The following is a 72,089-nucleotide window of genomic DNA, read 5'->3' as shown; positions in this document are numbered from 1 at the left end:
GAATGAAAAAATGGCTCCCAAAAAGGGGTAAAGGGATGAAGTAATATGGTTGAATTGATATAGGTCGTGCCGCGATACTAAATCAAGCACTGCTTGGGAGGTAACCCAAGTTAATTAGGTATGTTTTCTTTTCAATTTTTTAGTTTTTTTATTTCACGTAGTTTTTGTTTTTGGTTGTGTCACAGGTTAATGGAAAGTCTGAGTACCATAAACTTGAGCTAAGAAGCATGGCAAAGAATGAGTATGGGGTCCTACGGATCTTCTTTACGTGTGAAGATGCTACTAGCTAGGCCTAGAGGCCTCAGGGAGTATTTCTATCTTTTATTTTAAAATTTTACTTTGGGGACAAAGTAGATTTTTAAGTGTGGGGTGGGAAAATTCTCAAATTTTGGCTCAATTTATAAAAATTTAGATTAGGAATAAGTAATTTATTATTGTTGGTGCTATTTTTGACTACATAGTGCAAGTGGTTTATTGGTAAAAGCATGTTGAATAGAGTGAATTGCTATTTTTTGAGACTCTTAGGCTAATGTTATTGTTGATGCTCTTAGTAGGTTATCCATGGGGAGTTTAGCTTATGTAGATAAGGAGAAGCGGGAGTTAGTGAAGGATATTCACTACTTGGCTAATCTTGGAGTTTGTCTTCTAGACTCTGAGGATGGTGGTGTGTTGGGGTAAGAAGTGGTTTGGTCATCTCTTGGCACAAATATCAAAGAGAATCAAATATTGGATCCTATCTTAAAGATCAAGGGTGAGGTAGGTGGGAAAAAGGTGATGGTATTTGAGATCAATGGTGATGGTACCTTGAGGTACCAAGGGATGTTATGTGTTCCTGACGTCGATGGTTTATGACAAAGGATTTTGTATGAGGTGTATGCGTTGCTCTATGTTGTATATCCTAGTTTAACTAAAATGTATCATGATCTCAAGGAGATATATTGGTGGAATTGTATGAAGAGGGATGTCACTGATTTTGTGGCTAAGTGTATACTGTGCCAACAGGTGAAAGTTGAGCATGTGAATCCTGGTGGTTTGTAATAGGAAACTAAATTTCCCTAATGGAAGTGGGAGATGGTCAATATAGATTTCATTACTAGTCTTCCTCGATCTCAAATTCAACTTGATTTGATTTGGGTTATCATGGGATGACAAAGTCGGTTCACTTCTTACCAGTAAGGACTAACTTTTTGTCTGAGGATTATGTGAGGTTACATATTTATGAGATTGTGAAGTTGTATAGGGTGCCTATTTCGATTATCTCTGATCATGGTATGCAGTTTTCATCTTACTTTTGATGGTCTTTTTTGAAATAATTGGGGACTATGGTTAGTCTAAGTACTGCTTTTCATCCATTGATAGATGGGTAAGAAGAGAGGACTATTCAAATATTAGAGGATATGCTTCATGCATGTGTGATTGATTATGGTTGCAATTGGGTTGAGCATCTACCTTTAGTGGAGTCCTCTTATACTAATAGTTATCATTCTAGCATTGGAATGGCCCCTTTTAGGGCATTTTATAGTAGGAGATGTAGATCTCCCATTAGGTGGTTCAAGGCTGGTGAGGTTTATATGTATGGTCTAGATTTGCTTTATCAGGAAATGGAAAAGGTAAAGGTGATTTGGGATAGGCTTAAGGCTGCCCAAAGTCACCAAAAGTCCTATACAGATATAAGGCGTAGTGACTTGGAATTTGAGGTTGGGGATAAGGTACTCCTAGAGGTATCTCCTATAAAAAGAGTGATGTGGTTTGGTAAAAAGGGGAAGCTCATTCCCCGATATATTGGTCCTTATATGGTTTTGCCAAGGGTTGGTAATGTGGCGTATGAATTGGAGTTGCCTTCTAGTTTGAGCTCCATTCATCTAATATTTCATGTCTTTATGTTGAGAAAGTGTCTTGGTGATCCTTCTTTGGTGGTTTCTTTTGAAGGATTGGGTATCTGGGATTCATTGTGTTATGAAGAGGTCCCTATTAAGATTCTACATCGGCAGGTTCATAGGTTATGGACCAAGGATGTGGCCTCAGCTAAAGTTCGATGATACAACCATAAGGTGGAAGAGGAATACATGGAAAGAAGAAGCGGATGTGAAGTCAAATATCCATATTTGTTTTTTGCTCTGAATATTCATGCAGAAGGTAAGAGGAGAGGCATCTAAGAGGTGTAAGTCGTGCATGTGCTACCTTTTCCATTATTCCAAAATAAATGATCTTAGTGGGGGATATTAAAATACCCTGGGTTTGGGAACCTTAGAAAATTTCTTAGAATTCTAGTTTCTTGATAAGATACAACTTATGCGTGTCAGTTGTATGATGGGGTACGAGTGGTATGCCTTGGTCGTATGCTGACCAGTGTTGGTACGAGTTGTATGCCTTGGTCATATGGTTAGGGTTTTTCTTTCACTTAATTTGAGACTTAGTAAAATAACTTGGATATGAGTAAGAGTGGCTCGCCAAGGGTTGTGAGCTAGTGTATGAGTCATACCCATTGACTCGTATGGTGGAAAGTGTTCAAACATCCTTTGATTCTATTCTGTCAGAAATACGGTTTAGGTGTACTAATTGTATGGTTGGATACGACTTTGTTTGGGTAAGTCGTATGGTGGATAGTGTTGGGTCCAAAGAAAAGGCCTAGGGTACGAGTGGTGGGTACCACTCATATCAGAGGGTACGACTGGTATAGTGGAGTCGTATCCTCTGACGGAATTTTATACAGTTTAAGTTACGGGTAATTTGGACATTTCCCCTTATAACTCATTGGGACCCCATGACTTATATCACACTTGGGACATTATTTACCCTATTATTCTATCATTAAACACTTAGAAACTCTCTTAAACACTCTATAATTCTCTCTAAGGCTTTTGGGTAAAGGAAGGCAAGGATTTCATCTTGAAGAGCAATTTGGGGCTTGTTTGGGTGATTTCTTTACATCATCTTTTAATCTTTGGCAAGTTACTCCTCCCTCATGGTTAGTTCCAACTAATGCATATTTTAAACAATGTTTTCATGGCATGATAATTGTATAGTTTTAGGGTTTACAAATATATGTTGGGGTTTTTGTATTCAATGCCTTGTTATGGTTTTCCCATGTTTTAATTATGTAATAATATGCTTAAATGGTGGTTTGGAAAATTGGTTACATGGAAATGGTTAATTGGTAATTGGATTTGGCTTTGGAAACACTATGCCCCCAACATGTTTGATAAAATGCCTATAAGAATCTTTTTACTATATTATTGAACTTTCAATGGAACTATTGCATGGTATGGTTTGGTAATAGAATCCTAAATGGTTTTAGAATGGTTAAATGGTAAGTTTTGGTGGTCATGGTTTATCTAATTATGCATCCTTGTGGGGTACAAGGGAATCCCCCAAGTAAACATGGTAATGAACAACTTGTGGGGTACATTTGATTCCCTCAAGCAAACTTAATAATAACACTTATGGGGTACACGGGATTCCCTAAGTTAACTTAATAATGTAGACTATGGGTACATGGGAATCTCTTTACAAAAAAGGTTGTCTAAGGAAATTGCTTGCAATCTATAGTAAGTATGACAATACCACTACTTATAGCCTTGGTTAATAATAATGGTCCAACAATTTGGATGGATTGAAATAGTTTTAATTGGGGAAATAATGATGGGGTGTGATAGCTAACCATGAAGGTGCGAGTCCAATGAATGGATACTGGAAACTCATGTTTACCGATATGAGTAAAGGTCATGGCGACCAAATATGATACTATGAGGTACATGGTAATCCTTTAAGTACACTATACATATGTATCATGGAGAGCAATGGGTACTTGGGAATCCCCTACTCTTATGGTATCTTTAGTTTTTGTAGCTACACGCATCGGATCTCGTTTAGGGGGTTACACTGGACCCATATAGCACGTGGGTGGTCTTAGGATGATGAAGCTACACATACCCAGGTTAATGGTTTTAAATGAATGTTAAACCTGATTTCCTTTCCCGACATGGTTATATTTATATATATAAGTATTATTTGTATGCATATGGTTGGTTTACTTGGTTTTAATGGATGGCATTATTTTATCCTTATCCTGAGTTTCTTGCTAGCGTTCACCCGCTAACCCATCTTCGAGCTTAGTGATCGAATTTTGAGATCATCTCAGTTGGATTAAAGTTTTGAGCTTTCGTATTCCAGAAGGCTCCATTTTTTTCATGGATGTTTATACATACTTTTTTTATTTATGGATATTGGTTTTGGCTATGGTTGGGGGCATATCCTAACCAGATATTGATTTTCTTTTGTTTAAAGGCTATTGTGGAACTACTATGGGTTGGTATGGGCAGGATCGGTAGTGATGTCAGCCTTAGCATTGGCATTGGTATTGGGGCTGATACCAGTTGACTAACTTTCTCACTGTTCCATCCTTTTATGTTATATTATGGAACTTGGTTTGCTTACTAATTCAGTTTTGGTTTATGGTTTTGGTTTGGTAATTAGTTATCGGATGGTTTTGGATGGAAGGACTCAGTTGGGTCAATCTTGGTTATAGACTAATCCCAGAGTCTGTAATTAGACAGTTACGCTATCTTATTATATGATTTAAATTTATCCAACAAAAGGTATATGTTTAGATGTTTGGGTTGGGTATCGGAGGAGGTCTCTAGTCCTGGTTGGACTTGGGATGCCCATTACGACAAGGACCTAGTTTGGGTCGTATCACTAGCACTAACACACTCGTTCCTACCATCCTTCTATCCTAATCCACCTCCTTCATATCTTTCTATCTAGGGTTAAATCCTAGATAAGCTGAAGCTACTCCACATCATGTCTAATCACCTCCCTCCAATCAACTCCTTTTAATATTTTTTGGTCTAGCTCTGCCCTATTTGAATCCATAACTAGACAACCTATCACACCTCTACGCTAAGGAATTTGTGCCCCTCCTCATGACATATTTGAACTATCTTAAACTCTCTTTTCTCATCTTGTCTTCCACCAAAGCCACTCCTATCTTGAAACACCCTAGGTTTTGACTCTTAGAAAATTTCTTAGATTTCTAGGTTCTGGACAACATACAACAGGTGGGTACCAGTTTTACAATGAGGTATGAGTGGTATTCGGTGATAGTATGCTAACCATTATTGGTTGGTGGGTTGGATTGGTTTCTAGATTAGGTACGACTTGGGTGGTATGAGTCGTATAGCAGGGTATGATTCATGTCATTAACTCGTATGGTAAACAGTGTTCAAACTTCCTTGATTCTATTCTGCCAGGGATACGGTTTAAGGGTACTAATCATATAGTTGGATATGACTTAGTTTGGGTAAGTCGTATGGACTTAGTTTGGGTAAGTCGTATGGTGGACAGTGTTAGGTCAAAGAAATAGGTCTAGGGTACGAGTGGTGCGTTCCACTCGTATTAGAGGGTACGCCTGGTATGGTTTAGTTTTATCCTCTGACGGGGTGTTTTTTATAGTTTAAGTTAGGGGTAATCTAGATATTTCTCCTTATAACTCCTTAGGACCCCACAATTTATAACTCACTTGAGACATTATTTACCCTATTATTCTATCATTAAACACTTAGAAACTCTCTTAAACACTCTATAATTCTCTCTAACTCTTTTCGGTAAATAAAGGCTAGAGTTTCATCTAGAGGAGCAATTTCGGACTTGTTTAGGTGATTTCCTTCCATCATCTTCTAATCTAAGGGAAAATGTTCCTCCCTTATTGTTATTGCCAACTAAAGGCATGTTTTAAACACTATTTTCATGGCATGATTATTGTATGGTTTTGTTGTTTTCAAATATATGTTGGAGTTTTGGTATTCAATGCTTGGTTATGATTTTCCCATGTTTTAATTATGTAATTACATGCTTTAATAGTGGTTTAGACAATTGGTTGCATGGGAATGGTTAATTGGTAAATGTTTTTGTTTTTGAAAACACTATGCCCCCAACCTGTTTGATAAAATTCCTACGAGAATGCTTTTACTGTATTATTGGACTTTTAATGGAACAATTGCATGTTATGGTTTGGTAATGGAACCCTAAATGGTATAAATGATTTTGGAATAGTTAAATGGTAAGGTTTAAGGGGTCATAGTTGGTCTATTAAGTTTCTTTGTGGGATACAAGGGAATCCCCCAAGTAAACATGGAAATGAACAACTTATGGGGTACATGGGATTCCCTCAAGCAAACTTAATAATGAAATTTTTGTGTGGTACCCGAGATTCCCCTAAGTTAACTTTATTATGTGGACTATGGGTACATAGGAATCCCTCTACATAAAAAGATTGGCTAAGGACATTACTTGCAAGTTATAATCGGTATGACGATACCCCTACTCATAGCCTTGGTTAATAATAATGGTCCAATGATTTGGTTGGATGGAAATGGTTTTAATTTAGCAATAATGGAGGGGTGTGATAGGTAACCATAAAGGTAGATGTCCAATGGACGAACACTGGAGACTCATATTTGCCGACATGAGAGGTTAATCTTGGAAACCATATATAATACTCTTGAGGTACACGGTAATCCTCTAAGTACACTGTACAAATGTATCATGGAGAGTGAAGGGTACCTAGGAATCCCCTACTCTTATGGTATCTCCGGTTTATGTGGGTACATGCATCGGATCCTGTTCAGGGAGTTACACTGGACCCATGTGGCCCTTGTGTAGTTTTAGGATGGTTAAGCTACACATACCCATATATATATATATATATATATGTTTTTATGGTTTTTATGCACATGGTTGGTTTACTTGGTTTTAGTGGATGGCATTATTTTATTCTTATCTTGGGTTTCTTGCTAGAGTTCACCTGCTAACCTGTCCTTAGGCAGTTGTATCCCCACGTGATGCAGGAATCGGTTATTCTACTCCTCCTACTTAGTGTTCGACTTTGAGATTGGTTATTGAATTTAAGTGGTGAGCTTTCATATTCCAGAAGGCTCCATTTCTTTCATGGATGATTATACATTCTTTGGTTATTTTATGGATATTGGTTTTGGCTATGGTTGGGGGTATATCCTAATTGAATATTGGTTTTGTTTTGGTTAGAGTCTTTTGATGAACTACTATGGATTAGTATGAGATAGATTGGTATTAGTGTCAGCCTTAGTATTGGCATTGGTATTGGGGCTGATACCGGTTGACTAAATTTCTCTCTGTTCCATCCTTTTATGTTATGTTATGGAACTTGGTTTGGTTATTATTTGGGTGGGGGTTTATGGTTTGATTTGGTTATCGGATGGGTTTGGATGGTTGGACTCGATTAGGTTAGTCTCGATTATAGACCTATTCCAGAGTCTGTAATTGAACAAATATGCTATCTTGTTATTTATTCGAAATTCAGCCAACTCAGGGCAGGTGGCTAAAGGTTGGGTTGGGTAATGGGGGTGGTCCTCGATTCGGGTCGAACTTGTGATGCCTAATACAATAAGTCCCTGGGTTGGGTCATATTAATTTGGTATAAGAGGTTTAGGTTCATGGTCAACTGGGGAGTCCACAAAGTCGTGTCTAGTAGAGTCTCTTTTATGGGTATGTAGTTCGCCATACTCATAAGGGAGAGGCTACATGGAATTTAGGAATGTCTCTCTTTCTTGATATTTCGTTTCAATCTACAAGGTCTAAGGTCCTTTCTAATTCATGTTTGTTCGCTTTTCAGATCATACCTCGACGATCTGAAATGCAAGTAAATCTTCCATCCCAAGTAAGGACAATGCTGATGGGACACTCTCTACTTAGGGGATTCATACTCGATCTAGGGGTCTTTTCCCTGATATTTTTGAAGTCCTACTGATTACTACTAGTCCTCCTCAAGGTGAGGTGACTAATGCAGAATTTTGTCAATCGATTCATAATTTTGCTCAATTGGTTGTTGCTCAGGCTGAGTGGGGTTTATCTGGTGTGTCATCTACTTAAGCCACAAGGGTTGGATAATTTATAAAAATGAATCCTCCTATTTTTACTGGTGTGAAGGTGGAGGAGGATCCTTAGGGTTTCTTAGATGAAATAGCAAAAAATTTTAGGGTGATGCAGGCCACGAATGTGGAAGGGGTGAATTTTACAGCTTATCATCTTCAAAATATGTCATACCAATGGTACGAGGAATGGGATTGGGTAAGGGGTGATGATGTTGAGGAGTCATTATTATGGGAGACTTTCTCCAATGCTTTTGTGTCCAATGCTTTTGTGGACCGCTTATTTTCTCAGGAGTTGAGGGAAGAAAAGGCAGAAGAATTTGTTAATCTGAAGTAGGGGAAGATTTTGGTCAAGGAGTAAGACTTGAAATTTATCTAATTTTCTAGGTATGCTCTAGAATTGGTGTCTAATATGAGGACTAGGATGAGAAAGTTTGTTTTTGAACTATCTCGGGATTTGATCCTTAAAAGCAAGAATGTATTGTTGATCAAGGATATGGATATTTCTAGGTTGGTGGTTCATATGCAATACGTGGAGGAATAAAAGAGAAAACAGACTGAGTTTGGGGAAAGACAGGGTAAGAAGTTCAAGTCCACTGAACAGGGTGGTGCTCAATAGAAAGGTGGTCGGGATGGAGATTGAGTTTCGTATTGATTTTGTTCTGGACACTCGTCCAATATCTATTCCTCCTTATAGAATGGCTTCGGCTGAGTTGAGGGAACTCAAGAAGCAACTTAAGGATCTTTTCAATAAAGGTTTCATCCATCCTAGTGTATCCCCGTGGGGTGCCCAAATTTTAGGACCAACTATTTGGTAGAGGATTATGTGCAGTTATATCTTCATGAGATTGTAAAGCTGCATGGGGTTCCTGTTTTGATTACCTTTGATCGTGGTACGTAGTTTTCATCTTTTTTTTGGTGGTCTTTTCAGAAGGGATTAGATACTAAGGTTAGTTTGAGTATTACTTTTCATCCACAGACAAATAGGCAAGTAGAGTGGTCTATTCAGACATTGGAGAATATGCTTCATGCATGTGTGATTGATTATGGTGGCACTTGAGTTGATCATCTACCTCTGGTAGAGTTTTCTTACAACAATAGCTATCATTCAAGTATTGGAATTGCCCCTTTTGAAGTATTGTATGGGAGGAGGTGTAGATCTCTTATTGGGTGGTTCGATCTTGGTGAGGTGGATATATTTGGTCCAAAATTGGTTTATCAAGTTATGGAAAAGGTGAAAGTGATTTGGGATATGCTTAAGGATTTCCAAAGTCACCAAAAGTTCTATGTGGATGTTAGGCGTAGAGACTTGGAGTTTGATATTGGGGATAAGGTGTTCCTAATGGTATCTCCTATGAAGGCAGTGATGTGGTTCGGTAAAAAGGGAAAGCTCTGTCCATGGTATATTGTCCTTATGTGGTTTTACAGAGGTTTGGTAACGTCGTATATGAATTGGAGTTGCTTTCTAGCTTGAGATCCATTCATCCGATATTTCATGTCTCTATGTTAAGGAAGTGTCTTGGTAATGTTTCTTTGGTTGTTCCTTTGAAAGGATTGGGTTTCTCGAATTGTCTATCTTATAAAGAGGTCACAGTTGAGATTCTAGATCAGCAGGTTTGTAGGTTACGGACTAAGGATGTGGCCTCAGTTAAGGTTATATGGCGGAACCACAAGGTGGAAGAGGCTCCATGGGAAGCAGAAATGGACATAAAGTCCAAGTATCCCTGTTTTTTTTGCTCCGTATATTCGTGCGGAAGGTATGTATTCTTCAACACATTTTTATTTTCTGAGTTTGTTAAAGAAAAGGTTGATTTCCTTGCATCTTTGTTATCTATCTTAAACGTAATAGTAGAGGCATCTAAGGGTGTAAATCATAAATGTACTACCTTTTATGTCATTCAGGGATGAATGATCCTAGTAAGGGGACTGAAACACCCTAGGTTTTTACCCTTAGAAAAATTTCCTGCATTGCTGGGTTCTAGACAACATATGACATGTGGGTACCAGTCGTATAATGGGGTACGAGTGCTACGCCTTGATCGTATATTGACCAGTGTTGGTTGGTGAGTTGGATTGGTTTATATAATGGGTACAACTTAGATGGTACGAGTTTTATGGTAGGGTATGAGTCATGACATTAACTCGTATGGTAGACAGTATTCAAACTTTCTTGATTCTATTCTTCTAGGGATACAGTTTAGGGGTACTAATCGTATGGTTTGATATGACTTGGTTTGGGTAAGTCGTATGGTGGATTGTGTTGGGTCCAAGTAAGAGGTCCAGGGTACGAGTGGTGGGTACCACTCATATTGGAGGGTACGATTGGTATGGTGGAGTCGTATCCTCTGATGGGATTTTTTTACAATTTACGTTAGGGATAATCTGGATATTTTCCCTTATAACTCCTTGGGATCCCATGACTTATAACTAACTTGGGACATTATTTACCCTATTACTCTATCATTAAACACTTAGAAACTCTCTTCAACACTCTATAATTCTCTTTAAGGCTTTTGGGTAAAGGAAGACTAGGGTTTAATCTAGAGGAGCAATTTGGGACTTGTTTGGGTGATTTCTTTCCATCATCTTCTAAACTAATCCAAGATGCTCCTCCCTCCTTATTAATTCAAACTAAAGGCATGCTTTAAATAATTTTTTCATAGCATGATTTTTGTATGGTTTTGGGGTTTTACTATTTTATGTTTGGTTATAGTTTTCCTATGTTTTAATTATATAATTACATGCTTTAATAGTGGTTTGGACAATTGGTTTCATGAGAATGGTTAATTGGTAATTGGTTTTAGTTTTGGAAATACTATGCTCCCAACTTGTTTGATAAAATGCCTATGAGAATGCTTTTACCTTATTATTGAACTTTTAATGGTACTATTTCATAGTATGGTTTGGTAATGGAACCCTAAATGGTTTAAATGGTTTTAGAATGGTTAAATTGTAAGGTTTTGGTGGTCATGGTTGGTCTAATTAAGCTTCTTTGTGGGGTACAAGGGAATACCCCAAGTAAACATGGTAATGAACAACTTGTGGGGTACATCAGATTCCTCCAAGCAAACTTAATAATGAAACACTTGTGGGGTACACGGGATTCCCCAAAGTTAACTTGATGATGTAGACTATGGGCACATGGGAATCCCTTTAACTATAAAGGTTGTATAAAGACATTACTTACAAGTTATAGTTGGTATGATGATACCCTTACTCACAGCCTTGGTTAATAATAATGGTACAATGGTTTGGTTTGATGGAAATGGTTTTAATTGGGCAATAATGGCGGGGTGTGATAGCTAACTGTAAAGGTGGGAGTTCAATGGACGAACACTGGAAACTCATATTTGCCGACATGAAGGATTGGTCATGGCGACCATATATGATACTCATGAGGTTCATAGGAATCCTCTATGTAAACTGTACATATGTATCATGGAGAGCGAAGGGTACTTGGGAATCCCCTACTCTTATGGTATCTCCAGTTCGTGCGGCTAAATATATCGGGGCCCATTCAGAGGGTTACACTGGACCCATATAGCCCGTGGGTTGTTTTAGGATGGTTAAGCTACACATACCCAGGTTAATGGTCTTTAATGTTTGCTAAACCCGATTTCCTTTTCCTACATGGTTATATATATATATATATATATATGTATGTATGTATGTATGTATGGTTTGTATACATATGGTTAGTTTACTTGGTTTTTGTGGATGGCATTATTTTATCCTTATCCTGAGTTTCTTGCCAGCGTTTACCCGCTAACCCATCCTCGGGGGGCTGTATCCTCATGCAATACAGGAATTGGCCATTCTACTCCTCCTGCTTAGTGTTCGACTTTGAGATCGGCTATTGGATTGAAGTGGTGGGCTTCCATATTCCGAATGGCTCCATTTCTTTCATGGATGATTATATATTCTTTGGTTATTTTATGGGTATTGGTTTTGGCTATGGTTGGGGGTATGTTCCAACCAAATATTGGTTTTCTTTTGGTTAGAGGCTTTTGTGGAACTACTATGGGTTGTTATGGGCGGGATCGGTATTGGTGTCAGCCTTAGTATTGGCATTAGTATTGGGGCTTATACTAGTTGACTAAATTTCACATTGTTCCATCCTTTTATGTTATGTTATTAAACTTGATTTGGTTATTTGTTTGGGTGTGGTTTTATGGTTTGGTTTGGTTATCGGATGGGTTTGAACGATTGGACTTAGTTGGGTCAGTCTTGGTTAAACACCTATCCCAGAGTCTGTAATTGGACAAATACATTATTTTGTTATATGTTCAAAATTCAGCCAAAACATTATTTTGTTATATGTTCAAAATTCAGCCAACTCATGGTAAGCGGCTGAAGGTTGGGTTGGGTAATGGGGGTGGTCCCCGATCCAGGTCGGACTTGGGATGCCTATTACGACAAGGCCTTAGGTCTGGTCGGGTCACACCTTATCTCGATTAACCTTATTTCTAATCTTATCTTTTCTAAAGTACCCATACATCGACCGTAGCATTCTCATCTCTGCCACCTTCATATTTTAGATGTGAGACTTCTTAATAGGCCAACACTCCACCCCTTACAATAAAGTCATTCTAAGCATCATTCTGTAGAACTTGTATTTGAGTTTAGGAGGTATCTTTCTGTCATACAAGATTCCAAAAGCGAGTGTTCATTTCATCCACCCTACTTTAATACAAATATAAAAGAAATATACCTCTATTCAATCGACTATAAAGGTATATAATAACTACCCACATATTAATCAACACTCAATAATGCATAACCCCAAGCTAGGAAATTAGTTACTCATAACAAGCAAAAACAGAAATATACTTATATTCTCATTAAATTCCACCATAGAATCTAAAATCCTCAAAGAAAAATTCCAAATTCAAAAGAAAAAATAGTAATAAACAACTAAAATCCCAATTAATGTCTCAATTCGAATCTTTAGCTTCAAGTATATGACAAAATACATGATTTCCATCAGCCAAGAAGACTTACATATCTCTAGAAAAATTGCACCTTAGATTTACAAAAATTTCCACCACATTCAATTAGGTTGTAGTGAAATCGATCTCCAATCACATCGATGATATGCCAAATTATCTCAAGGCTGCCTGAAGTGTTTATGCACTAATCTCTATGGGTTGGCATCTGTCTTATTTGGTGATGAGACTTGGCTTTTGTCGTTCTATTTGATGACGCGTTGAAATGTACTTCTCATCACTATTTTATCCAACTTTAGACCTGAACTAATCTATTACATTTGGCAATGGGTTGTTGCTTTTAGCAATGCACATATCATTTTGGTAATGCGCCAATTCTCCTAGGCGATGCTCTTTTGCATTTTTGGCTCCAATCTTCCATCTTTTTGCTTCTTTATCTACTTCTTGGACTTAACCCTGGAACTAAACCAAAAAAACATTAAAATGTAGTCAAATTAGCATTGAGTAATGATTTCTTTCTATTTTAGATGAAACAAGTCACAATTTGTCGACTCATCAACATCCCCAACTTTAATCTTTGCTTATCCTCAATTAGATCAATGCATACACAATAAAATCAACAATGTATACAAATGGTACTGATAAGGAAATTAGGCACGTGCCTTTTTTCGTGAAAACATTTTTCCCCATTGATTTTGAAAACAATGGCACAAGTATTACCTATTAGATATTCACATTGTGAATGAAGAGACTTAAATATTGAAATAAAATTACCATACCTCACACATACTCACAGACTCAAACCAAGATCAAAGAGTGAACAAGTAATGCAATCAAGTGCCCTCACACAAAGAAGTCCTATCTTACAATAGCAAATCATCATTTAAGCAAAGGACTATCATGAATCTCTCATGCTCCAAAAGATAATCATACATACGAGAACCATGCCATAGGCTTCCCCATAAGTTCTATTCCACCACAAACAAGCTTTCTACTTTAGAGATTATAAAGGTCTTGATTTGGATTGTAATTTATGTCTTGATTTGGCTTGTAACTTAGGCATCAAGTAAGGTAGGAAAGGTTAAGGTTATAGTGACTCTACCTTCTCGAACCATCCAAAGAGACCTCAGTCATACTTATTTCCCAAAACATACTCTTCAAATCTATCCAAGGACCAATTCTCAAGTATTTTCATGCTATTTTCCCCTTCTATCCTTTCAACCTTAAAATCCTCATATTAACACAATTTACCCTCTTTTAAAAATCTTTTTTAAGTTTCCCCTTCTTTTTTTACTATTCACAATAAATACTAGGGTACTTAAATGGGAAGTAAATGTATTGGTCCTTAAATCCAAGAATTGTCTATCATAAGTCTCACCTGGGATCTCCACCACCCTAATTTAGGTTTTTGACCTAACTTGGTTCCTGATCTTACCTATATCTTTAAGAAGGGTTAAGATGAGACTTTGAAAAATGGGTTTCACCTTATAATGAGGTTATCCAAGGAAAAGGTTTCCAAAGCTATAAATCGGGACAAAATTGGTCACTCAACTCACAATGAGGTAGCTATTTTAGTCAAATTGGAGGTTCACTCTCAATACATGGCCTAAGATCACTTCTTCAACATTGCACATGCTTAGCTTCAGAATTAGAGAAATCATCTGGTTATAAGTGGACACAATGAGAAATATCAAACTGAGTTCTCAAAAAACATGGCACTCAATCGCAAACCTGAATCATTTTTCCTCAAATGATGTACCATATTCATGGCACATGTCAAGAAAGATACTCAAGTAGTCAACACAAGATGTGTGTGTTTACAAAGATAAGTGCCTACTTAGTTCAACTAAACCAAGGAAAAGTTTTAAAAAGAGGCACATTTTGAGAAATCCTTTTAAAGAGTTGAGCATATGAACATTTCCAAGGGTACTATTTGAGTCAAAGTATTCTATTGGTAGCATACTTTTCTCGTAAGTACGCATGCTAAACAGAAATTTTTTTGCAACTAATTACGAGCTATAAGCTAAAAATAAAAAAGTAAAAAATAAAAAATAAAGCATCACGCCCCACACATTGAATATTACAAACCAAATGAAATATCAAAAATAATATCCAAATCACAGTTATTACCACACACCAAAATAAATATCTATAAATATCCCAAATATTGTATTAGAAGAACCAATCATCAAAGGGAAAATATTGCAGAGCAAAAATAAACACCCCACCTCCAACTAAAAACTATGAATTATCTCAATGAAATAGCACTAAATAAGTACACGAGAATAAGAGTAAGGGTCCTCCTAAAACATGGCTAAGCCTGCGACGGTGACTGACTCACCAAAGTGTCCACTATTTGGTCGTTAGTGATGGGCTTTGCTCTAAGTTTCTATAGGGGTGGATCTGGTAAGGATCCTCGATATCTGTAGTACTATCTAAACTAAAGGTCCCAATATGTATCATCTCATGAATTGACCTCTCTAATGCAACAGTAAGTATACCATCCTTGGTCTCCTGCCTATCTGTTTGCTCATCAGCCTATGTCTCAACCTGAGACTTGTCCTGTATATAAATATGGCACTGATCCTCAAAGAATCCCTCAATATCTACATCATCAACATCCCGATATAAAGCACAGTCATTTTCATCTACCTCCTACTCCTCAGTTATTTGTTTATCATCACAAACAGATGCAGGAGCTGGAGTCAGTGACTTAGATGTAGCTCCTTATAAATGTCTTAAATTTAGGAACAGAGATCATCAACATGCTTCTAAGGGAAGCATCAGACTGCTGAGGAGCACTTAGATCATCTAATCTTTAGTTAAAAAGCCACAGGGTCTTCCGAATACCACATAGCTCATCTTGTACTGGATCCATGGCGGTTTTCACCACAGAACTAATCATTCCATGTATCTCTCTCTCTAAAGTAGCTGACCTTGTATTACATAAATAAGCTAACTTCCTCATCCAAATAATGTTTGTTTGAGTCAATGAGGCTCTCGGAGAGACTAAAATAGTAGAAGGTTAAGGACTAGGGACACTAGCGTGAGGCACTATGTTGATGTACCTAATGATAGAACAAGTAGAGAAGAAGCAATAACTGAACAAAAAAGGGTAGAAGTTGTAGTAGTATTAGGAGTGGGCTAGTTGACACCACTATCAAAAGAACCAAAGTCAATTTCTAGGAAATCATCCACTCGAGATTTTTTCTTCTTTACTTCCTAAACAAGCTCAAGTCTAGAAGTGTCCACTGTAAAGGTAAGGGTATACTCAAAATCCTTTTTAAAATTAAACAAAACCTTGGTACGATAATCAACTCAGTGACGAAACATGAGAATGCAAGGAATGTTTACTTTTGTTGGTCTTGGTGAGCAATTTTTGGGGCAATGCTCATAGAAATATTGAGCCTTTCCTTAGTAATTATTAAGCCTACCAGTACTGAGGATAAATAAGGATTTATTAGTTTTTCAACATTAACAAGTTTCTACACACAAAGCACAAGCAATATCGAGTTTCCAAATGAATATTTATCTTTTGGATTTAAACCTCTGGTGCAAGCCATGGAGGAGTGATATCACTGAGCGATGGGGATAACCAACCCTAAAGATCTTCAAATTCTGTCAAGTTTGAGTAGCAAAGTAATGATGGGAGTCAAGTCCAGCTCTACACATCGCATTAATTATAGCCCCATCATGCTTAAAATTGGCACCTCAAACCTTCACCATATCATAATTCTCTTAAGGTTTCCCCTTTTTCTCTTATTGGAAAATAACTCTCCATAAGCTATATAAAACTCTTATACCTAAGTCTAGACATATATCTTCAATGGTTTAGTGAACTGCTGGAAATTATGGTACCTCAATGTTGCCAACACCCTTGGATGCTTTCCTTCTAATCCATTCAGACTTAGTCATTGTTCCTCAATGATGGTGTATTGGCTGGGAACCATTAGACGATATACAATAAGATACCCTTATGTGGCTATGGCGGATGTTGTTCTACCCTTTTCTTATTTGCTAGCCTCGGGAGTATGCAGTGGCTCATGAATGGGAGTAGTATCCCCTTTGTCCGAGGAATCAATGTTGCACCTCTCAGAGTTTGAGCTATGCTCTGAGATTTCTTCTTCAATTACTAGTATATTAGGCCTTATTTCCTTAATCCTTTATATTTTATACACCTTGTATGACCTATACCCTTCCTTAATTGTCACCCTCTTTACAAGTTTAGAGGTAGGGGAAGAAGATCTAGCAGGTTTCCTTACAACATGTTTCTTCTAGTCATATCTTCACATAAGAGTAGCAATGGGCTCAACCAAAATAAGCAAACCTAAAACACATCAATTTCCCATATTTGCATCACTAAACTAATTGATCCATCACCAAATAATTTACCAATGTGTATTGGTCATCGCCAAATAAGACAAAAAAAGAGGTACGGATAGTGAGGGAAAGTGTCAAATTGGTGATATATTAATGAGTTCCACGATACTCTCAGTGCATCACTGAATTGCATCAGCATCGTTGAAATTTCACTTGTCTGCGTATTATGACAATTCTGCGACACAGAGAGTGCTTTGGCGTTATGCCACATAGTTTGGTACATCACTAAAGTGCTCAACCCATCACTGTATGTCATCATCACTAAGATGAACTTCATAATTTTGGGCCATTTGAATGGTGATTTTTCAATTCCAATATCCATGGGTACTCAGACTTCCCTAAACCTTAATATTTAAACCACAAATACAATTATTTTGCCCTTAAGAAAGCCATCACTCAAGCTATCTTTGGGGAAAATCAGTTGATTTAAAGCACAACCCATTTAAATCTAACCATATTTGACACCTAATTCCACAACAAGTAAACCACAATGCAAACATGAAAAAACTTAAGCATTTAGAAACCAACTTCTAACAATTAAGTTCAATTAACCACAATTGTTAATCCCTATATTCAAACTCAAGCAAGAACAACTTCGACTAGACAACACCAATATACTCAACCATAGATATAACAATTCATCAACTAAACATGAGTAGCATTGTTATGTAATAGAGTTTAAACTAGAATCAATTCTAACCTTTGAAGTTTAGGAAGAAATCTACAAGAAAGATGAAATATTAATGTTACATGTAATTATAAGGTTTGTACTCATACGATGATGATGGTGATTTATGAGAAAGATGTGACTATGTTCATATGTGTATTTGTGTATATGTCTACTATAGAAAGTGAAAGATAAGATGGAAAGGGGATATGGGTATATATTTAAATAATACTAAGAATCATAAGCAAATGAAAGGTCAAGGTTCATGCCCTGGACAAATCATCGATGATATGCTAATATGCTCCCTCATCTCCCAAAGTTAACAGTTTGTGGCTTTGGATTCACCCAAATGGTGTCATTAAAAATGCATTGATGGTGTCAACGCATCGCCAAAGCCTCCTTACTGGAGATTTGGGCATGATCTCCCAAATTTTTTTTCTCCAACTAGTGTGATGTCATGTTTTCCACATTCTAACTCCATCACATACCTACACAAATCAACACACATTATTCCAACAAAAAATAAACTTGGGCGGCCTCCTAAAAAGTACCTTGTTATCATCATGGCACGGTGTTGTTCTTCATTGATATTGTATCATCAAGGTATGGAACCTCCAAGAAATTGGCTTCTGGTGATATCCCAAGGTAATGTTTAACACATTAGATATTCAACCTAAATCAATATCCCTTGTCATTCTCTAATTCTATAGATCCACTGGGATAATATCTTACCACCTTGAAGGGGCCTGACCATCTAGTTTTGAGCTTGCATAAAAATAACTTGAACCTTTATTTAAACACGAGGATGTGGTCACCACTCTTTTACTCTAGTTTTAGAATTTTGGCATCATTCCATCTCTTCATATGCTCCTTGTAGAGGGTTGAACTCTCATAAGCTTTCAAACAAAATTCACTAATTTCTTAAAGTTATTCCACCCTTGATAGTGGCATCCTCCCAATTCATATTCAACTTGCGTAAGGCCCACAATGGCTTATGTTCTAGTTGAATGAGGAGGTAAAAAGCCTTGTAAAACACCAATTTATATGGTGATATACCAATGGGAGTTTTAAATATGGTTTGATGGGGCCATATAGCATCATTAAATCTTTTGTCCTAATCCATACTACTAGAACTCATGGTTTATGCCCAAATACATTGTCTTATCTCATGGATGGACACTTTTGCTAACCTATTAGTGAAGCCACCTTATGTTTCACTCCATATATATCAAGCAAATACTCAAATGACTAGCCACCAAAATGAGAACCTACATCACTTATAATAGCACGAGAAGTCCTAAACTAGGTAAAAATAAACCTCTTCAAGAATTGAGTAACATTTCTTGCTTCATGATTTTGCAACTCAACCCATTCAAAAACATAATCAGATACTACCAAGATATAGGGATTCCCATATAAGCTAACAAGTGGTTACATGAAGTCTAAACCCTATAAATCAAATAAATTCACATCCACACTCGATCATAAGGGAATTTTATGTCGTCTTGAGATTTCACCTTGCCTTTGGTATTGTTAACAAGCCAGTACTAACTTATGGGCATCATCATACAAAGTAGGCTAGTAAAATCTACATTGGAGGAATTTTATAGATGTTCGTATACCGTTGTAATGACCACCAACTAGTAATGAGTGGCATGCCTCTAGAATATGCCTCATCTCATTTTCCATAACACAATGGTGTATCACTCCATCTGCACACTCCCTAAAAAGATAGGGTTCATCATAATAATACCTCTTCACATCATAGAGGGAAAACTTCTTTTGATAATGGTTCAAATCATCGAAGAGCAACCCACTCACAACATAATTTGCAAGAGAGACATACAATGATAGATACTCTTCTTTAGAGCCATAACAAGCTCATCGAGGAATGTGTCTTCACTTTAAATCTCACCCTCTTCTCTTTGTTTGACTCAAGGGATTATAAGTGGTCTACTACTTGGTTTTCATATCCTTCCCAATCCTTTATTTGAAATCAAAATCTAGAAGTTGTTAGATCTACCTAATCAACTGAGGTTTGGCCTCCTTTTTAGATATAAAATATAGAAGATCTACATGGTTGTATGCATGATAACCTTCACTCCCAACAAATATGAATAAAATTTTTCAAAAGTATAGACTATGACAAGCAATGCTTTCTCCATAATAGCATAATTTATTGTGCACTATTCAAGGTCTTGCTAGCATAACATATTGGATGGAAAATCTTGTCTTTCCTTTGTCCTAATACTTATTCCAATGCCAAGCCACTTGTGTCACACATCAATTCAAATGGAAGTTCTGAATTTGGGGCCACAACAATCTGAGTCAACACAACTTTTACCTTGAGGAAATGGAACATACTCACACAATCACCATCAAAGACAAATTTCACTTCTCTTTAAAGGAGTTTGCACATTTGATATCAATCTTTGAGAAATCTTTGAAAGAACCTGACATTCCCAAGAAAATTTTTAACATATTTCATAAATATTGGAGGGGGTATCTTGGCAATGAATTTGACTTTTTCTTGACAACTTGAATACCTTGACCCAAAATTTTATGACTAAGCACAATACCCTCTTTTACCATAAAATGGCATTTCTCCCAGTTCAACACAAGATTTGTTTCACCACATCATTCAGTACCTTACTCAAGTGTTTGAGATACAATTCTAATGAGTCACCAACGATGGAGAAATCATCCATAAATACCTCCATAGTATCCTTCACCATATTCAAAAATATAGAGAGCATGCACTTTTAAAACATAGCGGGTGCATTGCATAACCCAAAGGGTATGCATTTGAAGACAAATGTTCCATATGGATTTGTGAATATGTTTTTATCTTGATTCTTAGGTTCAATAAATATTTTTTTATAGATGGAGTACCCATCCAAGAAATAATACCAACCCTACCCTACCAAATGATCAAGATTTGATCCATAAATGGCATGGGTAAGTGATCCTTCTCCATCTAAGAGTTCAATTTATTGTATTCCATACATAGACTCCAACCTATAACCGGTCTCATGGGGATAAGCTCATTATTTTCATTAGTAACCACCGTGATTCCTTTTTGGGGGGATGCATTGAACTGAGCTTACCTATGTGTTATCTGCAATGGGATATATGACACCCACATCTAACTACTTGATTATTTAATTTGTTACTAACTCTTGTATTGGAAGATTTAGACATCATTGGTTGTCAATAGTTGATATAAAATTATCTCCAAATTTATATTATGAGTACAAATGCGAGACCAATCTCAATTATATCTACAATAGTCCAACCGTTGGGCCGATTAAAATTTTTCACTACCGCTTCAGAGCTTCCACTTATCATAGCAATAAATCTCTTGCAAAAATAATTATAAGGTATTACTTTCCCCTAATAAGACATAACAAAGGTATGGGAGCAATGACTTAAGGTCAAGTTGAGGAGGTTCTATAATTGAGGGCTTGGCAGGGGGCTTTCTCAATTTATTAAATCAAGTTCCAACTTGCAAGGATTTTTAGTGTAAGTGCCAAGACCTACCATCCCAAAGTTCCACAAAACTCTAGGAAATGGCTCACTAATAAGATCTATTTTCATACCATTGTCCACTTCATTATCAATCATGTCTATCATGGAAATGACTTGTAAGTTCTTTAATTACCTCATGGACACACACACATAAAATTACACCTCTTTGTTACTCACTCAAAATTTTATCTCACCATAATCCATATCTAATAAGGCTTGATCGACGACAAAGAACAACCTATGGAGAATAATAGGGACTTCATGGTCAATTTCATAATCCAAAATCACTAAGTCAATCGTAAAAATAAATTGATCCATTTTCACATGAACATCATACAAAAATCCCATGATCTTCTTTATGGAATGATCCGCTATCAAAATTCTCATGGTAGTGGGATTGGGATCTCCCAAGCCTAGCTTTCAAAACATGGCCAATGGAACTAGATTGATACTAGTCCCACGATCACATAAAGATCTTCCAAATTGGTATACCCCTGATTGTACATGAAATGGTCAATACTCCTAAATCTTATTTTTTCACAACCATTGTGTTGGCATTATCACACTACAATTCTATGACACCTCAATTGTTTCAAAATCCATGGTCTTTTCTTTGTCACTAAGTCTTTTATGAACTTACCATACCCAAACATTTCTTATAAATCTTTTAGCAAAAGGATGTTCACCGATAGGTTGCTAAATTTTGATAGGAACTTCTTGAATTTAGTGTCATAATCCTTATTAAGTCTTTGAGAAAATGGTGGAGGTCTTTTGATTTATGTCCTTAAAAAAACTAGACTTTCCTTCGGTGTTAAGATATCATCGTCATCCACTTGTGGTATCTCTTCTGTTTCAACCTTATCCTCCCCAATTCTTGGATTCTCAATACTTTGCTCATTTGAACTATAGACTTTATCGTTGGACATATCAAGCCACTTTTTCTTTCTGCTAGCTTGTTTCTTAACCCTCCTCTAATCAAGGTCATTAGCAAGATTTAAAATATCATCATCGAGATTCCTACCTCTCCTAATGACAATTTGCAAGATATGATCATCATTCTTTGAATTTTCCACAGTATTACTAGGTAAACCACCCTTTTGCCTTACAAATAAGCTGAGATTTGGCCCAATGTTTCAACTTTCTTAATAGAGGTCAAATATGAGGTGACCATTTAATTGAGTTGCAAAAAATTTCTCTTCTTCTATCTTAACATTTTGTCACTTCCCTCAATTCCCAAAAGGATACGAGTAAGCACATTTTCTTTCTTATAATTTTCCAGGTCGATAATGGTAGACTCTTTGCCTTTTTAGCTATTGTGAAAAAGAATATATCTATCATGGACATGTTCTTTGTCTCTCTAATTTCAATCTTTAGCTTTTTCCTTATCCCTCTAATCCTTATCATAATATCGTTTTCTCCAATCACAGTCCTTCCAATCAGAATATCTTTTCTTCCAACCTTGATTCTCACTTTGCCTTTGTAGGTAGTTGAGAACCCCCAAACCCCACCCATTTTATTGATAAGTACCAAATCTATCATTAAGAGACTCTACATTATCATCTTTATATTTTTTCTTTCCCTTGGAAACTATGGTAGTCACTTCAATTGGAGTTGACCCTATGACATATTTTGTGAAAAGATCTAACTGTGTCATCACCTTAACCATATTTTCATCTCTGTCCTTATTTTTCTTTCATTTCTCTTGGATCACAAAAGATGTAGAGGGATCCCAAATGGCTGCCTTGTTATATCTTGAATGTCATGCTCTACTTTGCTTTGTCATTTGGTCTAACAACCCTAAAGAAACTTTAAATGTTTGTTTGATTATAGATCCTTTAGCCATGTTATTTGCCACTATCTTATTTCATTAGTTTAATGCTCTATAGAAGATTTGGTAGAGTATTTTATCAGGTGCTTGATGGTTTGGACATTTTAGCAACTTCTTATTAAATGTTAACTATGCTTTATGCAATGGTTCACCACTCAATTATTGAAAGTTTATGATTTCATCCCTCAATTGGAGCATGCGGTATAGTGAAAAGAATTGATCTAGAAAAGCATTTGTCAACTTAACCCATGATATTATAGATCCCACAGTAATTAATGCAACCACAACACCTCATCACCTATCAATAAAAATAGAACGAGCCTCGACTGAATGTACTTTTATGATACATAAGTAATGTCGAATGGGAGGAAAACATTAATAAATTTCTTCAAATAAAGTCTTGCATCTTCGTGAGCTTGACAACTACACAGATCCTTCATTTGGAGTTAATGAAGCATTACACTAGTGATATCACCCAAAACAACACTCCTCTCAGAAGTATAATGCGTTCGATTACAAATATAATAACCCAACTAGGTTGGGGTCGATCCCACAGGGAAAATTTGAATAGTTCATAGGCTTGATGTAATCCACAAGAAGTATAGAAAAGCAAATGGGGGATTTGTAGTATCAATTATAAGTAGTAACCGAATCTTGAGTGCTTTAGAGTTGTAATCCATAAGAGACTAACACTAGGTTTGTATTCCCCCTAGAATATCAACTACGTAAATTTCTCATGATCAACCCAACTGTTCTATTTTTCTGTATGCAAAGTCTACAACATAGGAACTGTTGAGTAAGCTAGAAGATAAATTTCACCCTTTACCAAGTAATTCTCAGGGTGTCTCCTTGTTGCCCCTTGCTAAGACCTTAGTTCACTCATCTGGGTGGGATCGAGTGATTAGATTATATAGTAGGAACTAAAAGGTGGAGATGACTCCCAAATCACTGTCCTAATCTTTTTTCCCAATCACAAGCTCCTTGGTAGAGATGGATACGAATACAGTCTATCTTAAGGTACTGCATATACTTGAGATTAACTATTATAAAAAAGATTAAGATACATACAGAAATCCTAGAACAATTAAATCTCAACTTTCTTTACATAGCTAATCTGTTAGGGTTCCCATAACCCTAGTCGAGGAGATTAGTCACTCGTGGTTGTGCAAGAAACAATGATTGTCAATGAAGAACACATAAAATCAATTGAACAAGAATAAGATGATTAAACTCCAAAGTCCTTAATTTAATAAACCCTAAAATCTCAAGAACAATTGTGAAAGTATTGTAATAATATGTAAAAGAACGTCCAAGAAAGTAACCTAATAAATGATAAACCCTAGGGTATTTTTAGTATCTCAAAATAACCTTAAAATTCTAATAAAAACATGAAAGGTAAAGCTAAGTATCAAGTTAGTACGACTCGGTGTTCACTTGTATTGGCATCATAAGAGTCATACCCTACCTTTTCATATTCATTCCAGTGTCTGATCTCCCACGGTTTCAACTTTCTATTCAGTATACGACTTCTTCTTACAAGTCGTACCTGAGTGTACAACTTGTGTCCCTCATCAATATCCACCTAGGACTTTTGTCCTTTCTAATCTTGAACACTGGTTTGTATACGATATCCCTATACGATTTATATTCAAACTTCTGACTCGTATACTTCTGACACTTCAATCTTTGAACAGTAGCTTAGGTTATGTTATGCTTACGACTTCTCTGTACGTCTTATATCCCTAATGTATGGATCGTATGGATGAGTCATATCTTTTCTTGGTTGGGTCTTTGATTATGGAATGCTTATGTTTAGGTGACACAACTCGTATACTCATCTTACGACTCGTATACATGAATCGTATCTTACACTCACTTGGCATTTGGTCCTAGTGTTTACTTCTAGTATGGGTACGATTCCTCCTACGAGTAGTGTGTTGAGTATACGACTCATGAGATAACTCATATCTTGATCAGTTTTTGGGTTTTTTAGGTCTTTTTCTTATCTTTCTATTCAAACACTGTTGTAGACCTATTTTACCTACAATATACACCAAAGGTCATCATATCTAAAAAAACACCCTAAGTTCATGCAGAAATTTATGATTTTAAGCATCGAAAGTGTCGTGTTTCCATGCCATATCAACACCTTCAATTTAAACTTTGCATGTCCTCAAGCAAACAAAACCAAATAAATATTTTCTAGTACTGAGATGATGCTTAAATAGGAAGTTCTCAAGAAACCCATGGCAGTGATTTTGAACTTAATTTCAATCTTGTTGTTCTCCCCTTTAATTCTAACTTTCAAAACACAGCTGCTTATAACAATTTAGCACATATAGAAGCATTAGGGAATCCGATGATGACATTACATTAGCAATAGACACTTGGGCATAGACACAGATTACATTTATCAAACATTCTATCAACCTAGTAGTATAACCCAAGTGTGCTTACAGTTAAAGAAATCTCATTCACTCTCCTTTGGACAAATCAATCTATTCAATGATATAACAAACAACTCTCTCACTCATAAAGAAGTATCACCGATGCATACAAAATACCATAGGCTTGCCATTATGCTTTTTTCCTAAGTTTTCAGACTATCATGATAGAATCACTATAGGACTTTGTTTGACTTGTAATGTAGGCTTGGGGGCTAGTATGACACGTATGGACATTTAAAGTGACTAACCCTCCTTGGTACTACACTAACTTATAGGGTCTGCACTTAACCAATTTTTCACTTTATTTGTTTCCATCCGTATTTCTCCCTTTTTATTTTAAAGCATATTTAGGTTGGTTGTGGTCTTCGATTCTTTCTTTTTTTTCTGTTTTTCTACCACACCTAGCCTTACTTTATTTTCTCTTAATTTACCCTTCTTTATACTCATTGCACATCACACACCCCTATGATACCTACCCTCAACTTAGGCGATTTGCCTGAGTTGAAGTGCACCATGTCTAAAGAGGACCAGGGGTAAAATAGGTTCATTGTAGTACAAATGGGAAAGTGATAGGTGTAACAATAAAAATAGGCATATAGGCTCAAAATTGGGAGCAAAGGATATCATTCACTCATGGAAGGACAATTTGGCTAAAAGTGAACTAATATCAAAAATGGCCTATGATCTTCTCCTACCTAACTATTCTAGAACTAGGTAAAAGCAATCGGGCAAGTTCTATATTCCAACACACCGGGAACTTAGTATATCTCACACGCACTTGCACAGGGCTATATTACTAAGTACTAGTTATCCAACTATGAAACTATTTTGTCCCTCACTATTCTATCCCTAATCATAATGCCATTTTCAGATTCACAACATTCTCACACAAGTATACCAATCATGCAATCAAACACAAAAACTTTCTGAGGGAACACCTTTTCAACACAATTTTCATTAAAACATAAAATCTAGCATAATATCCATAAGTCAAATCACCCTCATCAAAAAAATAAAAATAGAATTTTCATTACAAATCAAAATTATCAAGAAAAATAATCAATCCACTGCCATAGGCGCGCTAATCTACTCCCTATCTCAGCAGTCTACGTCAAGACTGTAAGTCATAACAGACTTTCAGTCTTAGCTACTTATACTTTATAGCTACTCCCAGATGTTTTAGAATAACCCCCATCCCCAACTAAAAATTGCTATACTGTCCCCAGTGCTACAACAAGAAAAACAGAGTAAGGATAAGGGTCATACCTAGGCTCTCAAGGTGCGAGTGCATCATCAGCCGTACATGGGCCTGCAGATCAGGTCCCGCTCCCATCAGCTATCGTCCCATCAATCGGGATCGAATCAACCATAGACAGGGGCATAACATCAACCCATAAAGTATCAACAACCTGATCTCTCGATCTATTAGCTCCAGCAGCTATCTCACAGACCCTGGTTTCCCAGTCTCGCTTATCCTGATTACTACCCGCTCTGGCTCTCTTTCAGTTTCTCACTTTTTTTAATTTTTCTCTTTCTCTCTCTTTTTTCTTCTTTGGTATCCTCAAATTGAATATCTGTCGGGTCTTCCCAAATATTAGGAACATGGATAGTAGGAATCACAATCTTAATGACAGGCTCAGCAAACACTGGTCTCTCATAAAGCTCCAAGACCATTTTCTTGATCTCCACAACTACAGTTCAGATATCAACAACATTAGACGTCTTTCCTCTGCTTAACTTTTGAGTAATCCTCGACCCAAAATTTTCTAGGCACCCTTGAACTCTCCTATCCTGCACCTCAGGCCTCCTATCAAGCCAATGTCTCACTCCTTCTTCCATATGACGTACCTTTACATTAAGCGTAGTTAACTGGGTTACAACCTCGGTCCATATAGCCTGGAAGATCATTATGATACGTGGAGGCATACCTTATGGTGTAGGTGACACTAACTGGACTGGTGATGGGTCACTAAAAGTACCTGCTTCATTTGTATGTGTTCTCTCTATCTATGCTCCTGCCTTAGTAGACTCAGCTATAGCAGGGGAGTCTTTCTAATCATCTTGCAGGAACAATCCCACCATAACCTCTACTACCTGTCTCATAGGTCGGGCCAAAGGTTTGGCAGCATCTCTAATCAAACCATTATCAAACTTTCTTTGTGCCTCTATCAACTCATCAATCCCAGGGAGTTCTAGTACTCCCGCAGCAAGCAAAATCTGAGTAATCATATTAGGGTTGACTAGCAATGCCTTTTTATACCATACTACCCTATCTCGCAGTTCCCGAGATAAAAACTCACCAACACCAAACTCATAACTTGCTATGAAACTGGCTATCATGGTTACTCGTACTAGGCTCAATACGTCATCTCGTATAGTAGGGCACAGCCTGTGCCGAGCCAATGTCCACCATGCTTTTTCCTCATAGTTGAAGGTACTCTTCTTAATCTTCTAGGAGACCACCCCGGGGCCTCTCACTACCCAGATATCATTTTCTCTATGTGTAGCAATGCATTCTGTAATTTATCTAAGCATCACCATCTTATCATCATAACCCAATGATCTCTGTGTAACTTTTCTCATCTCCGCTATCCTGTATCCATCTCTTCTGTGTTGACCAGAGTCTGGTACTCTGGTCTATATAAAAATCTCCTAATGGTACAGGGAAAGATGTTTACCCAAACACCACAAATCATTAGTGACTCAATCAGATCACCACCCTTCCACAATTGACCTTGTAGATATTGCCTATGAAGTTCTACTTTGTATGCGGGATAAAATTTATGGACCTGTACTTCACTATCTTTTCCCGGTGCCCGTATCATCCAATCAAAACCATAATAATCTAAAGCGCTTCTCAAATCCAGGAAATTCTAACATCCCTGTGGTGGTCATTCTTCTCTCTGAATATAGCACCTTTTTATCATTCCACATGGAAGACTGAACAACCCACTGTTGAATGTATCCTGTATTTTGGGTACCCCCATCATTCAACGATAGGCATCGAGGCAGTGGTAAGTACTAGTGGTGGGTCTTGTTGGGCTATTGGTGGCACTTCATTCACATCTCCCACATCTTTAGCATGCTCAAAATTTACCTCTTCCGAATTGGACTCAGCCTCATAATCACTATCATCTTCATCATTAACATTATCATCATCGGAAGGTCTTTGTAGTATAGTGTTGAGTATTCCTACCTATCACATGGGTAACCCGAGTTCGATCCCTGAAAATGGCACCAAAATTCAATGTGACCCAAAACTACACTCCTCTCAGAAGTATAATATGGTCGATTGCAAATATAATAACCCAACTAAGTTAGGGTCGATTCTACAGGGAAAATGTGAATAGTTGCTTGGCTTAATGTAATCCACGAGCAGTACAGGAAAGTAAATGGTGGGGTTTATAGTATCAATTATAAGTAGTAACCAACTATTGAGTGCTTTTGAGTTATAATTAATAAGAGATGAACACTAGGTCTGTGCTCCTCCTGGCTTCTCAGCTCCATAAATTTCTCGTGATCAACCCAATTGTTGTTTTATTCTACAGGCAAAGTCTAAAAGATAGGTATTATCAACTGCTGGGTAAGATAGTAGATAAATTTCACCCTTTACTGGGTAAGTCTCAGGGTGTAGCCTTGTTGCCCTTTTAAGACCTCAGTTCAATTATTTGGGTAGGATTGAGTGATTAGATTAGATAGCGGGAACTAAAAGGTGGAGATGAATCCAAAATCACTATCCTAATATTGTTTTCCCAATCACAAGATCCTTGGTAGGAATGGATGCAAATACAGGCTATCTTAAGGTACTGCAGATACTTGAGATTAATTATTATGAATAAGATTATGATACATGAAGAAACCCTAGAACAATTGAATCTCGTACTTTCTCTACCTAGCTAATTCTCCAGGGTTCCCACAACCTTTGTCAAGGAGATTAGCGACTCATGTTTATACAAAAATCCATGATTATCAATGAAGAACACATAAAATTAATTGCACAAGAATAAGATGATTTAACTCCAAAGTCATTAATTGAATAAACCATAAAATCTTAAGAACAGTTTGAAAGTATTGTAATAATATGTAAAAGAATGGAAAAGAATATCCAAGAGTGTAACCTAATAAAATATAAACCCTAGAGTATTTATATTATCTCAAAATAACCTTAAATCCTAATAAAAATAGAAAAGTTAAAGTTAAGTCGGCATTCGATATGACTCTGTCTTTACTCGTATCGGCATCATACAAGTCTACCCTGCCTTGTCATATCTATTCCAGTGTTTGATCTTCCCTTTGTTTTAACTTTCTGTGCAGCATACGACTTCTTCTAACGAGTCGTACATGAATGTATGACTCGTGTCCTTCAACCGTATCCACTTTGGACTTTTGTCCTTCCTAAACTTGAACACTGGTTTGTATACAACATCCTTATACAAGTCATATTCAGACTTCTGACTCGTATACTTCTAACACTTCAATCTTTGAATAGTATCTTAGGTTTCATTATTCTTACGACTTCTCTACACGTCTTACACTATGGCTAACAAAAGTAATGTATAACACTACAAAGAATGAATGTTATGTTTCATTCCCTAGTAACGGTGCCATTTTTATAATGCTCAAATACACCCTAGAATTAAATGTATCCAATCGTTAACAATACTTTTACCCAGCTAGGAGTCAGGGTCAAATCCACAGGGAATGAGAGCAATAGCTCACTCAAGTATTGCAAGAAACAATTAGTTGGCACGTAATGCTTAAATAAATACAAATAAGTAAAATGAGGGGTTACCTTAAAAAGCTTTTTGTATTCAAAATTATCAAAATTGATATTATTTTCCCAAAACCAAAAGCTACTGAGTGTAATCAAATTGTAAAGGTACTTGGGGTTATTCCTTCTTAAGAGTGATTATGAGTGTAGGTAAGCTAAAATACCTAAAATTCAAGTGGAAATGATGATTAACTAGGTCTTAATTACTGGAGATAGTCTTTCAATCTACCACCAAATTTCATGAGGGTTTCTTCTGAACTCCCACATGTGTATAATACCAAACAACCAAAAACCTCAAATTAGTTTGTCTATTTCTAGCACTAGCTATTAAGTGAGAAATTCTCAAGTCTTTTTTAATTAAATCTCTCCACTTTTATTTTCTCTTTCAAGCTAAACAACATATTTAAGGATGAATTGAATTTGCAATCTCAATTATTTAGTTGAAACATAGAGATTTAGCTAAAGTCACAACACTCAATCGAATATTAAGGTAAAATAATAAGCACCCAAACATTAATCAACACCCAATATAAATAACCTCAAGCTAGGATGTAAGCTACTCATAACAAGAGAAAAAGGAAATATACCTATATTCTCATTAAATTCCGACATAGAATCCACAGCAATCAAGAAAAAATTCAAATTCAAAAGCGAGAAAATAGTAATAAACAACTAAAATATAACTAAGGTCTCAACTACATGCTAACGATTCAAGAATTTAAGGTTTTCATCAATTAAGATTGCTTAAATATCTCCAAAAAAATCATGCCTTGGATTTACGAAAATAGCACCATGTCCAATTTAGCTAAAGTGAAAATGATCACCGATCACATTTATGATGCAACAAATTGTGTCAGGGCTCACTGAAATATCAATACACTAAGCTCCAAGGGTTGGCATCTGTCCTATTTGGCAATGGGACATGGTTGTCATCATTTCATTCGATGATCACTGACATGTGCTTCTCATTGTAGTTTTCTCCAATGTTGGACTTGACCTCATTTATTACATTTGGTGATAGATTTTTTCTTTTGGCGATACGAATGTTATTTTTGAGATGCACCGATTCTCTAAGGTGGTTGGTTCTCTTTTACACTTTTCGCTTCGATCTTCTATCTTTTTGATTTTTTCTCCTTTATCCACTTCTCGTCCTTAACCTTGAAATTAAACCAAAAAATCATTAAAATGAATCTAAATTAGTGTTGAGGACATGATTTTTTTCCATTTTTAGGTCAAATGAGTCACAATTTGCTGACTCATCCCTAACTAAAGTCAAACTAATAACTTTTAAAGCGTTTAAGGGTTTAAAACTCTTCCAAATCATTCTTGATTGCACCAAGGACCATGCTAATGATCCCCACACCATAAATCATCATGTAACAATTTTAGGGAAAGGCAAAATAGTCAAAACACATAAAAAGGAAAATTTTGCATAACAGATTGTTACTTTATCCAGCACTAAAAGACTATTTCATCCTTAAACTAAAAGCAAACAAAGTACCTGAAGCGTTGAAAACTTGGGGGAATCTACAATGAATATTGGACTCAACCTCCCAAGTATCCTCCTTAATAAGGAGATGTCTCCACTGTACTTTCATCGAATCAATGATATTGGACCTAAACTTCTTAGTCTATCTATCTAGAATATAGGATCCTCCTTAAAGGACAAATCAGGGTCTAACACAATGGAATCCCATCGAATCATGTAGGTATCATCTATACGGTACCTCTTTAATATAGAAATATGAAAAAAGGATGAACAAATAATAAATGTGAAGGAAAATCTAGCCTATATGCCAAATCACCATACTTCTCAAAATCTCAAAAGGTTCAATAAACGTCGAACTAAGCTTCCCTTTCTTCCCTTTCTCCAACCAAATATGATGCATAACGGGATCAATGGTCGGCATAACTTTTTTGGATACTCCAGATAGCTAATAGCATTTACTGAATTAGTCTTACATGATTCATTGATTCTTTCAAGAGTTTTATACCCAAAGGTCGTATCTCAAACGAATCACACCATCCCATGGGGATCAACACCTCCGACCACATAAAGCCTCAAAAGGAGCCATATGAGTATCAAATAGGTAACTATTATTGTAGGCAAACTTTGCTAGGGGCAAGTACATCGTCCCAATGACCTTCAAAGTCTTTGACACATGCTCGTAGCATATCCTCTAGCACCTGAATTTCCATTCCTCTGAAGGTGAAAAGCTATTCTCAAATTAAGCTGAGCACCCAACTCACTCTGAATATTACTCCAAATACTCGAGGTAAACATAGTACCTCTATTGGATACAAAGGAAATAGGGACATCATGTAATTGAAAAAATCTCTCTACTGCAGATCTTAGCCAACTTCTCTGCATTATAATTCGCCCTCACAGGAATGAAATGTGTTGATTTTGTCAATTGATCCTCAATTACTTAACAGAGTTAACCTTCCCTAAAGTTGAGGGCAGGCCAACAATAAAATCCATGGTGATCTGCTCCTACTTCCACTTGGGAATGGGTATCCCTTCATCATACCACTCAATTATCGATGCTCATACTTTACTTGTTGGAAATTCAAAAACGTAGCCACAAACTCCATAATATCCTTCTTCATATCACCCCAACAATAATGTTTCCTTAGATCATGATGTATCTTGGCTTCTCCTGGATGAATGGAATATCTAGAAAAATGATCCTCCTTAAAGATTAATCTAACCCATCCACCAACTCTCGAACACAAACCCGGCAACTAATCCTCAAAACACTATTAGAATCAAAAGATGTGGCCTTAGCCTCTCCACTCAACACCTTATCATGAATCATCCTTGCCCTAGCATCATTAAACTGATGAACTTGAATCTGCTCCATCAAAGAATGCGTAGCATCAACAAATGCTAACATATATCAAGTCTAACCAACTGGTTAGCTAAAGATTGAACCTCCAAGGCCAAATACTATTTTTGAGTCAAGAGATGATCTAGACTCGCCATACTAGTTGACTTCCAACTCAAGGCATCCACAACAATATTTGCCTTGCATGAGTGATAAAGAATAGTGGACCATAGTCCTTAAGAAAACTCAAACCAATACCATTGTCTCATATTAAGATCTCGCTGAGTAAAAAAGTACTGAAGGCTAAGGTAATTCAAGAAAATATCATAATAGACCCCATAAAAGTAATACGCCACAACGTTAATACAAAGACAACTTTTGTCAAATCTAAGTCATGGCTAGAATAATTTTTCTCATCGGTTTTTAACTAAAGATAAGTATAAGAAATCACCTTACCCTTTTGCACCAACACAGCACCCAAACCGACACTAAAAGTATGGTAAATCCCATTCCCTCCTTGGGAATAGTCAAGATAGGTTCCGAAGTCAACAACTCCTTGAGCTTTTAAAAGCTCACCTCACAAGCATCCAACCACTAAAAGACTACCTTCTTCTGAGTCAACTTAATTAAAGGTGCTCCAATAGAAGAGAACCCCTCTACAAAATGATAGTTAACCCGCTAAACCAAAAAAATTCTAAATTTCAATAGGAAAAGTAGTTAGTTCAATCACAAACTACTATTATCTTGGCCGAATTAACCATAATGCTATCTTTAGAACAACATAACCTAAGAAAGAAATAGAATCTAACTAGAACTCATACTTGGATAACGTAGCATATAACTTCTCATCATGTAAGCTCTAAAGTACAATCCTCAAGTGTTTCATATGATTGTACTCATTATTGGAATAAACCAAGATATCATCTACAAATACAATCACAAAGCAGTTGAGATACCATTGAAATACTCGATTCATGAACTCCATGAATGTTGCTAGGAAATTGGTCAACCCAAAGGATGTGATCAAAAACTAATAATGATTGTATCGAGTTTGAAAAACCATCTTTGGAACATCCGAAGCTCTAATCCTCAATTAGTGATACCTAGATCTCAAGTCAATTTTGAAAAACACCAAAGAACCTGAAGTTGGTCAAATAAATCATCAATCTAAGAGAGAGGATACTTATTCTTAATAATCACCTTATTCAGTTATCGATAATCAATACACATATGCATATAGAATCATCATTATTCTTTACAAAAAAGATAGGACCACCCCAAATGCATACACTAGGCTTAATGAAATCCTTACTCAACAAATTCAATTTTTACCTTTTTAATTCCTTCAAGACAATCGGGGCCATTCTATAGGGAGAAATAAAAATGGGCTTAGTGCCATCTCAATATCAACTGTAAGAAAAAATCATAATTCAGAGAAATACTAGCAAATATATGGGAAACGCATCCTAAAATTCCCTAACAACTTGAATTGAATCAAAGGACATGGTGAAGTAACACTGGTATTGCTAATGAAGGCCAAGAAAAATCAACATCCTTTTTCTAATATGTAATGAGTACATACAAAAGATTTAACTCCCTTTGGCCTCAAATTAAGGGTACCCTTCCAAGATAACGTTAGTACATTCAAAGTAGCAAGAGTCACGATCTAGCCATAACAGTCCAAAATAGCATGACAGATAGCTAATCAATTTATTCTAAAGATAACATCAAAATCAACCATATCTAATATTATTAATTCTACCTAAGTATCACGCCCTACAAGGATAACAAGATAAGATCGATAAAATAATTAATTCTACTTGGGTCTCACACCTTGCAAGGGTAACAAGACAAGATTGATACACTCAACCCACCACTAAAGAATCTCCTACAAAGGTAAAAACACTAATAAGAACAATAAGGGACTCATATACAACATCAAAACTAGTAGCAAAATATATAGACACATATTAGAATATAGAACTTGGTTCAAATAATGTGAAAGCAAATCAATAGAAATTAGGATGATACTTGTAATAATTGTATCAGAGGCCTCTGCCTCAAGTCTCCTAAGTATAGAATAACACTGACCACATCCAATCCTATAATAAGAAACCTCATGTCCACCACCATAAGTGCTCCCAACTCTACCTCGAGCAACTCTTGTACCACCCGTTCCACTCTATAAACCAACTTGAACTATAAAAAATATGAGTAGGGTAAAGTTGAATCTAAAAACCCTGTTGGGAAGAACCAAACACATATTGAGGATAGTCCTTTATTAAATGACCAACCTCATGAAATACATAACACCCTGTGCTTCCTGAATTAATCTGTGGAGACCTAAAAGAATTAGGACAACTGCTCTGGTCCAATAAACTAAAACAAGAACCTCCTTCTGCCTGACATTATGCCTGACTACCAGGATACATATCCTACCACCTAATCCCTATAAATCCACTCGATAGGCCTACCATGATAACTATAGAACCTTGACTAGAGAAATTTCTACCTTGGGATGCTTGTTCATAAACTCACCCTTATGGTGTACCTTCTTGGTGCCTCCCTGAGTAACTTGGGTAATTGAATCAATAAACTTAGAATGCTCTACAATATTCTAAAAAAAATATCCTGAAACTACCATCTAAGCTGTAGCAAATTGATAAGAACATGTTAATCCCTTGACAAACTTCCTAATCTTTTTTTACTTAGTAGAGATATTGGTAGTGGAATATCAAGATAAAGCATTAAAGTATTCCTCATACTCAATAATAGATATGGATACTTGAAACTTATATCACATATAATCTCTCAAACTATAAGGCATGAGCATCTCTAGAAAATCCTTAGACAATTGGGACTATGGCATGGCAGGAGAATGGTCTATAACTAAAAGGAGACTCTATCATAATCTACCAACATCAATCAACTAATAAGTTGTATAAGCTACACTATAATACTCAAGGGATTTAAGGCTACGAAACCTCTCTAGAAAGTCAATTAGAAAATCATAGCATCTTCTCTAATTGTACTACAAAACTTAGGAGGAGTTAAGTGAATAAACCTCAAAAACCTCTTTTAATCATTAGAAGACATTACAAGATCCAAAGCAATTGGGGGAATACTAAGACTAATAGGTAGTAAATCCATAGATAGAGTACTATAACACCCCAGATGTTTACTTCTAGAAAATTCTGAATTTAGAACTTACTATCTAACCTACAACTCACCTTACGAGTTGTAAGGTATCCTTACGAGTCGTAAGGTGTCCTTACAAGCCGTAAGGTATCCTTACGAGCCATAGAAGCCAAATCGTTGTCTGGCCAGTGAGTAGCATTAATGTTATTTTCTTGATTATGACTAGAGTTCACGAGTCATAAAGACTCATTATGAGTCGTAGCTTTCAAATCATAAGGTAACCAGTGTATGCCCAATTGGATTCTATATTAATTATGATTGGACCCTATGAGTCATAGGGTCTCATTATGAACAATAGGTTACAAGTTGTAGGACCAATAGTGTGTGTGTGTGCCTAAGGAATCTGCCTTGACTAGAAGTTTAGGGATAAATTTAACCTATTCGTTATAAGTCGTAGGGTAACTCGTAATGTTTGGGTAAATTTTAGTATTTTAAGTAAGGGCATTATGGTCAATTCCCTCATTCCCCACTTAGACCCCACGTACATAAAATACCTTGGACCATTATTTCCAACAATTATCAATCATAAACAATTTGTTTACTCTCTCAAACTCTCTTAAATTCCTAAGGCAAGAACAAGTTAGGGTTTCTCAAAGTTGGTCACCTAAGGGCTGAAGGGTTGATTTCTCTCCATAATCTTTACATCTCAGGCATGTTACTCTTCCCCAAATCTTATTTTTTTGAAAATCATGTTTTTAAATAGTTTAATTGTATGGATTTAAATGTGGGTTTTGACATGGGTTGAGGGTTTTAGAATGGTTGATCCTTGAATTATTTTTCCATGGTTTTCAGGAGTTGTTCATGCTTTGAATTGAATGTTTTTTAACTAATAAGATGCATGGATGTGGGAATCGGAATGGGGGTCAAGGTAATCCACTAAAATTGATGTTTTGATCTTGGAAATTGATTTTGAAAAATTGTATTCCCTCAACCTACTTGTGTAAATGGCTTTGAATTATGGAATTGTCATTTCATTTAACTTACTCGCCTACATTGTTGCATTACATAAATGAATAAACAATGAACATGGACTTTAAAGGCATTGTTTTCTATGAGTTTATCTGATAAACAAAAAAAGGTTGAGGCACTCTGCAAATTTGACTTGATGAACAAAGAGGGTCGAGGCATTTCCTCAAGTTAATGAAATTGTAATGGCATAATTATGAGCTTGTAAGTGTAAAGGTATGACGATACCTGTGGTGTGCCTTAATGTGTAATTCTACGGTTTAATAAGAGTTTTATGTAAAATTTATATTAATTCAGATTAAAGGGGGTTGCGTAGCTTACCGTGAACGTGTAAGTCCCATGAAGGACGAACACTGAATATCACATTTGTCGGTGTAGGGGTCTTGATGATTGTGTGCATAGTTCATATTATATATATGCATATTGGATAGGCGTGGTATTGGGGCATTCCCTGGTCTTCCTTAATAACCTAACTTGTGTGGTTAACACACATTAGGACCCTTTTGTAGGGTGAGAGTTAGACCCATATAGCCCGTGGGTATAAATGATGGGACAGCTGCACAGTCTAGGCTGATGTCTTATTCATTCTAAGACTTGTTCCCTATCTCAACATGTTATATATATGAATATAATTATGTGCATTGGTTTTGATTGATTTTTGAACTGATTTGATCATGGAATTATTTAATCCCTTCCTTAAGTTATATGATAGAGTTCAACCTGCTAACTATCTTTGGACGTTGTATCCCCATGCGATGCAGGAACTGAAGACACTTCTGTCTTTCCTACATAGTGATAGGTGACTTAGACCATGTATGTGTTAGCTTAAAATGGTGAGCCTCCTTCTCGCGAAAGGTTGTTACTTCTTAGTTTATCTCATGTCATAGACTAGTTCTCATGGTTTATTTTGGTTATTGTTGGGGCATGTCCCAGCTTAGATTATTCTCAAATAGTAGAGGCGTTATGGATTACTGTGGATTGAGATGCTAGTGAATTCTTAGAACTTTCCTTATTATTGGTTATTCTATCTTTGTATATGTTCAGAATTCTTCCGCTGCTAGTATGTTGTGTTCTATTTGACTAGGCAAAGGGGGTGATCTCCTATCCTCGACAGACTTGAAGACCCAAAAATCCTCTTCACCTATATTAAATTACAACTTTGGCTTCAAGGCCCAAATGAATGAAAAATAGATAAATAAAGAAAGAAAGAAAGAAAAATACAATAATAAAAATTGAGAATTTTTAAGTCTTTTAGCGACCTCATCAATGGGTTTTGACCCATTTTCATTCTTCTTCCATCTTCTTTCACCCGCACACCATATAATTGACTTTGGATTTAAACTTCAGACTTTAATCGAAGAGTTGGGCCTCATTGGCCCATTAGAAAATTCATGAGGAAAAGAGTCCATTTGGACTCCAAAAAAGATTCATGCAAAAAAAAAAAGATAGAAGAAAAAGAATTAATATGTGTTCAAAAATTCTACACCTGATAGATAAATGATGAGATGGAAAAATAGTATTCTCAAGCATAAAGAAATAGTATACTATGATATCAAAAACAAATGAAATTATCCAGCGAAAAGGAAATTAACCTATTTCTCAAAGAATCTTACAAAAAATCGAGTCTAGCACAATATAATCAACTGATCCTTGAAAAGAAAATGTTGACCCACAAGTATAGTTACTTAAAATTTGGACAATATTTCCTATAGATTAACACATATTTGCACCAGATACTATGACATGATATATTTCTTAATTTCCTATAGATTAACACATATTTGCACCAGATACTATGACATGATATAGTCTAAGACATGTTTTTATTAAATAAATAAAAGGGGAATGAGCATAAGATGAGAAAATCTTTTTGTGACATCTCAAATATATAATACAAAACATATTAACGCAATAATACTTTTTTCAATACCGAATGGATTCAATCAACAGATTTGAAGAAAAATTCATGGTAGTATGTGAATAACAATGGGACGTCTAAATTCACAAAAATACTTCAAAAAATAAATCAATAAGAGAGGTGAAGTAAATAGCATTTATTAAAAATGTTTGAGAAGTTATATTCAAAGACAAGATAGGAAAAATGACAAAATATTAATTCTAAGAAAAAAGTGTCCAATTATGTCAACTCCTAGTTTAGTTTTACACCATTTCAAAAAAATCTATAACCCTAAACATAACACATGATATGCCTTTCAAGACTAAAACCGTTTAACCGGTGATTTTGCAAATCGCTAGGCCACAAACATAACACATTATCATATGCCTTTCAAGACTAAAACCAAATTCCTAGATACGGGTAACTCGCTACTTCAGTGAGAAACAATTTTACAGACTCTTAACAATAGTAACTATTCTTTTTTGACATAAAGGAAACAACTTTACATGCTAAAAGTAAACATATCCGCCAAATAACAAATTTAACAAGGAATGAGTAAGTATTTTAATCAAGAAAAGGTAGAAACTTTTTCCATCTAATTTACTAAGGCAAGACAAATAATACTAACTATCATAAAGGAAACAACTTTTCATGCTAAAACCAAAAATATCCACCAATAACGAATTTAAACATGGCATGAGTATGTATTTTAATCAAGAAAAGGTTGAAACTTTAAAGGCGAAACAAACAATAGTAACTATTCTTTTCAACATAAAGTAAAAAAAGTTTTACATGCTAAAAGAGAACATATCCACCTACAACGAATTTAAATAAGGAATGAGTACGTATTTTAATCAAGCAAAGGTCGAAACTTTATCCATCTAATCATAATAATCAAAGAATAAAGCCAAAGAAACACGTTCAACTATTGTTAGCTCCTTTTATACCATGAATATAAAATATCCATAATATTGATATCACAACTTCCTATGGCCTTCAATTCCTGCTACAGCAAACAATCTCAGCAAATAAAATCACAACTACGAAACTATGAAGAAGGAGATGAAGAAGAAAATGATAACAAAACTAAAAGGGAAAGGTGTATTTACCTTTTTCAGAGTAGCGAAATGGGACTTCAAACTTTCTTCGGAGTCTTGATCACCACCAAAAAGCAATCTTTCGAGAACCCTGCCTAGACTATCGCTTGAAAATTTTTAATAGATAAAATTTAACTCTTTGTACAAAAGTTTTTTCATTTCTTGAGACTTGCTTTCTACTAAAATGGTGGTAGTATTTATAGGAAAGGATGGGGAATGAATTCTTTGAATCCACCAATATGGGAGAAAGAACTTACCGGTATTTTTGGAATTTTAAATTAAGGGTAAGGTTTGTTGGAGGATAAGATGGGGTGAAATTGTACAACCTAGTACAAATTTTGAATTTTAAAAAATGGAAAAAGGACAAGGTTGAGGGGGAATTGTACAAACTAGTACAAATTTTGAATTCAAAAATGAAAAAGGGACAAGGTTGAGGGGAAATTATACAAGCTAGCCTAAATTTTGAATTTTAAAATGGAAAATGGACAGGGTTGAGGAGTAATTGTATAATCTAGTACAAATTTGAATTTTTGGTTTTGAATTGATGTTGGCGATTTCTTTTTTTTAAGTTGTTGTACGTTGGGTAAAGGAGAAAGTAAATTGGGTCGGGTAATGGAAATTGTTGATGGGTCGCCGAAGGGAGTGGGATAGTGGGTCGGCTTTGGGTTGGTAGAAGTGTTTTGGGGTTATTTAAAAAGTAGCCCCAATAAATTTAGGATTTAGTCATCTTATTAAATTTTCGGCCAAATTGAAATCAATTGGCCAATTGCGTTGTAATTATGATCAATTGGATTTCAATTATGATCAAATTAAATAGACCGACTAAATTAAATTAAACTTTGATACGAATTAATGCCCAATTTAATCTCAAGATTCTTGATTAGATAAAACCAAATAAATATTTCTCAAAATAAATTAATTTTTTAGAACAAATTATATTTGAATCAAAATTCTATCAATTTGAAATAATTTTCAAGCTTAATCTCAATAAAAGTCCAATTTTGATAAAAATATTCATTTAACTAGCAAAATTTATACAATCTAGTGTATGTAAATATGAAAACATATAATCGTCACTTAAATGACAAGATTAATCCAAATAAAATTTTAGAGCGCATTTCTCTAGATGAAATAAATATTTTGATTTTATTATAAATCAAAGAAACTCAGGATTAAATTTAATCGTGGAGGGCAAAAATTAGCTGTCAACAGTAGGGTCTCATTATAAGTCGTAGGATCAACAGTGTGTATGTTCCCAAGGACTCTTCCTTGACTACTGGTCAACGGACGACTCGTAGTTAGTCGTTACAAGTGTAGGGTGACTCGTAACGACTAGGAAGTAAATTTTAGCATTTTAAGCAAGGGCATTATAATCAATTTCATCATTCCCCACTTAGACCCCACGCACACAAAACACCTTGGGACCATTATTTCCAACTCTTATCAATCATAAACACTCTCTTTACTCTCTCAAACTCTCTCAAATTCCTAAGGCAAGAACAAGCTAGGGTTTCTCAAAATTGGTCACCTAAGGGCTCAAGGGTTGATTTCTCTTCGTAACTCTTGACAATTCAGGCATGTTACTCTTCCTCAAATCTTATTATGTAAAAAGCATGTGTTTTAAATGGTTTAATTGTATGGATTTGAATGTGGATTTTGACATAGTTTGAGGGTTTTAAAATGGTTGATCCTTGAATTGTTTTTCCATGATTTTCATGAGTTTTCATGCTTTGAATTGAATGTTTTTTAACTAATGGGGTGCATGGATATGGGAATTGGAATTGGGGTTGAGGTAATCCCCCAAAATTGATGTTTTGAACTTAGAAATTGGTTTTGAACAATTGTATTCCCTCAACCCACTTGTGTAAATAACTTTGAATTATGGAATTGTCACTTAGTTATACTTACTCACCTACACTGTTGCATTACATAAATAGTTAAACAATGAACATGGAATTTGAAGGCCTTGTTGGCTATAAGTTGATTGGATAAACAAAAAGGGGTCGAGGCATTCTCCAAATTTGATTCAATGAACAAAAGGGGTCAAGGCATTCTCCTAAGTTAATGGTATTGTAATGGCATAATTATGAGCTTTCAAGCATAAAGGTATAATGATAAGTGTGGTGTGCCTTAATGCGTAATTCCATGGTTTAATAAGAGGTTTATGTGAAAATTATTTTAATTAGGGTTAAAGAGGGGTGTGTAGCTTACCGTAAAGGTGTAAGTCCCTTGGAGGAAAAATACTGAAAACCACATTTATTGGCGTAGGGATCTTGATGATCGTGTGCATAGTTCATATTATATAAATATATATATATATATATGCATCTTGGATAGGAATAAGGTCTGGGCATTCCCTTGTCTTCCTTGATACCCTGATTCATGAAGTTAACACGCACCAAGACCCTTTTAGAAGGGTGAGAGTTTGACCCATATTGCCCATGGGTATAAATGATGGGACAGCTACATAATTTAGACAAATTTCATACTTTCGTGCTAAGCGTTGTTCCCTATTTCGGCATGTTATATATATGTATATAATTGTATGCATTGGTTTTGATTGATTTTTGAACTGATTTGATCATGGAATTATTTTATCCCTTTCCTGAGTTAAATACCAGCACTCAACTCGCTAACCCTCTGTCATGCCTCGAGTCTGTACCCCGGATGCAATATGGTTCTTACAACCCCAAAGGACCACAAGCTAACCCATGACTTATACTTGCTGTAAAAACTGAATAATAATACTAAAATAATGTAGAAGTTAGGATGAAATACCATAAGGTTCAAAATATGAATATTGTTAAATTTAACATCTGATAATAATATCTAAAACTAAATACTGTCTAAACTAGTCTAGTCTGAAAAGCCTCTAACTGAACTATCTGAATGTGAAGTTGATGGGACAAGCTCTCAACTAACTCCGACTACTAAAATACTGAAACTACTGAAATACTGGAATAAAAGCATATCCTTGATAGATGAGGACTCACTACTACATCTGTTGTTGCAATCTAAATTTGTCTAAGCATGGTCGGGACCCTAAGCGTTATAACCTATGATATGAGACATCATAGCGCAAAGAGAAAGTATACGTTAGTACATGGAATATACTGGTATACTAGATGGGGTAAGGCTGAATGTAAGGGTTCATATGCATGAACATTAACTGACTAAATGGTATGAAGTAACTGAATTAAAGTACATAGAATACTGAAACTGCTATAAAATATTGAGTATGCAATAATATGCATATACATATATATTGTATCTTATTTTTTACTGAAACTGAGTACTGAGTTTTGATAACTGAGTAACTTATATCAGAGATTACTAATAACTAAATTACTGATACTGAGTGACTATTTTTGACAGTCCTAATTTTGTAGAACTGAACTGAGTTCTATACTGAGCTGGGTGACTATGTCTGACAGTCCTGATTCTGTAGAACTGAACTGAGTTCTATACTAAACTAGGTGACTGTGTCTAACAGTCCTGATTCTATAGATCTGAACTGAGTTATGTACTGAGTCTGATACTGAAACTAAAACTGTAGGAGGTAATCATCTAACTGATATGCCCCTCTCTGAATAGATTATGGTCCTACCTATAACCCCAGTTAGAAGGGTGTCAGTACCGTGCCATGGGTAAGGACAAGCTAAAAAGTCACCCTCATCTGGCAAATGCCCTGAATGAGAACGGTGGTACCCTCAACTAGCAGGTATAATACTTTATCAACCCTCAACTGGCAGTTTGATATCTCAACCTACGCTAGCTACGTAGTTCTATAATACAAGGACTGCTACTAGGGATTACACCCTCTACTGGTAGGTGAGCCCCCATCCTTGGATTTTCACTTAGTGCTGAATCCTACTCCCAACTGAAGACGCTAATTATTATACTAAGCTAAAATAGACTGATAATGAGTTTCACTAAGTTCTGTACCTGACTACGTACTACTGTTCGTGAAAAGTGCTGAGACTATACTGTAACTACTATCGCTCTAGGTAAACAACTAGATTTTTGGGTATTGAATACCCTAAGGACTCGAAATCATGGAAAGTGAAGCATGGCATGATCTTGAAAAGCATAATAATAGATGTTTATTAACAATACATTCACCTAGGCATTTTGTCAAACACTTGAGATGCATGAACTTGTACAATGAATGGGACCACATGATGACATGTCAGGATTTCACTATTCAATTCACATAGTAGTTCTATCAAACACTTGGGGAGCTTGGTTATTTTATGTAATAATAGTCAACACATGAACATCATAGATACAACAATCAATTGTAATTTCAAAGGTTTAACATGCAAATCATATAATTCACCACACATGTTATTTTAATTTTATGAAACTTGTAGTAAATCATGGATTGAAACCCAAATAATATCATGAACATGAATAAAATCTAATTCAACATAAAATTCATGAAAGAAATCAACTTGTAATTTTAAAAGGGGTTCTTGAACTCGAAGGGTTAAAGGAAACCCTTGGATGAACACCTAACTTACCTTGGTAATCAAATTCGTGAAGACTGATGTTGTGTTCTTGAAGCTTGAATTTGAAATTGGATGCTCTAGGATTTGTTCTTGAGGAAATTTGAGAGAGAATAAGGGATTTAGCCCTTAGAGTAGGTTAATATCGTGTTTTAGGGCTGAATAAACGTGGAAAAATGACATAAATACCCCTATGGATGTGATTTGTTAATTACTGAAAATGTGCCCAGTGATGCAAAAACTGACGTGTTGCGTCGATGGTTTTGATATGATGACCGACGCACCAAGTCGAGTTTGTATTAGGTCACTGGAATTTGCACTCTGACGCTGGGGAAAATATTCATCGACGCGATGCATTGATATCGCGTCAACCCATTGTTTTGGTCACCCAAACACGCTTTAAATAAGGTCTGAAAAAATCCAAAACTCACCCGAAGTACCTATTGACACACTGATCATGATTCAATCTAAAGGATTGACATTTTAAGGTCATGAGGGTCATAAAATAATATTGCCAAATTATCAAGGCTAAAAATGATTCTAAGTATAAACTCTTGGCTAAAATTTCTAAGTCTGGGACCTCTTTTATCATACTCTAAAGGACTGAGTTAAGCTAGGATTTTGCAGGGTCTTACATCCTTTCTAGATATTGTAACCCCATGTGATGTAGGAACCAAAGACACTTTTATCTTTCCTGCATAGTAATAGGTGATCTTGGACTCTACATAAGTCAGCTTGAAGTGGTGAGCCTCTTTCTCCTAAAAGGTTGTTACTTCTTAGTTTAGCCCATATCATAGACTATTTGTCATAGTTTGTTTTATATATCATCTGGGACATGTCCCGACTTAGATTATTCTTGGATAGTAAAGGCTTTTTGGATTATGTGGATTGGGATGTCAATGAATTCTTAGAAATTTTCTTATTATTGGTAATTCTATCTTGTATATGTTAGAAAAAAAATTGTTTCTAGTATGTTGCGTTCTGTTTGACTAGGCAAAGGAGGTGGTCTTCGGTCCTTGGAGGACTTCATATACCCTTCATGTACAGGCCCTGGTTCGGATTGTGATACGTACCATAGAAGTTTTTTGTACCCTTGAAGTCAAAAAACCATAAACAAAACCTAAAACTAAAGGCAAAACATCACTCGAAGTCTAATATATACCCATTATACTCAAAGAAACATCATCCAAATGAATCAAGAGACAAATCAATAGACCCTGTAGAACTGGGTGTCAATCAAACCTTATAGGACTTGAGTTATCCTCACACCCTTTGATTAATAGTCACTCTTATCACACTCAACCGCGGGCTCAAGAGAGGTCTCCTTAGCACGTTCTCTAACTGAGAAAGTTTCTCGGGCCTATTTTCTACCTCATGGCCAGCCACGACCCCTACCTTTCCCTTGACTTGGGCTCTAATATCAGGAGCTAGCTCTGCATCCCTAATAGCTCTGATCCTAGTCCTCAGCATCTGTTCAAAAATAGAATGTAAGTTTATAATATAGGGTATGAATAACCTGCACGATAAGGAATTAAATTAGAGAAATTTTTTCTAAAGAAGTTTTATAGCCTCTCAAAGATAGATATGAATGTCTATGTACCGATCTGCAAGGCTCTACGACATCCTACTCTTGCACTTCTGAGATCGGTGAACCTAGCGTTCTAATACTAATTGATCACAACTTAAAAGTTAAGGTCATGATGGCACCTATCGAGACCCAACCTTGGTAGGTAAGCTAATTACCTAAAAAGAAAATTGCTATGTAAACTAAACAATTGTAATGCCCCGAGAGCATACCCTGGGCATCACACGGTGCTTATAGTCCCGAGGGATCACAAACTAACCCATGAGCTGGTACCTGTTGTGAGCAATAGATAACATGATTATAAATACGGAAGAATACTAACATGCTTATGGTTTTAATAACTAAATTCAAAACTGAAATATAAGTCTATAGAAATAACTGACTGAATCTGATAAAACACTAATAAACTGGATAACTAACTGTAAGGTCTAAATACTGAATAACTGACTTTAATATCTGATTAGCCTCTAAAACTAAATGACTGTGAGTTGATGGGACAGTCCCCAACTAACTACTAAACTGAGACATGAAATAAAATAAGTCTATCCTCGATGTATGAGGACTCACTACTGCTACTACTAAGGATCTAATAAGTCTAATCATGAGCCAAGAACTGAGCATCATAACCTATGATATAATACATTATTGTGCAAAAGAAAAGCTATGCAATCAGTACTTTGAATGTACTAGTATGCTAAATGAGGTAGGCCGATATCCATGCTTTGATGAACAAAACTAATAATTAACTGAATATGCATGTAAAGCATGGAGTATTGAATAAAGAGCATGAAAACTATAGGTATTCGGAATATGTAGAAATCTGTAAATACTGAGTATGCATGAAAATTTATAAATACTAAAGATACGTGAAAATCTGTAGATGCTGAGGATGCATGACCAAGCATATAACATGAACTGAGTAAAATCTGTAAACTAAAATACTGAAATAACTGGAATATGTATGCTTTGGTCAAACAACACTAAAACTGAATAACTGAACTAGGACTGCAACTGAGACTTTATCTGAGACTGTAGGAGGTATCATCTAACCGATATTTCCCAATTTGAGCTAATCAGGGTCCAACCTGTAACCTTAGTTGGATGGGTGTTAATACCATGCCACGGGTACTAACATTGGCTGTTTGGATCCACTAAACTAAGATAATATCCAAAGGACTAAGGGTGTCAATCCTAAACTGATGAGTGACCCCTGCGAGATAGTCAAGCCTAATCTGACGGGTGACTTTTTATATCCTATGCTGGCTACGTAGTTATGGAATATAGGGACTACTACTAACGAATTTTCCTATCTGACGGGGAAGCTTCCATCCCTATACTTGCTCGGTGCTAAATCCTACTCCCAACTGAAAGACACTGAAATACTAGACTATTTTGAGTTTAACTAACTGATGTTCGACTGTCCTGATAATGCTCATAGTATGTTCTAAAGACTATTATTTAATGTACTGAGACTAGACTAAATAAACATCTATGGTTTTCAGGTATTCAATACCCCTAGGACTCAAAAATAATAATAGTAAGAGGACACCAAAACTTGGAAGACATAACATGAAGGCTTTTATTAAATCAATCACTCTTCAAGGCATTTTATCAAATACTTGTACTTCATAGTTTAGTCAATTCATGGGAATAGAATAAAATTTGAAACAATAGCATGATTTCAACCTTTATAACACTAAATCATGATCTAATTTGAAGAATGACAATAATAAAACATGTGGGAATTGATAACAATGATAATTTCGTTAAAGCATGGCATAAAATCAATATTCATGGAAGTTCATGGAGATTCATAGTTTAAAATCATAATTTAATATCATAAATCTAGAAAAGATGAAAGATTTGTAATTAAAACAGATACTTGGACTCCATGGATGAAAGAAATCTATAGATGAACTCTAACATACCTTAATTGATGGATTTCTTAAAGTTCTTGGTGAATTCTTGAGGATTGGCCTTGAATTTAAGAGCTAGGGTTTGTATTTTAGAGAGAAAGCTCTTGAATTTGGGGGAAAATTGAGTGAATAATAAAGTAATAGGTTAATTAAGAGGGAATTTCCTGTTAAAGGCTGACTGGGGTGAGGAAAAAAAGACTTTAATGCCCTCAGATTGAAACTCAAAATTATTGAAAAATTCTCAATTTTGTGGGCCAGCGTGATGCGGCACTATTGCATTGTGTCACTGGAATTGGACAATTAAGAAAATGCACGATGGAACGATTTGGTGTAATCGCGTTGCCACCTTGTTTGTGACCTAGAATCTCACCTTGATGTAGTGGTATTGCGTGGGATCACTAGAAATTGATAATTTTGAACTGAGCCTATGGCGCGACGCGCCAACATTGCGAAGGCTCACTGGTTTTTGAAAATTGTCATTTAGGTTGGCTCCACGACGCGCTAAGGGTTAAATTGTGGTGTTTAACGACCGAAACTTAAAATCGCCATAACTTCTAACCTGGTCATCGGATTTGAGAGAATTTTATACTGTTGGAAAGCTAATTCAATTTCTTATGCAATAGCAAGGTCTAAACTGACAAATAATGAGTGTTTCAAAAATTTTATATACAAATACTCATGTATTGGGACTTAGATTACACTAAGGAAATGTGGGGTATTACAATATCTCCCCCTTGGAATCATTCGTCCTCGAATGAGACAAATTAAGCTAAGAGAAAAAATGATAGACTGAGCTTACACACTGAACATACATATCTGATGCATGGAATGCATGACTGAACTAACTCATGAATGCACGACTGACATGTGCAATTGAAACTGAGCATGATAGAGAGAAATCTTAAGAAGATTAGCACCTTATACTGAATCTGGATTCGCAGAGAAAAGTTGAGAGTACTTAGTCCATATATCTACCTCTGCTTCCCAATTGGCTCCATCAATGAACTGATTTTGACAAATAACTTTGAACAATGGAAATTCTTTGTTCCTTATTCTGCGAACTTGATGATCAAGAATTTTGACTGGAATTTCCTCAAAGGAAAGACTATTCTGAATATCTACACTTTATAAGGAAACAACTATAGATGGATTACCAACACACTTTTTAAATAATAAGGCATGGAACACTGGGTGTACTGAGGCTAAATCTGAAGGCAACTCAAGCTCGTAAGCTATCTTTCCAAAATAATTGAGAATTCTGAAGGGGCTGACATATCGGGGACTGAGTTTCCCTTTCTTGCTGAATCTCCTTACTTCCTTCATGGGAGAGATTTTCAAGTACACAAAATCACCGACCTCAAACTCGAGATCCTCTCTCCTCACATCTGAATATGATTTCTATCAGCTCTAGGCAGTCCTAAGCCTTTCTCTGATCAACTGAACCTTCTGTAATATATCAAACACTAAGTCAGGCTCTACTACTATGGCCTCACCTACTTCAAACCAACCAATTAGAGATCTACATCTCCTACCATAGAGAGCTGTTAGATCCATCTGAATACTAGAATGATAGCTATTATTATATTCGAATTCAATCAAAGGCAAGTGGTCATCCCAACTACCCTTGAAATCAACAATGCATGCTCTCAGCATAGCCTCAAGAGTCTGAATGGTCCTTTCTTCCTGACCATCTGTCTGAGGGTGGAAAGTTATACTGAGGTGCACATGAGTACTAAGACCCTTTTGGAATGCTTTCCAGAAGTGAGAGGTAAACTGGGTACCTCTATTTGAGATGATAGATAAGGGAACACCATGCAACCTAACCAAATCTTTAAGATAGAGTTTGGTATAGTCCTCAGTTGAACAAGAGGTATGGACTGACAAGAAATGAGCTAATTTGGTCATCTTGTCTATGATAACATATATAGAATCATGTTGATGATGAGTACAAGTCAAACCCATCAAAAAGTCCATGTTTACTTCTTCCCATTTCTATGTGGGAATATTGTACTCCTGCATGGACCCACTAGGCTTCTGGTGCTCAATCTTAACTTACTGATATATAGAGCATTTATCTATAAACTCTGCAATATCTCTCTTCATCATACTCCACCAATAGATCTCCTACAAATCATAGTACATCTTAGAGGCCCCTAGATGAATAGAGTGGCACACGCCATGCGTTTCTGCAAGAATTCATTGTCTCAACTCATCTACACCAGGAACACATAGCCGACCCTGACAATTGGTGAGCTCTAAGAGTTTGTAACACTATTCTAAGATGGTCTGCATGATCAATTTTTGTAACACCCCAAAATCTCATCCCAAGACGTCACACGGTGCTTAAAGCTAGAAGTAGCTCTAAGCTAACCCATTGAGCCTGTTACTACTTCAACACTTGCTTTAGGATAAATAAGCTAAACAATGATACTTTATTGGATTAACTCTAATCCAAAATAACTGGAAATAATGTCTGAATAGCAAAAATACTAATAATCTGGAATACAACTTCAATTGATAGTTTAGTTTGACAAAGCCTCTACTACTCAAACTGGAGAGCTATTGGGATAGACCCCCAACTGACTCACTATGACCTGAAAGTAAAACTCAAAACACTATGGAAATAGGAAATCTACAAGTATAGGCCCTCAAACCATGAGGACTCACCAACTGTAGAATGTAGATAAAGGTACTCGGGAATCACGATTACTGCTGAGACTGAGCACCTGAACCTACATTATGAGACAATGTAGCACATAGACGTATATGTGGATCAGCACTTTGGGAATGTACTGAGTATATGGGGGTGTATGTATTTACATAAAACAATATCAATACTCTTTAATAAAATCATGCATGCAAATAGGAATGACTCAACTGGCTTGAATAAGTCTAAAATATAAAACTCATAAATAGTGAAACATGTAACACAAATCTCGTGAGTCATTATACTTAACTTTAAAAATCTATACTCTCCTCTTATTCTCAGTACTTGAAGGCTAAAGAAAGCTTTAAATAATACTTTCAAACTCATGCTTTTATCTTGTAGAGAGTAAAACTTCTTTAAAACTTAGAGCTTATAGAACTTTTAGGAACTTTTAACACTTGGGAACTCTGAAACTCTTTTAAACTCGAGAGTTTCTTTTAACCGACATAAACTATGTGAGCTATATGTAGTCCAACGTCTTGTCCACATTGGGGAGATCTATCCTACCCTTTCCATCGAAATAAAACCTTAACTTACGTGATCACTTATCTTAACCCACTTGGGGTAAATCAAAAACCTACGGGGGCACGTAGTTCTGGGGCATGAGACCTTGGAATCATACCCAACTCGGTGCTAAATACTACTCCCATACTTAAGCTCAGAACTTTTAGGAAATCCACCTTAAAATAATTCAAGGGTGTATAATAAAGACAAAATATATATTCCTCTTTACTTTAAATCATAATCAAATATGGATTCCTATCTTAGCTTAGACCCAAGGGGTCAAATCTTTAACTAAAATCTGAAAACAGCTTAGTTATGGGGTACGGACCTTAGCCGAAACTCACACTTGTTGAATTTGGGGAACAACTAATGATCTCTAAGAGTTTGCAAGACAATTGTAAGATAATCTGCATGGTCATCCTTAGTATGGGAGTAAACAAGGATATCATCTATGAACACTATGAAAAATATATCAAGATACTGCTTGAACACTCGATTCATGAGATCCATGAAAGCCACAGGAGCATTGGTTAGCCTAAAAGACATGACTATAAACTCAAAGTGATCATAACGGGTTTGGAAGGCTGTCTTTGGGGTATCACACTCCCTTACTTTAAGTTGATGATAGCCAGATCTAAGGCCTATCTTGGAGAAATAACTTGCAAATTGCAACTGATCAAATAAGTCATCAATTCTCAGAAGAGGGTACTTATTCTTAACTATGACCTTGTTAAGTTGATAATAGTCAATGCACATACGCAAAGAACCATCTTTCTTCGCATGAATAGGATGGGTGTGCCCCAAGGAGAGACACTAGGCCTTATAAAACCTTTATCTAAAAGATCTTTGAGTTGTTCTTTCAACTTCTTAAGATCTGTAGGTACCATACGGTAGGGAGGAATAAAAATAGGCTGAGTGTCGGAAGAAAGTCAATCACAAATTCTATCTCTCTATCGGGAGGTACCCCTGGGAGATATTTCAAAAAAATATCAAGAAACTCATTAACAATGTTGGCTGACTGAATAGTTGGAGTCTCGGACTTAGTTTCTTTAACTCTAACTAGGTGATAGATGCAACCTTTGGATATTAGCTTTTTGGCTTTGAGATAGGAGATAAAATGACTCTTGGGAAATACTGAACTCCCGAACCACTCAAAAACTAGTTCATCAGGAAACTGAAACTTGACCACTTGGGTAAGACAGTCTATAGATGCATAACAAGAATGAAGCCAATCCATACCCAGAATAAGGTCAAAATCCATCATGTCCAACTCTATCAAATCAGCAAGTATGACTCTATGAAGAACAATGATGGGATATATTTTATATACTTGCTTAGAAACAACTGACTCACCTATTGGAGTAAAAACTTAGAAAGGCTCAAGAATTTTCTCGGGACTTATTTCAAAATTCACAGCTACAAGTGGGGTCACATAAGAGAAACTTGACCCGGGGTCCAACAACACATAAATATCAAAGTGAAATACATGGAGCATACCAGTGACAACATCAGGAGAATCCTTCTATTCCTAGCAAAATGGTAAGGCGTGGAATCTGTTCTAGTGCTGACCGCCAGCAGTACTGGATGAAGCACCCTGAGGAGCAAATGGATGGGCTAAAAGAGCTGGGGCACTAGTATCCTGAGTCTGAGGTTGCACATCTTTGTTCCCCCACCTAGCATGTGAGCAGTTTCTAAGTCTGTGGCCATCTTTCCATAACCAAAATAAACCCTCTGTACGTCCAAACACTCACCGGGATGGATCCTACCAGACTTAGCACAAGGAGGATTATTAGGTCTGTTTCTCACACTGTTCTAAAACCTGGACATAAAGGGCCTGTTCCCTTACTCCTGCCTATTTTAGTGGAGGGGGCACTAGCTGATGAAGGCACTGGCATAGACGAATGGCTCTAAAACTATGAATGGTTCCCTCCATGGAACCTGGTTTGACTATACTCATGCTACTCGGATCTAGCCCTCTTGTTTCCCTACTCTATCTTTCTCCCTTATCTTTTCTGCCTCTATCTACTATGCATGCATTATCAATCAAGAAAAATCCATATCCCTATTGAGCATAGCAGTCCTACACTCTTTCAACACCAAACCAGACACACCTCTCACGAACTTGCTCAGATAAGTTTGGGTGTCAGCAATCAAATCAAGAGCATACTTGGCTAACTAGTTGAACTTCAAGCAGTACTCTTTAATAGTCATGGATCCCTGTCTGAAGTTCATAAACTCTTCTATCTTTACTTCCCTTATCTTTAATAGGAAGAACTTCTCTAAGAACGTATCCTGGAATCCTAACAAGTAATAAGGGCAGCATCTTCCCCTCTATTCTTCCTCTATGCAACAACTCAATCATGAGCAATGTATTTCAGATGATAAAATTCCATCTTTACACTCTCTTTCTCAGAAATATGCATGACTTGAGTGATCTTCCTCACCTCCTCAAGATATAATTGTGGGTCATCACAAGCCTTAGACCCATAGAACTCTGGCGGATTCATCCACTTGAAGTCACGGATCCTATTACTAGCTAAGTCACCTCACTGCTAATGCGAAACTACGGCTTAGTTATTAGCTTGGATATTTGCAGTGACTGCTTGGGCTAACGGCAGAAAGGTTGCCCAAAAATCAGCATGAGACACAGTCTCATTCAAGGGATCAACGACTGAGGTTGCTCGTTATTGTTTCTGTGGGCATTCACTCTTCGGGAAGGTATTTTTTGAAATAACAGAGCATGAATTAATAGCTGAGAGCAACAACTGTAAGCACGATAGATTTTAAATGAAAGAGATAACTTTTTCCTAAAATGTCTAGTAGCCTCTTGCTCATAAATGTGGCACACTACACACCTATTATCAAGACTCTACTTAACGCGGCTTGTCAGACTCCCTAGGACTCCTTAAACCTTAGGCTCTGATACCAAGTTTGTAATGCCCCAAAATCTTATCTTGAGATGTCACACAGTGCTTAAAGCTACAAGTAGCTCTAAGCTAACCCTTTGAACCTGTTACTACTTACAACACTTGCTTTATGATAAATAAGCTAAACAATGATACTTTATTGGGTCAACAATAAACCAAAATAACTGGAAATAATGTCTAAATAGCAAAAATACTAATAATCTGGAACACAACTTTAATTGACAGTTTAGTTTAACAAAGCCTCTACTACTCAAACTGGAGAGCCATTGGGACAGACCCCCAACTGACTCACTATGACCTAAAAGTAAAACTCAAACCACTGTGAAAATGGGAAAGCTGCAAGTATAGGCCCTCAAACTATGAGGACTCACCAACTGTAGAATGTAGACAAAGGTACTCGATAATCACGGTCACTACTGAGATGAGCACTTGAACCTACATTATGAGATAATATAGCACACAGACGTATATGTGGATCAGCACTTTGGGAATGTACTGAGTATATGGGGGTGTATGCATTTACATAAAACAATATCAATACTCTTTAATAAAATCATGCATGCAAATAGGAATGACTCACATGCCTTGACTAAGTCTAAAATATAAAACTCATAAATCATAAATAGTGAAACATGTAACACAAATCTCGTGAGTCATTATACTTAACTTCAAAATCTATACTCTCCTCTTATTATCAGTACTTGAAGGCTAAGGAAGCTTTAAATAATACTTTCAAACTCATGATTTTTTCTTGTCGAGAGTAAATATTCTTTAAAACTTCGAGCTTATAGAACTTTTAGGAACTTTTAACACTTGGGAACTCTGGAACTCTTTTAGACTCAGGAGTTTGTTTTAACCGACATAAACCATGTGAGCTATATGGAGTCCAACATCTTGACTACGTTGGGGATATTTGTCCTACCCTTGCCATCGGAATAGAACCTTAACTTAAGTGATCACTTATCTTAACCCACTTGGGGCAAATCAGAAACCTATAGGGGGCACATAGTTTTGGGGCATGAGACCTTGGAATCATACCCAACTCGGTGCTAAATACTACTCCCATACTTAAGCTCAGAACTTTTAGGAAATCCACCTTAAAATAATTCAAGGGTCTATAATAGAGACCAAATACATATTTCTCTTTACTTTAAATCATAATCAAATATGGATTCCTATCTTAGCTTAGACCCAAGGGGTCAAATCTTTAACTAAAATTTGAAAATAGCTTAGTTATGGGATACTCGTGACCTAAATAGTCTTGAACAATAAATCTTTAAATGGGGGTCTATTGACCCAAACAGTAAATCTCATGTCAACATCTCAAAATTCATGCTTAAGATTGTAATTGCTCATAAGGTATCTTGAAATTTGTAAGTCTCATCAATAAGCATAGAAATATATGAAAATTCATGCTATTTGACTTTTAATTCATGGGAAGTATCAAAACCTTGCAACTAATGATAATAGGTGAAAAATCCTAACTCAATTTCACATAAAATCTCATAAATTGCAGAAAACTTGTAATTTAAAATAAGCCTTTGAGCACAAGGGTGAAAGGATTGCCCTTGTTCAAACCCCACACACCTTAGATTGTGAAATTAGATGAACAATCTAGCTTGAGACTCTTTTTGGAACTCTTAAGGAAAGGTTCTTGAAGCTTTTGACTTGGGAACTTTGAATCTTAACTCAATTTGAAAAAATTATGGTGAGTTCTTGAATTTCTTAGTGAAAGAATTTGAGTTTGTTCTTGAGGAATAAACCTTAGCTTTGAGATGCTTTTGGATGAACTGAAGTCATCTGGTTTGTTTGGGTATATTAAGTTGTAAAAAGGGTGGAAAAGACCAAAAAGCCCCTTCTAAAAATGACTTAAAAATCACTGAATGAAATATGCGACGGTAGGTGTGATGGTCCATCGCTGGGTCGACAGACCGTCGGTCCTAACCATCGTACCTAGGCCAGATTTTGACTTCTACCTTGCCTACGATGGCTAGGTCGACGATCCGTCACTAGATCGACGGTCCATCGCGCCTAACCAGAATAAGGTCTAACTGTCTCCTCTGCGACGGTTTGGGTGACAGTCCGTTGCTAGCTCAATGGTTCGTCGGACTTCTCCATCGCACCTGTGCAATTCAGACTACTTTCTATAATTTGGCTATATCTTTCTCTTCTGATGTCAGATTTTGATGAAACGGGTATCGTTGAAAAGATAATTCAATTTCCTACATGATAAAAAGTTATTTTTAGGAAAACTCTATATGATTTAAATTCTAATCACTTTTGAAGTCATTCTTAAATCTTTTAGAGATGGAATAAGGCTTCACTTGACATGTTCTAAAGGCTCAGACTATGAGGGAACTTTATAGGGTCTTACAGTTTTGCTATGGGAGTAAACACGAATGTCATCAATGAAGACTATAATAAACATGTCCAAGTACTGCTTGAACACTAGGTTCATGAAGTCCGTGAAGGCTTCTGGGGCATTCATGAAACCAAAGAACGTGACTAGAAATTTGAAATTACCATACCGAGTTTGGAAAGCTATTTTCAAAATGTCACATTCCCTGACTCTAAGCTGATGATATCCTGATCTAAGGTCTATCTTTTAAAAATAGCTATCACTCTAAAGTTGATCAAATAAGTCATCGATTCTAGGAAGTGGATATTTATTCTTGACTGTGAATTTTTTCAACTGATGGTAGTTTATGCATTTTCTGAAAGAACTGTCTTTCTTACGCATGAATAGAATAAGTGTGCCCCACGGGGAGATGCTGGGTCTAATGAATGCCTTATCTAAAATATCCTTTAAATGTTCTTTTATCTCCTTGAGTTTAGCTGGAGCCATTATGTATGGCAGGATAGATATGGGTTAAGTATCTGGTAGAAGGTCTATTTCGAAGTTGATTTCCCTTTCGAGAGAAACTCCGAGAAGATCTTCAGGAAATACATCTAAGAATACATTTACTACTGGAACTAATTTAAGAGTTACAGCCTCTGATTTAGAGTCTTTGACTCACACAAGATGGTAAATACACCCATTTGACATCATCTTTCTCGCTCTAAGATACGAAATCAACTGACCCCTAAGAGCTATGGTACTACCCCTCCATTCAAGGACTGGTTCATTTGGGAACTAAAAATGAACTATTCTATTTCTATAATCAACTGAGGCATAGATGAGTGGAGCCAATCCATGTTGAGAATGGCGTCAAAATTTGTTATCTCTAACTCCACGAGATTAACTGAAGTAACTTTCTAGGATATTGTGATCAAAAAGTTCCTGTATAACTGTCTGGCTATAATGGAAACACCTACTGGGGTAGACACTGAAAAGAGATCTGCTAGAGTTTCAGGACTGACTTCAAAATTGATGGCTAAATATGGAGTTACAAAAGAAAGAGAAGCAACAGGGTCTAGTAAGGCATAAACATATAAGTAAAAAACCTACAACGTTCCAATAACTAGGTCAGGAGAATTTTCTTGATTTTGGCAGGGCTGAAGAGCATATAATTTGTTTGAACACTGACCATTGGTAGCACTGAAAGTGGCACCCTTCTGAGTTGGGCGACCGGATAGAACTAACGACTGATGGGACTGGCTCTGTTGGCACATATCCCTACCTTTCTGAGAAACTACCTGACACTCCCAAATTTGATGACCTGAATTGCCACACCCAAAGCATATATCAATACCCATTCTACACTCACCCTGATGGTGTTTGCCATATTTTTGGCATAGAGGATTTGTACGAGCACTGCTAACACTGACCTAGGACTTAGAGCTTGGTGCTCTATCCCTATTGTCATTTCTGAATTTGGGTACGGGAGCACTGGCTGAAGAGGATGCTGGGGCTGAAGACATCTGATAAAATTAAGGACGTTTACCATCCTCTGACTTTGGCTGACTGAAGTTAAAACTACCCATCCTAGCCCTCTTGTTTTCTCTCTCTACTTAATCTTTTGCTCTTCTATCTATTGAGCATGGACCATCAGCCTAGACAAGTGTATTTCACTAATTATTATTGCGATCCCACACTCCTTGACCACACTATCAGATACGTCAGACACAAACTTACTCATATTAGACCTGTTATCAACTACCACATGAGGAGCACATCTATCTAACTGAGTAACCTTGAGGGAATACTCCTTCACGCTCATGCTGCCCTACCTCAAGTTAATAAATTATAACACCTTGGCCTCTCTCAAATCCAATAGAAAGAATCTATCTAAGAAATTTATAGCAAACTCTTCCCATTCTACAGGCCCTACATCAACACCTCTATCAACTTTTTACTGCTTAAACCAAGTATGGGATACATCCTGCAACTGGTATGCAGCCTACTCAGCACTCTGACTAGATGTCACCCTTATAGAATCTGTGACCTTCTGAACCATATCTAAGAATTCCTGTGGATCTTCTACAGACTTAGATCCCGTGAAAGAAGGAGGATTCCTCCGGGTGAAATCCTAAATTTTGGTTGCAGCAGTATTGGCAACTAGGTTACTAAAACAGCAGTTGGTCGTTCATTCTATGCTGCTATGGAGTTCTCCAGAGTAGTGAACGTAGCTCTGAATTATGCGTGAGAGACATGCTCGTCCAGAGGATCTTCTTGGATAGGCTGAGAGGCTAGCTGATTTCCTGTTCTTCTTATATTTTTCTTAGAAGGCATGTTCTATAAATGGAAGAAAGAATTTGATTAGACAGGGATTTTAACTTGATCTCATGCTCACTCACACGATATGAATACTGAAAGAAGGGAAACTTTTCCTAAATGCCTTATAGCCTCTCGTCTATAAGTGTGGCGCACTACAAACCCATGCACAAGACTCTACTTGACGTGGCTTTTAGACTTTCTAGGACACTTTAAAACCTTAGGCTATAATACCAAGTTTGTAACGCCCCGAGAGCACACCCCGGAATCACACAGTGCTTGTAGTCCCAAGGGACCACAAGCTAACCCATGAGCTGGTACCTACTGTGAGCACTGGATAACATGATTATAAATATGGAAGAAAACTTACACACCATAAGGTTTTAATAACTAAATTCAAAACTGAACTATAAGTCTATAGAAATAACTAACTGAATCTGATAAAATACTGATAAACTGGATAACTAACTGTAAGGTCTGAATACTGAATAACTGACTCTAATATCTGATAAGCTTCTAAAACTAAATAATTGTGAGTTGATGGGACAGGTCCCATCTAACTCCAACTAACTACTAAACTAATACATGAAATAAAGTAAGCCTATCCTTGAAGTATGGGGACTCACCACTTCTACTGCTGAGGATCTAATAAGTCTAATCGTAAGCCGCGAACTGAGCATCAGAATCTATGATATAATACATCATAGCGCAAAAGAAAAAGTATATGATCAGTACTTTGAATGTACTGATATGCTAAATTAGGTAGGCTGGTATGTATGGTTTCATGAACAAAACTAATAATTAACTGAATATGCATGTAAAGCATGGAGTACTGAATAGAAAGCATGAAAATTTTAGATACTGGGAATATATGGAAATCTGTAAATACTGAGTATACATGAAAATCTATAAATACTGAAGATATATGAAAATCTGTAGATGCTGAGGATGCATGACCAAGCATATAACATAAACTGAGTAAAATCTGTAAACCAAAATACTGAAATAACTAAAATCTATATGCTTTGGTCAAACAACACTAAGATTGAATAACTGAACTGGGACTGTAACTGAGACTGCATTTGAGACTGTGGGAGGTATCATCTAACCGACATTCCCCAATTTGAGCTAATAGGGGTCCAACCTGTAACCTCAATTCGATGAGTTTTACTACCATGCCACAGGTACTAACATTGGCTGTGTGGATCCACTAAATTAATATAATATCTAAAGGACTAAGGGTGTCAATCCTGAACTGATAGGTGACCCCTGCGAGATAGTCAACCCTAATCTGATGGGTGACTTTTCATATCCTATGTTGGCTACGTAGTTCTGGAATATAGGGACTGCTACTAATGAATCTGCCTATCTGGTGGGGAAGCTTCCATCCCTACACTCGCTCGGTGCTAAATCCTACTCCCAACTGAAAAACACTAAAATACTAGACTATTCTAATTTTAACTAACTGCTATTTGACTGTCCTGATAATGATCATAGTATGTTCTGAAGACTATTCTTTAATGTACTGATAATAGACTAAATAAACAGTTATGGTTTTCGGGTATTCAATACCCCTAGGACTCAAAAACACTAATAGTAAGAGGACACAAAAACTTGAAAGACATAACATGAAGGTTTTTATTAAATCAATCACTCTTCCGGGCATTTTATCAAATGCTTGTACTTCATAGTTTAGTCAATTCATGGGAATAGTATAAAACTTGAACTAATAGCATGATTTCAACCTTTATAACACTAAATCATGATCTAACTTGAAGAATGACAATAATAAAACATATGGGAATTGACAACAATGATAATTTCATTAAAGTATGGTATAAAATCAATATTCATGGAAGTTCATGGAGATTCACAGTTTAAAATCACAATTTCATATCATAAATCTTAAAAATATGATAGATTTGTAATAAAAATGGATACTTGGACTCCATGGATGAAAGGAATCCATGGATGAACATCTAACATACCTTAATTGATGGATTTCTTGAAGTTCTTGGTGAATTCTTGAGGATTGACCTTGAATTTGAGAGCTAGGATTTGTATTTTTGAGAGAAAGCTCTTGAATTTAGAGAAAAATTAAGAGAATGATGAAGTAATAGGTTAATTAGAGGGGGGGGATTTCATGTTAAAGGCTGACTGGGGTGAGGGGAAAAAGACTTTAATGCCCTCAAATTAGAACTCAAAATTACTGAAAAATTCCCAATTTTGTAGGCTGGTACAATGCGGCGCTATTATATTGTAATACTAGAATTGGATAATTGGGAAAATACATGGTGATGCAATGCGGTGCAATTACGTTGCCACCTTGTTTGCGACCTGGAATCTCACCGCGACGCAGTGGTATCATATGGGATCACTGGAAATTGATAATTCTAAACTGAGCCTATGGCGCAATGCGCCAACATCACAAAGGCTCACTGGTTTTTGACAATTGTCATTTAGGCCAGCTCTACGACGTGCTAAGGGTTAAAATGACGGTGTTTAACGACTGAAACTTAAAATTGCCATAACTTCTTACCCAGTTATTGAATTTAGGCAAATTTTATATCGTTGGAAAGCTAATTTCCTAAGTAATGGCAGACTCTAAATTGACAAAAATGAGTGTTTCAAAAATTTTATATATGAATACCATGTATTGGGAATTAGATTATGCTAAAGAAATACGGGGTATTACAATAATATAATGAGACATCCAGAACAAAGTCAAGACAACACTCATATATATTTAGAGAGAGGCTAAAATAAAACATATATAAAAGCCCCAAAATATGATGTCATAAGTCCAAGTGCATCTAATACATAATTGAATATCTGAATACACAACTTTGTCTCTAAAAATGAGTAAAGACAATATAAGTACAATGGAGGCTTAAAATTAGCTCTAAACTCTATAGCATGCTAGTACCTCGAATGTCAACTTTGAGTAGCTTGAATTAGCTGCCATATCCCGTACTCAAGCTTGGATTTGCACCTAAAGGGCAGAGTAGGGATGAGTACGGTCCACTTGTACTCTGTAGGTATCATATAAAAATAATGCAAAGTAGAAAATAATAAAATTAAAAGATACTATGAGCATGTCATATGCAAACAGAAAACTTCTAAAATGATAGCTCACATCTCCACTAATAGTTCTATAATATAATATTGATATAGGAATATCTAAGTATGAAAACATATATGGAAAGTAAGAACATATTAAGAATACATAAAGAAACACAGAAAATACATATGCAATTCAATGAAATGATGATGTGATCATGATGAGTAATTGAAAGTCATCGTATGACTTTTTCTATACACCTATCGAGCCTATATGCTCCCAAGATAGGGCCCATGGAGAGTTTGCAGCTTACATCTACCTCAAATCTTAACTTACCTCTTGACTAGTGTTCACGGATCAAGGATTTTATAAAGTGTCACATTCACCTCTCCGACTATTATTCACAAATCAAGGGTTTTATAAAAATGTCTTATTTCTTTTGAATTAGTGTTTCTCAATGGTACCATGTATTATAATATGTATATATGAAATAAGGATGAAATTCTCATAGCCAATCAGTATAAAAATAGAAATCTATTCAATACCTATATAAATAAGCTCAGAATTTACTCAATGTATCAATAATTCATTATATCAGTTCTTTCTAGGCACCACCAGAATATATAGGCAATTAAGATATCAATAATATTATTTTAACACTTAAAAAGGTATTTTCATCATGATGGAGCTAAACAATGCTCAAAAAGGCCTATAACATCTATTCAGGCTCCTGCACAGACATCACATTAATAATAATGGTAATACACAAATAAGGCATATAATAACAAATAAAGCCCTCACACAAGCAGTACACAATATATGATATCTCAAGTCAATAACAATAAGCATATATGCACCCACGCAGGCACACAATAGTAACAATAATATTGAAATAATGCTCACATGGCTAATCTCCCAAATTTATAGCATGTTTTACTCATTTATTAACTATCCAGCCTAGCTTAAAGAAAATTAAGCCATAACCTACCTCATAGTAATGAAAATACGAGCCTAAAATATTCAACATAGAGTCTTCCCCTTTCAATCAGTCTTGAAATGAGGTAAAACATTCAAATATAGAAATTATGCACTAAAAAAAACTCATGATACCCATAATGATTATATTTAAAACGGTTCCAAAATGGATTCAAAAATAAAAGGGCTAAAACTGAAATTTTATTTTAAAAATATTTTTCCCGAACTATAGGAGTCTGTAGTTGAAAACTCAAGTAGAAACAAGTTATAAAAAGAGCTCAAATTGAAGAAAAACTATTTTAAAGATTAACAATAAAACCCCCCAAATTCTAGTTCAAAATTAGGATTAAAGAGTATTTTTGATGATATAATTGATGAAAATTAATGGAAACAAGATTTTTGAGCTAACCTAAGCACAAATGTTGAAGAAAATCCTCAACATTGCCCTAACCCAAAGTTTCAAGGTAGAAATTGCAAAAATAGAGTATTTTATACTATTCTATAAAGTACCTTGAAATTGTGAACTCCACCTTCTGAGTACGAGGTTCAATTATAACCAACAATTAAGTTGGTCATCGCAATCGTATAATTGAGCCTCGCAGTTATGATGAATCAATCTAACTTGAACTATTGATTAATCCATCACAATTGCGATATCACCACCACGTGATCACGATAAAGGCTATCATCGAAGCCTGTTATTGCAACAAGTGTCTATGAGATTGTGATGAAGGTCCTAATGTACCAGGAAATATTGCACCAACATTTGGGATCTTTGGAGAAATACTTTGATTGAACGCTCGAAATTTATTCGGGACCTCATAGAAGTTAACCGTATATGCTACTAGTCTACTTTTGAAGTCCCAAAATCAATGACAATATTGAATTCTCAAATATAAATCATTTACAATGAACTATCTCTCGCGATACTATTTAGGCATTTTCACTAGTTTTTGAATGAAGGGTCGAAATGCAAAATAAAGGATCTGAGCCCAAATCAACCCTGTTACTAATCCAAAATTAATATCCCAGATCTAATGGAACTGAAAATATCATCATCTGATGCTGGAATTAATAAGTAGTTATCAAAGTTAAACTAATGGCTTTTAAAGCCTCTTTGGGTCTCAAACTCTCCTAAATCATTTTTGAATGCATCAGGGATCGTCCCTACTATACCATACCTTAAAATCAGCATGTAACAACTCCGAAGAAAAAAATAATCAAAATGCATAAAAAGAAAAATTATTCATAACAGGTTGTTACAAAATATCTGAACTTCAATCAAAACTCCCAATAACAAACATAAAGTTAGACTTTAATTTGTCAAAATTAACATTAGGTACCGCTTGTCTAAAGTGCAGCTGATTGAGATGAGATAGTGTTGCAAGAATTTATAAACTTAAGAATAACTTTAACATAGTAATTCCAAAAATCGAGTATATATACACTTTCTAATCAGGTATCTATGCACTCTCTCCTATTTTCATTATAACTATCTTGTAAAATTATTTTCAAGTTTTGGTAGAATAATAAAAATTATTTGTGTTCAATTTTCACAAATTTTGATGGACTTGATGAAACTATCTTCATTATACTTATCTATTAAAATGTTCACATGATAAAATTTTCGAGAAATTTTCAAAAAAAAAATAGTAAAACTTATTAATTTCTTATTTTACTAGGTTTCGTTGTATGTATTTCTCTACCCAAAAATAGTTATAACATTGATTTTTTTTCTTTCAAATTTTACCTTTGTTATTACTGTTTCAATTTAAAAATAATTTACAGATTAATAGTGCAACATACATAAATCATAATTTTTACTATTTTTTTATGAAACGAGTACATTACAAAAACATAATAATAAAATTACATAGTTGCTACATAGTTAACCATACATTGGTTAAAGTTACAAGTTTCACTTGCTCTACAAAACATAGTTCCAGAGATGTTTGCCCATAATGCATCCTTGACAAACATTGGCAGAACTATCAAAATATTAGTTTTTTCAAAAAATATCTCCTTAGAACCTTCCTAAGCTAGCATATTTGTTATTCGATTTTGTTCTCTATAAACTATTCTTTATGACTGGATTGCCCAGCTTCCTCATCAATAACCTGCATTTAAATAATGAAATTATAACACAAAGGACCATTATTAATCATGTGAATTACCTCAGTCAAGTCTAGGGACACCTCCAAAGGAATGAGTTCTTAGTCTAGAGCTAGGGTCAGGCCCTGCTTGAAAGCAAGTAGCTTAGCCATGTTGTTGTTAGTGTGGGAGATGCTATGTATAAAATCCCACCACCCGATCTCTATTATTATTTTTTATGAAACCTCCAGTGCCTCCCTTCCCTGGGTTCCAAGAGCAAAACCATCAGTGTTAAATATATAGTGACACTTAACGGGGGTATGCACTTAACTTGGATGGTTTGAGAGGAGATGGTAGTAGCATTAGCATAGGCAATGAATGTAAACTCCATAGCCATGGCAGTGGTATTAATATATAAGATATTCTCATTTTTATTGTTTAAAAGGAAATTTTTTCTAGTTATCCAGATACTTCGGGGGCAAAAATACATGATGTTTTCCCAACAAAGATGATTGTTGAAAAATTCTCCATTGTTTATTTTGTAGATTTGGGTCATGTGACCATTGAGAGGATAGATTGGTGCATTTTTGACAATGTTATGCTAAAAAAGTCTAGCATTTGGGCACTCAAAGAATATGTCGTAAAAAGTTTCATCTCCTAAGCAACAAAAGTTACAAGAAATGGAGATGTTAAGATCAATGTGGTAGAGGTAAGAGAAGGTAGGGATCCTGTTTGGTGCAAGAGCCAGATGAAAAATATGATCTTATTAGGAATTTTTAGATTTCAGATCTAGCTAAAAGATATCCTATCGGGATTGATAAGATCACCACATTTGTAGGCAGAGCTTAAAGAGAACTTACCATTTTTGGTACCACTCTAAATGAGTTTCTTTCTATCACTATGATTAAGGATAAATACAGTTGTAAGTAGGTTCTTTGTTTCTTCAAAGGTTGCTGACCTTGAACCCCTCTTCTCGAATGGTTAAAAGGTCAATGAAGTGATCTCTAATACTGTTATGTGGTCGGGGGTCCATCTATCTTGAAAATTTAACTCTGTTCTCACCATTCATAGTCCATTTAGCCCCCTTGCCATAGATTTTCAACCCCTCCTAATAAATTTCCAAACCCTTATGCATCTTTTAATCTCATTATCAGCTCTATCATAATGTATATGGAAAAGCACTTTAGCCTAGAGGGATTCAAGACAATGGTACATTCTCCAAGAAAGAATAAAGTGACTAGAAAGGTTCTAGTGCCAGCTTTTTGCATATTAAGCCCCCATGTTCTTAGTCTTAGTAATAGTCTTCTAGCCAATGAGGTAAAGTTTTTTTCTAGAAGATGAGGTGCCCTAAATGAAGTCTCTTTAGATACTAGCAATGAGCTCATTGATATGTATAGGTATTGTGATGAATTGCATAATGTAGCTAGGTATATTGGTGAGCTATACTTTAGCTAAAGTAGTTCTACCTATCATGTTTAAACATTTGGTATTCCATCCGCAATCTTGAAGTGTGTTCTACCTTGGACAAATTTAAATTCATTGTTTCTATATTTATTATAAAATATTGGACAGCCTAAGTATGTTCTAAAAGTGGAGTTTGTTCTAATAGAGAAGTTGGAAGAGAAGGAGGACCTAAGATTTTCCTTGCAATTGACAGAGAAAAGGACTTTGGATTTGAAGAAAGAAAATTAATCTTTTAGCTAGACAAGCTTATGAAATTTTTGAGATTATTTGTAATAGTAGCAAAATTCTTAGCTTTAGCTCTTGTAAACAATGAAAGATCATCAGCAAAAAACAAATTAGAGACTTTAGGTTCGGCTCTATTGATTTTGATAGGGTACTAATTATTACTCTCCACTTAATGATTAATATCCTTATATAACATTTTCATACAAAGAATGAAAAGGTAAGGAGACATATGGTCTGCTTTTCTAATACTTTAAGAGAGGAGGAAAGTGGAAGTTTTTCCTTCATTGACAAACTTAGAGGTGGAGGGAAAAGGGACACAAGAAAGGATGACCTTCACCAACTTGGAAGGAAAATTAAAACTAAGGAGGGTGGAAAATTAAAACTAAGGAGGATAGACATAATATAGGACCATTCCAATCTATCAAAATTCCTTTCTAGGTTAATTTTTAGGTTCATGCTACCAGCTTTCTTTTCATATTTTTAAAGTGAGAGAGATACTCCTAAACAATAATAACATTATCATAAGATCTTCTACCAGATAGGAAAATAGATTGGTAGTTACCTATAATATAAGGGAGAATTGGTTTGACTTTATGTACAATAATGTTGGTGATTAGTTTGTACTAGTGTTGTAAAGATTTATGAATTTGAATTTTTTGAGAGTGTTGGCATTTGGGAATTTAGGGATGAGTCAAATGAGAGTACAATTTATGTTAGGTCCATCTAAATTTTTGCAAAGGTTCTCATGCAAAAGGTTGTGACCCTATATTTAGGGATCTCCTAATACTTCAAAAAGAAAAAAGATATGGAGGTCATCTAGGCCCGGGGCCTTAAGACGCTTGAAAAAACACATAGCATTTTTATTTCCCTAGAGGGTTCAACAAGGAACAGAATTTGCGATTAGACAGTGTAGGGCTCTCAACCAGGGGATTTATAATTTCTAATGGAGAAAGAAATCTCAATACAGTAGAGGCTGGAAGAAAAGGAAATGACAATTTTTAGTAGTCTGATGGTCATTAACCTTATTGCCCACCTCAATAGAGAGAGAAAATTATATTTATTCTTCTACTAACTATTGCAGGAGTGTGAAGAAAATATTATATTGGCATCTCCCTCAGTTAGCCAAGAGATTATAGCCTTCATTTTCTAGAAATCCTCTTCATTCTTAGGATAAAAGAGTACTCCTCCTAGAGTTCAGCTTCTAGGCTTTGAAGGAAAAAATTATTGGGATGGTTATCAAATTTCTGTATTCCTCCCTACCAATCCAAAACCCTTTTCTTTCTTTAGAAAAATGTTGCTAAATATCTTTTATTCCACTATTTTACTTCTCTTTAAAAGTGAGCAGTGAATTCAAGGATACTTCAATCAGTACCAAATAATGCCTAGCAACATTAGAAAAGGTGGGGTGACTATACCACTTGGTTCAAACATGCAGATTTTACCATGGGTGTTTCTATATTGATGATCAAGTTGAATAAGCATAAAAAAATGGTTAAAGTAAGTCTTAACTAAATAGGTGACTCGAGCCTCTGGATAGTTAAGCATCCAACCTTAATTAGCAAGATATTTATCTATCCTTACCAAAATTAGGTTTGGAGAACCTATTGTTACACCAGGTGTACTTTCTCCCGTGGACGTCAAGATCTATGACTTACAACTGTTAATGCAATCCCAAATAAGATAGTTCTAGGATTGATTATACAGTTTCCTCAACTTTTATCTTTGGTTTTTAGGACTATAGTCCTATTTAACAAACCAAGGGCAAAACATGGTGGGGGCTCTTGACTTAAAATTACTCCAAAATCCCTACGAGTGGCATGGTGACTACTAGAATAAACAATAATAAATAACCAAGGAGTTGAATTAGAGCCAACCTTGACAAGGAAATTGAACGCTTGGGTAGATATAGAAACCTCATCAATATTCAGGGTGTCTTTATTCCACATAACAATAATACATCTAGGGAAGGCCATAATAGGAAACTGAATCTAGTTGTATACCTCAGATCTTAGCACAGGTGTTTGTGCTTAGTCATGTGAGTTTCCAGGATTACAAGCATCAAAAGCTTATGTATTTTTATCATATCTTCACATTATCTCCTGAATTCGATATTGTTTTCCCCTCTACAGTTTCATATGATGAAATTTATTAAGATCTTGTTAGTGTGACTACAAATTTCATATGATGAACTTTCCCATTCAAGTTAGGATTCTTCTTCTCTTCGATCCCCTTGTAAGGGGTTAGTGTGACTACAAATTTGGTTTGGATCTCTAAATTCTTGCTCTTGATAGTCATTGGACATCTACATAGGCATTGTTGTAGTAGTGCTCCTAGGAAATCCATCCAAGACTTCTTTAACTTCATCTCTTATTTCTCTAACATTAGCATTATGGTTTGTTAATAGGATATCCTCCAAATCCTTATTGGATTTTCTCAATATCTCTAGCATCTACCCCTCGGCTTTCTATCATGCCTGAAATATTGGTTTGAGGAGTTCCTATCTGTACCAGGGTTTCTTCTATTGAGGTTCACCACTTTTGACAAAGTTATGAATAAGGTTGGATCACGGAATTTGAATGGATAATGACAGCAAAGAATGGTAAAGTTTGGCCTTCTTGGACTATGATATTGTTGAGCTCTACCATTGATAAAGTTTCTTGGTTTTGTATTATTTGTGCTTACATCAGTGTGGTACCCTAGGGATGACTTCCAAAGTTTCCCCAGTCTTAATTAAAGCTCTCTGTCATGATCTTGGATAGGAAATCAAGGTATTGGATTATCACTATTAGATGTATGTCCTTTATTATCATTTTGAGAGTCGATGACCTTTTGAGATTTAGATTCATCTAAGAGTTGGGTGTGCAATTTGGTGATGGTAGAGCAGTGATCATGACTATTTTCTGTTCTGGGAGGTCCATTGGAGAGCTTAAAGGTACAAGATTGCTTATTTTTTGAAAAGTGGGTGATATTTTGGGGAGAAGACGGTGATATATGGAGAACTTCGGAGAATTTAATGTCCTTCAACTGATCAGTGCTAGAAAGTTCGGTAAAAATATGATTAATGGAGGACTTACTTGATATCTCAGAAAGTGTCAAATCATTTAGGGGAAAACGATTACCATTAGACTTCTTGCTCTGTAATGGAGGCAGAGAGTTTATGTGGAGAAATACAGAGGGAGGATATTGCCCGCATTGAATTGGAAAGGATAGGTGGAATTGGTAGGTGTTACATTGCACGAGTTGACATGAGAAAGGTATTATTTATTTTGCTTCTAATAGTTTATCTCTTTTTTTAATCTTTTTCAGACTTGACAAAGCCATTTTTCTAGCTTTTTATTTCAATAGTGGGGACTTTCTTAACGTTGTTAATTTTGTCAACGCTAGTCCCATTAGGACCACTGATAGTAGTACTATTTAATTTTTTTCTTTTTTTATAATTTCACCTAGGGACCCACTTATATTCACTTCATTTTCTTCGATCTTCATATCATTGCTAGAGAGGAGATCATTCTATTCGGAATCAAGGAAGGTGAAAACATTTGAATTATTAAAAGTGGGACGAGAGGGTGCAGAGACCTTACCTGTAACTGCATTGGGTACTTTTACCTTAATCGGTACTTGTTTAGATTTTTTGGTTTTCTCTTTCTTCTGATGATTGGATTCCTTCTATTTTTAGAAAAAATAATTATTTTTCATTCATCGACAATGATAGGAGTCGTATTCCTTCATCCCTCTCCATCTGAATTAGTTGGTGGGTTGAATTTTAGTTAGAAATTAAGAATGGTATGCCTAATTACCCCATAATTTTTGCACAAAAGTCCTTTTCCTCTCATAAACCATTGATTTTTACACAAGAGCCCCCCTCCCCTCATAAACCATCGATTATTTTTTATGGCCAATTATCACCGATATTTTGATTGGCACTTTCAACGAAGCAAATTCTTGCATATCTTTCTTGGAGAGTCGATGACGTACAACTATAAATCATTAGGATCTTTCTGACTTTTCTTCCTATTTTTTCTAGAATCAAAGTATCGTAGAACTCAGTGAGAAGTTTTGATAATCTCAATCAAATGGCAGTGGATAAAATCTTTATTTCGATAGAGATAAAATTTGATTCACATTATCTCACTAATAAGAAATGCTCAGATACAAATCAATACTCTTGGTAAAGCTCTTTATCCATGTTTTCTTTTAAGAAAAACTTAATAGTGTAGGGTGCCATAACTTTATTAGTTTGAATTTGAGAATTTAGAGTGATCTTTTTTTTTCAAATATATTGACAATCAGTGAATGCGTCCAAAGGCCATAGATTCTTTGTGCTTTTTTAAAAGGGTAAATGAGATCCTCATTTATGAGTGGGCCCTTTCCAATATCTTTGTTTATGATTTGGCTTTCTTGAAGTAAAGACTTTTTCATGTTGGGGTTCTTTCCATGATTATTTTCTTGCAGGAGATTTTTAACTGATTCTCTATTTTCATGAGGGCCTTTTCTTTATTAGCGGCTCTGACAATTGGTTGTATAGAGTTTTAGGGATTTCCTATTTCACGAGGGGTCATTGGGTGTGTGTGGTGAATTTTAGGGAATGATTAGAACTTCTCTTTCTACGAATAGTGTACTTCAATTTGTATAGTCTCTTCTATAATTCTTACTATTTTTGTTGGTGATTAGGGTTAAAAAGAATGATCTTTAATGTACACAAAATAAAATATGTTAAATTCAATAGATTTTGAGGTATTATGCCAACATAATAATTAATTATTTATGTGTAAAAAATTACATACTAGAAGATAGTTAGGAATTGGATAGTCTTCACCCTCTTCTAAATGTTGACATGATAAAAAGTGTGAATAGCCTCTCTTTTAAACATGTGAGAATGAAGAAAAATTGAAAAATCGATTTTCAAATTGAATGAGACACTTATTTAATGGTTAATTGCCACATAATCTATATATTATGAAAAGTAGAGGACAAAATCTCTACATTAAACCAAGTGGAAGCCTTTGAAATTG

Source organism: Capsicum annuum, chromosome 12 (assembly GCF_002878395.1).
Source record: "Capsicum annuum cultivar UCD-10X-F1 chromosome 12, UCD10Xv1.1, whole genome shotgun sequence".
In the NCBI taxonomy this organism is placed as follows: Eukaryota; Viridiplantae; Streptophyta; class Magnoliopsida; order Solanales; family Solanaceae; genus Capsicum; species Capsicum annuum.
This window is presented reverse-complemented; position numbering follows the sequence as displayed.